Source organism: Symsagittifera roscoffensis, chromosome 10 (assembly GCF_963678635.1).
Source record: "Symsagittifera roscoffensis chromosome 10, txSymRosc1.1, whole genome shotgun sequence".
Lineage (NCBI taxonomy): Eukaryota > Metazoa > Xenacoelomorpha > Acoela > Convolutidae > Symsagittifera > Symsagittifera roscoffensis.
In genome coordinates, this window is record NC_087071.1 from 17,156,004 (window position 1) to 17,228,092 (window position 72,089).

The 72,089-nt window shown below is 35.5% G+C and overlaps 1 protein-coding gene across 1 annotated transcript; it reads left to right on the forward strand.

The window, feature by feature from the left end:
* Nucleotides 1-4,861: 4,861 nt before the first annotated feature.
* Nucleotides 4,862-56,591, forward strand: LOC134855260 (GTP-binding protein 1-like). The gene is made up of 17 exons (XM_063871727.1): nt 4,862-5,096; nt 6,719-6,796; nt 7,392-7,498; nt 9,556-9,661; nt 15,478-15,627; nt 16,387-16,538; nt 39,600-39,736; nt 42,941-43,041; nt 46,280-46,416; nt 48,220-48,343; nt 48,944-49,077; nt 49,757-49,882; nt 50,111-50,293; nt 52,583-52,718; nt 54,523-54,687; nt 55,253-55,388; nt 56,057-56,591. Exons 1-17 carry the CDS (start codon nt 4,868-4,870, stop codon nt 56,277-56,279), a joined length of 2,424 nt encoding a protein of 807 aa, XP_063727797.1. The 5' UTR covers nt 4,862-4,867; the 3' UTR covers nt 56,280-56,591.
* Nucleotides 56,592-72,089: the final 15,498 nt, after the last annotated feature.

Sequence of the window (72,089 nt, forward strand, 5' to 3'; positions counted from 1 at the left end):
CCTAAAAATGACGTTTTTACTCTTTTTTTAAGGGTCGATGAACGTAGTTGAGACTTATGTAGGTGCTGATGATTTTTTTCAGAAAAGTCTTAACATTTGTTCAGGCTGATTTTTTTTTCGCGGTTTGACTTGTGATTTTTTTTAAGTTCGTTTCATTTCCTTTGTTAAAGTAAAGCAAACTACACTATCGAACAGAAAAACGTGATCAACTTCTAGTTTCGAACTTAGAATTTAATTTTCAGATTTTCCAGCGGAATAAAAAGTTTACCTATTGATCCAATTTTCTCAAATTGTGTTAATTTAATCAAAAAAGAATAAATTGTTCTAGAAATTCAAAGAGCTATTAAGGCATCTATTTTTTTCTTTAAATTCGAAAGTTTAGATTTTTTCAAAACAAGACATCATTTTTTTTCTGTTTCGACTCTTTTGCTGTTGTCTGTTGGCTATGTTTTAGAGTTACTGTCAGGTCAAATTCCGGGGAAGATACGTCATTGGGTGGAAGAGTTAAAGTTAAATATAAAATATAGGGCAGCAAAAACATAAGAAAAAAGGGGAAAATAATGAAGAGAAAAATAGAAAATCAATATCAATAAGTATTAAAGCAACTGTCAATTTTTAAATTAACTGAAGCCTATTTGCTGATGTTTGTTTATTTTTCGGAAAACAAAACGATTATTATCTATTAACAATGGATCGCTTTCAAAAGCAGTTGCATTATATTCTTTTGAAATTGATTATTATCGATTATTTTTGAAGGTTATATAGAGACTGTCTATGAACTGATTATATAATCGATTACTATCCATCGAACTCCGGCGCGGACAATACTTTTCCATGGAACTCCGGTGCTGACAGTACCATTTTATTGTTCAATATTTTTCAATGAGTTTTTTTTTTCAGTTTTTCAGGAAAAACCCTTGAAATTTGGTTAAGCGCAAATTTGAATTGACACAGTTTTCTCTAAGTGGGTTAGGTTCATGATAAAGATTCAATCGGAAGAGATTAAAGAGTTGGAAGAGCTTTACTTAAGGAGATGTAATGTTCAAACAAAGTTGTAAAAACAAAGTGTATTTTTTGTTAGTATTTTTGTGTATTTTCAAACAAAAAAGTTCAAACAAAGTGTGTTTTTTTTTGCAGTTTTCTTGGGTTCATCGACCCCTTTTTAACCTTGAATGGCCATATTTTAAATTTTAACCGGTTCTAATATACTTTTTGATGTGTTATTAGCAGAACTTTTTTTTTCAGAGTAAAAACAATGGCCCACCTAGTGGACATGGGCTGTCCTCTGCCACCAAGCAATGACTCGCCTACCGCACCTATACCCACACCAATACATAGAACAACAGCCACTTCGGGTGGGAAAACAAAGAATATGGCTCATAATCAGCATGGACAGAATAGTACACAGAGCACAGCCGCTGGATCTTTGTTGAATCTATCCTGTGAACAGTTCCAGAAAGTGATGACTGCTCCAGATCACAATGGTAAGATGAAATGGGTGTGAAAAACGAGCAATAAAAGGCAGCTTTCTTTGTAGTATTACAAATATACTTTTGTTCACCCTTGCGACTAGTAGTATTATATTTTTAGCCCGCATTTGGTTCGAGTTAGAACGTTTATTATTCATATTATTATTCGATTTTTGTTTGTATTTTTCAAACAAATCTTTGCGTATTTTTCATTGTTATTTCGTTCTTTGTGTTTTGCGGGTACTCATCGGACACCGATGGGGTTTTTATCAGATTACAAATTTTTGAAAAGAAAGCCGATTACAAAAAGAAAAAGTTTTCCTGCGATTTTGATAGACAAGCTTCAATCGTGAATTATGTTTGAAAAATGGATTTATCACATCCAAAGTTTTTCGATAGGCGAAATGATCTTTTAAAATATATTGTCAACTGCAACTTCTTTTTCAATTTAAAAAAAATGGTGTGGGAAGATCATTTGCTTATGCGAATACGCCCGAATTTTTCTGACACCAAAGGTTATGACCCTCGGACAAGTCAAAGTTTTGATTTTTTGACCGTTTTTTTTTGTTACAGTTTTTGACTTTTCTCGAGAACTACGCTCCCAAGCACAGAATGCTTTCATTTTTGACAACCAGGCACTATGAATAGTTTTGGTAACCTGGCTTCTCAACACATTGACACGACACCCTCGAAATAAGATGGAGTTGCTCTGAAGGCAAGTTGTAGTCAAACTAGAAAGTCGTCATACATTCTACGAAATACTTGGATTTTAGTTTCCCTGATACAAATGAGATGCAACTGAAATTTTTTTTCTTACTACTTTTTCTAATTTTTTAAAATGTATGTATTCGAGAGTTGAGATTCATTGCAACCATATCGATATGAAATAATTTTTGAATATAGCGAGATTCGGACAGGATAAACAACACTAAACTCGGTTTTGACAAAATAAAAAAGATGAAATATGAACTCGGTTCTTGTTCATAAGAAACCGAGGCACAAAACGATAGAAAATACTTAAAAAAGAAACTTTAAGAAATTAATGAGCTTCAATGTACTGGATAAAACAAGGCAGAGTTTCTCAAAGCACAGAAAAAGAAAATCCGTTCATATGATGAAACCAAAAAAAAAACAGTTCGACGTTGGATCTGAAAACGTTTTGCTTATTTCTAACGTAAATTTTTCTGCATTATTGCCAATTGCATTTATCATCTTTTGTAACACCGTTGCTCCCAAATTAGGAAAATGGTAAGAACCTCAGAATTTGATTTTCTGTTTGAGTTAAGAAATCTGACTGTCTTCCGTTTTTTGTAGTTTCTCATTAAAAATTTACGTGCATCATAATCCACAATCCCTTACTGTGCTTTATTTTCAAACAGCCACACTGAAGTTCCATGGATAGTAATTCTGACATTATAATCAATGACCATTTTTTAGGTCGACTGAATTGATTTCCTGAGCTCTCCCCAAGCACTAAAAAGACCCTGTTTTGGTGAAATTTTCTTGCGCCGCAGGCAAAATTTTGAAAAACAGGCCAAAAAAAAGGCGTTTTTAGCAACTTTTTAAGAAAATTTTGACCAAATAAATTGGGTTTTTGGCGCGCGATCCCCCTTAAAGTAAGTATATTGGCGCCAAAGGCGCCTTTAGAAAGTTGTAAGGGTCCGTCACCAAATATGAATAACTCAAATAGTACAAAGGGGGACCCTTTGGGTCGGCAGGGGGTCGAATCCCTGAGGGGGGGGGGCTCCGCACCCCTCTCCCCCACCCCTAAATCCGCCCCTTAAACTATACAAGTTTGAAAGTTTTTATTCGCCTTACTCACGACCCATTCGATTTTTAAACCTACTCACATTTATGTATTTGTGGCAAAACGATATCCATTAAAAATTGAAAAGCTGCTCCCGCTTTATTAATCCCGTTGTCAAAAATTTTCTTGACGTTGATAAAAAACAGGCCAAAATTGAGTTTTAGCGCTTTTTTCTAACTTAATGCCCTTCCCCGAAAATAGCCTCCACCCCCAACACATTAATCTCTACCACATCGCACCCACTTATCCAACTGAAACAGATTGCTTATGGGGTGGAGATGAGAGTGGCACCGGAGTTCAAAACCAACCAAGAATTTTTTCAGCGTTAAAAAAACTGCCTAAAAATGACGTTTTTACTCTTTTTTTAAGGGTCGATGAACGTAGTTGAGACTTATGTAGGTGCTGATGATTTTTTTCAGAAAAGTCTTAACATTTGTTCAGGCTGATTTTTTTTTCGCGGTTTGACTTGTGATTTTTTTTAAGTTCGTTTCATTTCCTTTGTTAAAGTAAAGCAAACTACACTATCGAACAGAAAAACGTGATCAACTTCTAGTTTCGAACTTAGAATTTAATTTTCAGATTTTCCAGCGGAATAAAAAGTTTACCTATTGATCCAATTTTCTCAAATTGTGTTAATTTAATCAAAAAAGAATAAATTGTTCTAGAAATTCAAAGAGCTATTAAGGCATCTATTTTTTTCTTTAAATTCGAAAGTTTAGATTTTTTCAAAACAAGACATCATTTTTTTTCTGTTTCGACTCTTTTGCTGTTGTCTGTTGGCTATGTTTTAGAGTTACTGTCAGGTCAAATTCCGGGGAAGATACGTCATTGGGTGGAAGAGTTAAAGTTAAATATAAAATATAGGGCAGCAAAAACATAAGAAAAAAGGGGAAAATAATGAAGAGAAAAATAGAAAATCAATATCAATAAGTATTAAAGCAACTGTCAATTTTTAAATTAACTGAAGCCTATTTGCTGATGTTTGTTTATTTTTCGGAAAACAAAACGATTATTATCTATTTACAATGGATCGCTTTCAAAAGCAGTTGCATTATATTCTTTTGAAATTGATTATTATCGATTATTTTTGAAGGTTATATAGAGACTGTCTATGAACTGATTATATAATCGATTACTATCCATCGAACTCCGGCGCGGACAATACTTTTCCATGGAACTCCGGTGCTGACAGTACCATTTTATTGTTCAATATTTTTCAATGAGTTTTTTTTTCAGTTTTTCAGGAAAAACCCTTGAAATTTGGTTAAGCGCAAATTTGAATTGACACAGTTTTCTCTAAGTGGGTTAGGTTCATGATAAAGATTCAATCGGAAGAGATTAAAGAGTTGGAAGAGCTTTACTTAAGGAGATGTAATGTTCAAACAAAGTTGTAAAAACAAAGTGTATTTTTTGTTAGTATTTTTGTGTATTTTCAAACAAAAAAGTTCAAACAAAGTGTGTTTTTTTTTGCAGTTTTCTTGGGTTCATCGACCCCTTTTTAACCTTGAATGGCCATATTTTAAATTTTAACCGGTTCTAATATACTTTTTGATGTGTTATTAGCAGAACTTTTTTTTTCAGAGTAAAAACAATGGCCCACCTAGTGGACATGGGCTGTCCTCTGCCACCAAGCAATGACTCGCCTACCGCACCTATACCCACACCAATACATAGAACAACAGCCACTTCGGGTGGGAAAACAAAGAATATGGCTCATAATCAGCATGGACAGAATAGTACACAGAGCACAGCCGCTGGATCTTTGTTGAATCTATCCTGTGAACAGTTCCAGAAAGTGATGACTGCTCCAGATCACAATGGTAAGATGAAATGGGTGTGAAAAACGAGCAATAAAAGGCAGCTTTCTTTGTAGTATTACAAATATACTTTTGTTCACCCTTGCGACTAGTAGTATTATATTTTTAGCCCGCATTTGGTTCGAGTTAGAACGTTTATTATTCATATTATTATTCGATTTTTGTTTGTATTTTTCAAACAAATCTTTGCGTATTTTTCATTGTTATTTCGTTCTTTGTGTTTTGCGGGTACTCATCGGACACCGATGGGGTTTTTATCAGATTACAAATTTTTGAAAAGAAAGCCGATTACAAAAAGAAAAAGTTTTCCTGCGATTTTGATAGACAAGCTTCAATCGTGAATTATGTTTGAAAAATGGATTTATCACATCCAAAGTTTTTCGATAGGCGAAATGATCTTTTAAAATATATTGTCAACTGCAACTTCTTTTTCAATTTAAAAAAAATGGTGTGGGAAGATCATTTGCTTATGCGAATACGCCCGAATTTTTCTGACACCAAAGGTTATGACCCTCGGACAAGTCAAAGTTTTGATTTTTTGACCGTTTTTTTTTGTTACAGTTTTTGACTTTTCTCGAGAACTACGCTCCCAAGTCTGAGATTTTGGGTTCTATCAAAATTCCAGCTTGTGTGGATCCCCTCTGCATAAGCGGCTCTGTCCTATTGTTTCACAAAAAAAGCTATGATTCTCGGAAATGTCAATTTTTTGATTTGTTGACCTTTTTGGACTTTTTCTCGCTAACTATCCTACCAAAAACCAATATCATAGATTTAATCGAAACAACAGGTTGTTGAAAGCCTATTTTTGTCATTGGCTATGCCTTTTTTGTTTGAAAAAAAGTTATGGCCTTCAAAGAAGTCTATAATTTAAAACTTTTGAGTTTTTTGGAAACTTGACAACTACCGTGCCAATTCTCCGGTTATGTTTAATCGAGAAACTGTTCTCTGCTTAAGCGGCTAAAACCTGCTTTTTAAATATACACAATCAAATCTGAGATGAAAATTTCAATTGAAAGAACCGGTTGCGATAATTATTTGTTTCTGCAGTAGCGGGGACTCCTCAATTTATTGTAAGAGAATTGTTATCTCCTTGGGAAATTTGACTATTTCAAAGTTTTTTTTTTGCTATTCTCACTTATTTTAGTAGAGAAACAACTAAGGTTTTGGGCAAAGTCCGTTTTTTGAAATCACATTTTTGGTGATGAATCAGTACAGCAAATTCATTTAATATCAAATACGTATCTCCAGCTTTAGCTGGGGCCCCTAGTTGTTTTTTATCGAGACATACAAAAATTTTGGTTCACCTAGTTTTTTCATTATTTAATTTTGTTTCGACTTATGTTTTTCATGTTTGTGTTGTATCGCAAGTGGTGCGAAGCTCGGCTTCGCCTCTGTGTGGTAACATACGCCGCGCGCAATAAATTGTCTTGATCGCATAATCCATTTTGCTTAAAATTTTTTAAACTCGCCGGAAAAAATTTTGTTTTTGTCAACTAAAACTCCGAGATAGCTGGCATGTTATTTTAGGAAATTGATTCTTCTCTATAAACAATAATTTCTAAACAATTCTCTTCCTCGTAGACAATAAGCTCTGTTTTATCAACATGAAAGTTTCTTTGTTTAAGGTTCAGCTTCAGTCAATTCCTCTCTACCAGTCAGTTCTGCTTCTAAAAATGGTACCAGACATCAAGGCGTACATGGAGGTAAGACTGCACCAGCGAAATGTGCAGGCGCGCATTTTTCTTAGATGGAACGGTTTCAAAGAGTTTATCTTTTAAACTAAATATATTACTATATAAAATGTGGTTAAGATATATCAAATTAGTTATGGAAGAAAATGGTGTCCCCTATTGCAGTTTCCGAATTGGTCGTTACCGTGCTAAAATGGGATTGTTAATGAGATCCTTAAATTAAATTGTGTCAACGAAAGGTGTGGATCTCGGTCTCTAATTTAAAACAGATTATAAAATGACTCCCGCAAATGCTAATGGTCTATTCTGTTAAAGTGTTACCTTTACATTTAATAATGGGTAACTGAGTTTTGGTTATTAAGTATGAATATAAAATCTGTTCAGGCCACTTAGTTTGTTCATCGTGGAAATTTTCATTACATTTTCATTTCATTAAATTTTCAGAATACTTAATGTTTTTTTTTTCAAATAAGTCATATTGCGGGAAAATGGAAAACTGTGTGTCTTGGTTTACGTGGCCTCACGTCAGTTCGGGGGGGGGGGGGGTGAGGGAGGGTGTGGTGCGTGAGTGAGTAATGGAAAAAATGAATGTTTTTTGCCTGTACAGGTGGAAAACAGTCTGGTGATGCATCGGTTGTAAACAGTGAAGGAGTCGAGGACATGGATGTTGCAGAGGCGGAGGATGAGACTCCCATATGCTATTTGGACCCCAAGGTCGGTTCAATTTAAGGATTTGCGATATTTTAAATTGAATCATGTATTGAATTGTTTTGACAGAACTTCTTGATATTATCTACAGTTTTTTTCCGTGAATAACTTTGTTCATAGGATGACTTTGGTGGCATGGTGGCATCTCCAAATCTGTACTTTCGTCAACCGTCATACATATTTTAAGCAAGTCTATATTTAAAGCACTCGTTCTATTCGAAGGTTGCTTTTTATGTTACTCCGATTTATTAAATTTTCAGTTTTTGTTTTTTTTTTAAGTGTAAAAGAACGAAATTATTGTCATTTTTATAGGTCGATATGATGTTTTTTTAAGAAAAAGTCTTTAAGCTTGTTCACACCAAAATTGATTTTTTGCGCTTTGACTTTTTTTGTTAAATTCAAGTTAACATTATTGGCTAAAAGGATGGAAAATTGCACTCTTCAATTACGAATGTGGAAGTTGCGCGAAAGAATTTGAACGAATTCTAGTTTCGAAGTGGATTTCAACTTTTAGGTTTCTCAACGGAATATAAAAATACCATTGATCCAGTTTATTTACATAACTTCAATAAAAGTACAAATCATGAACAATTTTTGAAATTCGAAGAGATTTAATGTGATATTTTTTCAAGTGTAGAAGAAAGAAGTCGCTTATATAGATTGTGATGGTTTTTTTTCAAGATACATTCTTGAAATTTGCCCTCTCTGTGTTCATTTTGATTTTTATAATTATTCATTTTATTACCTTGCTGTTATGAGATTTTTGTTTGCATCCACAATGCTATTATTAAACTGAGTGATCAAGAAATAATTGGTAAAAAACAAAATTTTAGATAGCAAAAAATTAAGAGTTAATTACAGCTTCAGCGGTGATTCAAATTATCCGGACAAAACGAATAAAACTTGAAAACTAAAACGCGTTTGTCTAAAATCGGATTGATTTTAGACAAAAAATGACGAATACAAATCTTGCTTTGAATTTCAGAAAAGTAATATGGTGCAAGTTATTTTGCAAAATTCGAGCCCAAAATTGTACCTCAAAAAATATCAATTTTAGCTCTTTCAGTCAATCAAAAATTACGCCAAAAGTAATGGTTCAATTGCTGACAAAATTACATCAGGGTGAATTTTTATGAATCTCAGCGAAACTTAAGAAGGGTTTAATCTCTAAAAATTGACGCAAATATTTAAAAATTGTATTCGAATCTAAAGTAGTCTTTTATGTAATAATTTGTCATTTTTTGGCTTCAATCGGAAAAAGATTTTTTGTACACAAACTGAAGAAGAAGAAAACCATATTAGTTTTATATGGCTAAATAAGAGGCTCACCATGGTATAATTTTTTCATCAAATTAATTTTGGTATAATTTTTGATTGACTAAAAAGCCAAAAATGATCGTTTATGAGATAAAATTTTGGGCCTGAATTTTTCGAAATGAATTGCACAGTATCAGTTCTGTTGAATTTCTAAGCAAGATGTGTAATTGTCATTTTTTGTCTAAAATCAACCCAATTTGAGATGAAAGCGTTTTAATTTTCAAGTTTCATTCGTTTAGTCCGGATAATTTGATTCCGTCTCAAATGGCATAATTCCCAAATGGCACAAAAATCAAAAAATTCCCAAATGGCATAAATTTCATGCATCAGTTGCATTAAAAAATTGAGAAAAACTTTTCTGTGAACAATGTGAGAAAATTAGTCAAGTGGTCAAATGAAATGTTGATTGACATTTCATCTTGAAAAAATTGAATTTTTTTTTCAAAAGCGAAAAGCGTAAGCTTGCGGATATTTTTAAGCTTCTTGTCTCGCTTTCGATTTTTTTGCAAGCAATTAGTTCCAAATTTTGTTCACGTTTCCGTTCCTTACAAAAAAATTAGAATTTGAAATTGATAGAAAACGTTTGAATTACAATGAAAACTTGAAACTTATGCCATTTGGGAAAAGTTTCTTTTTTATGCCATTTGGGAATTATGCCATTTGGGAAGCTACCGAAAATTCAAATCAGCACTGTAAAATGATATGGCTGGTAGACATTAAGCACACGATTTATTGATTTTTTTCAGACATTGGTGCGTCCAAGTGACAGAGAGTGGACTCTGATTGAGAGGTATTTGAGTCAGAGAATTACTGAGGGACACGGCGAGTTCGTCCTGGAGCTGGGCAGTGGAGGCAAGTTGCTCAAGTTGCTCTTTTTTGATAGTTAACATTTAATCTGAAATAGAAAGACCGGAAAATATTTTTGGGCCTAATCTTTTTAGTAGAGTGCCATTTGTGTAATAATTGTTTTTTTGATTGAAAAATTATTTGTTTTTTATTTTACAGTCAATTAATTAGGAAGTAACACTTCTGTTTAAAATCGCAGTTAATTTATTTTAACATTTTACTGCAAACGTTTGTTTACACTAGCCAGTTTGCAAACGTATTGTTATTTTACGAATTCATTGTTTTCTAACTCAACTGCATAAAATAGTGCGCATTTTGATGACAATTTTTTTACATAGAATTTTGCATTGCCATTTAAGTAGCCTATGTTGTATCCGCTTTATTGCTAGTCAGCGTTGAATTATCTGGAGTGCATTGGTGAGAATTTTAGACTCAAAAAATTTCTATCTCTGAATATCGGAGGTTGTAAGCTCGCCGAGGTCAGGTTTTTCCAGGTTTAATGGTTTGTCTTTTCTTTCTATCTGCTCTTTTTCTTGTGCTTGCGAAGTGTAGCTTCGCCTCTGTGTCAATTCTAGCATACAGTTTTTTAGGCAGTTTATTTTCTGTTGGGGAGTTGTCAGTAGCATTGGCTATTACGCTTTGTTACGGCGAATAAACCTGATTTCTATAAACCCGTGCTTAGTTAGCGATGCATTGCCCGGCTCAGGTTAACTCAGGCAGCAATGAACTAGTGGTTATCGCAGCTAGCTCTTGATCAATTTTTGCCCGTGTTTGCGAACAGCAGCTTTCTTAACCTGTTTGTAAACAGAAAAAGATTCCTAATGCAAAACAAATGATGGTATAAAAGCCTATGAAAATCTGATGCCCGAAAGCAGTAGTTAACGTGAAACGAAAAATCTTTTCAGCTGAAAATAACATACAGGCACATAAATGCTGGCAAACAATTTTTTTAATCCATTTTTAACGTTTTCGATAGCTCCCAGTTATTTGAATCGGCCAACAATTTATCAGTTGAACAGAATAAAAAAAAATGCACTATAAACAACTCAGTGTCAAAGCCTATAGTTTAAATCTTGCGTTTAATGATTTGTGTTGTTGTTTTGTTTTTTATTTTGGACCATATCCGTTAAAAAACACCCGAAAAAATTTAAGCAAAGGCATAAGAGATTGAGCCTCAGATTAATCGTTTTCTATAACAAAAGAGGCTAGGCTGGTCAAAACCCTGTGTTACTTTTGAAACAAACGAGGAGTATATTGATTGATATAAATGAGAAAAAGCAGTTTATCATTGCCGCAATTCCTTAGAAGGTAGAGGATTTAAGTTCGAAAATATAAAATAATAGCCTATTACAATTAGACTTAATTGAAATTATCTTAGTTTTTTGCTTGTTTGGTTTTTACAAATCGGATCTACGCATTTAAACGAGGTTTTTCGCTAATCTCTCAATAACACAAGAAACCCCTAGGGTTGTTACTCGAATTTGCTGTTTTTAATCGAAGTGGGCCTGTCCAATCTATTGCTAGGTTGTTTCTGCGTTTATTCGCTTTTTGGCAAAGGCAAGATTTTGTAAAAGTATGGTATCGATAAGATGTTGGCGGATTACTGGCAAAGTTTTTGCTGACTGAGCAGTATGTTTAGTTGATTGGATCCTCGCAGTTGTTGATGCTTTCGATATATATTTTTTCTGGGATAGTTCTGTTGAAGAACTGCGTTGTACCGAAGTGCGGCTTCTTCTATGCTTAAACATAGTTTCGTCCGTAACAAAAAAAACGTTTGATTATTGATTCACTTCATCAAGTTTTGTTAACTTCATCACAAAATAACGAAATTTCGTGTTTTCTTGAACAAAGTTAGCCTTTGTTGATTTTAATCTGACGAATGCAAGACAAAGTGTTTTAGCCCAGTTTGCTAACACTTGACCACTTTTGTTGACAGAGTTATATTGATAGTGGTTTCTTTCACATTCAAGAACTTCTTATTTATTTCATGCAATAGTTGTAATATTTTGCTCTACTGGATGGTTGAATTTGTTTGAAAACAAAAAATTTTAGGGTGCTCTTGAAAAACAATTGTGTTTGAAATTTTGGAATGGTCAGTGTTTTTGTTCGTATACACGCCTCGAACGCTTCGTTTTGTTGTTTGTTATAGATTTTGATGTTTTAGGGCAATTTTTAGTCCATCCAAATATGCACAAAATGTTCAAACTCTCGAAAAATAGGATATATTTTGAACGCAAGCTAATTTGTTTTATTAATTCCATGCACAACTCAAACTGTAACACTTAAATTTTGTCAAGACTTAAGGGCAGCCGAAATATTCAGGGTGTCGTCGCCCTGAAACGGCCAGTCTTGTTGGCTAATGTTTAGACTTGGCAATCGTCTTTGGCGCGGATGATAGGGCAGTTCACTTGCAAGCTGGATGACTGCGGTTTGGATCCCGCTGTACAGAATCTTTTTTGTTAGTTTTTTCTAAGGAAAAGTCTCACAATTTGTTCAGGCTCAAATTACTTTTTCGTCGTTTGAAGTTTGATTTTTTTTAGTTCAGTTCATTTCCTTTGTTAAGAAAAGGGGGGTCAATTAAAATGGGCCCTTCCATCATGCGACGGTACGTGCACAGGTTGGATAGGGCCATACCAACGCTATATAAATACATCGACAAGTTTTAATGAATAAATCAAGTCTATTTTAATGCATCAAGAGAATTGTCAATTAAAATCTACCCTCCTCGATTACAGCACAGATAGAATTGTCTATGTTGGATGTATTTTTAAGTTTTTTGCACCCCCTAAAGCAGAGGATTGCACTCCTCAGAAGTGCAAAACGTATTTTTGTTCTTATATAAGTAATTGTGTCCGAGTATGATTCGTTCCGTTTTTCGCTTAGTTTCTCTGCTAGTTTCTGGACGGTTTTTGTAGAGCCCGGTGCTGCTCCTCCGGTACACGCAAAAATTAGTGGAACAAAGCTGCTGTGTTCCACATCTAGAATTCTTTGTTGGTATTTTAATGTTTTGACACTCTCATGATATTTGTAGGCGTCAGATATAGTTTTAGGGTAGGATTTAGCATGGGGGTTGAAATTTTTACATCGAAAAAGGTTCGGCTGAATCGGCCTCCCCAGAGTCCATTTGCCTTGATGTCAAGTCGAGCGTCATCTTCAGTAGTGGTTGTTTTGTTGTGAAAGCTTTCGCCTTCCAACGATTGAAGTTTCGGCTCTATTTCAACATCATGGCATACTTCGTCCAGGAGTGTCGCAAGGGTATCGCGAGTTTCATTATGTCTTAGGTGAGTGTATCCACCTTTGGGACAGTGTAGGGAGTGGGTCAGTGTGAACGGTTGTCCACACGGGCATGTATGTGGGGTGTTTGGTGGTTCCCATCCATATCTCAGATGTAATCCATCTTTAAACTCTGATTTGTTGAGAGAGAAATTGTACTTTTTAGGGGGAGCACGCTTAGCCAATTCGATGCTCCTTTCTGTGACGCTAGATTTATTGTCAGTTTCTTCTCTGATGAGCAATTTTCCATAATTTTAGCTTTTTTGAGAGTATGATGTTCTGTTTCTCAATTTTGATGTTTCTATTTACCAGAGTTTGTTCCGTTTCAGCTATTTCTGTATCACTGTTTTCTAACGAATCACAAATGGCTCGTGCCCACTCATAGTTATTGGAAAAGTCCGTGTTACTGAGGAGGTCTAATCCGCCCATTCTTAGTGGTAGTGCAAAAAGGTTGCGATCTCCATCGGTTATATGGTTTTTACCAGTAATACTAGGAAGTAGCTGCTGTCTTACGTTTTTCTCAATTTCATCCATTTTCTTAAATGCTTCCGGAGTTGTTCTGGTTAGAAAGCTTAATTTATTTTGAACTCCCTTTGTGTAGCAGGAGTACGAATTTTGTGGTGATGTTTTAGCTATTTTAGAAAACGTTTCAGTTAGGATAGCTGTCTTTTCAATTTCGCTTTCGATGTACTTATCGCATGCTGATGGTGTTTCTATGACCGATCCAAGGACTCTAAAACCGTGTACCATTGTAATATTTGTGCCTTCGAATATTTTTATGGCGCTTTCACGACAGTTTTCCTTTACTATGAGTTGACACTTGGAAAGCTTCACATTGTACCTGAAAGCCTTTCCGTGCACATCTAGGTTGTCCAGTATTGCGCGGAGACTCTCAAGATCACCTGCAGCGCTTCCATCATCTGCGTACCATTTTTGGGTGACATTTGGCTTTTGCAGGAGCTGAATCAGTGGGATTATTCCAATTCCGTACATAGCCATTGCGAGGGGATCACCTTGCGTTGTGCCTTCGGTATATGTCAAAACCGTGTTATTGACATATATATTTGAGGGATGTTTATATGAGTTGGCCAGCGAATGATTTAGTGCCGGACAAAGGATTTCTACATTTTTTAGAGCAAGTTCTCTATTGAGCGAGTTGAAGGCGTTTTCTGCATCAATAAGTAGTCTGGCTTCCGTTTCCGGTTTCTCAAACTCCTTCCTCAAGCTGTGGATAGCATATTCGATTCCACACTTCTGGCCTAAGCAGAGTTGGAATATTTTTTCCGAGATTTTTAAGGTCTGATTTTATACATTGGGTGATTGTTTTGCCCATTTTTCTTCTCAGAACCTCGCCTATACCAATGGGCCGTACCCCTGGAGTACTCCTTTTGTTTTCTTGTCTGAAAGGCAGCCAATGGCGGCAGATATTTTGCCTGTACTCATTAGTTTATCAAATTGCTTAGCTTCCTCGTTTACTTCGGACTTCTTCTGTTTTGGATGTCTAGCTTTCGCTTCAGTGAAAAGAGCGTCTAATAGGCCTTGCTTCCATAAAATAATGCGGCGGCTCAGTGTTTTGGCTATAGTAATTTCCTTTGTTAAAAGGAAGGCAAACTCCACTATCGAACAGCGAAAGTGTAAAGGTCACAAAAAAAGTGATCCACTTCTAACTTCGAAAATGGAATTCAATTATCAGATTTTCTAGTGAAATCAAAATTTTACCTATTGATTCAGTTTTATCAAAAAAGTGTCAATCATAAATTTTTCTAGAAAACCAAAGAGCCTAAAGGCCATTTTTTTTTTCGCGGATGTTCGAAAATTGAGACTTTTTAAAAAGTTAAGTATTTTTTGTTTACTTGCGTTTATTGACTCTTTTCCAACTGCCTGTTGGCTTTATTTTAGTTGTTCAAGTGTAAAAGGTCAAAAGGAATTTTCAATTATATTGGTCTCGACGATTTTTTTGTTTGTATTTTTCTCACGAAAAAGTCAAAATTTCTTCTCGCTCAAATTTGATTTTTCCCTGTTTGAGTTTTGATTTCTTTTTAAATTCAATTCATCTCATTTCTTAAAAGAAAGGCACATTCTACTATCGAGCAGTAAAAAGGGAAAGGTTCCGAAAAACGTTATCAATTTCTACTTTCAAAACTCGACATTAATTTTCTGAATTCCTAGCCGAGTAAAAAATTAAATATTGATCCATTTTTCTCTAAATGGGATTACTTTAAGTAGAAAGTGCCGGTCATAATAATGTCTTGAACTTCAAAGAGCTTCATTGTCATCGATTTGTTGAAAAAGTTGAAAAGTTCTCAATCGACTTTTTTCGGTTTCCTTGTTCCTTTACATTTTTCCAACTGTTTGTTGACTATGTTTTTGGTTTTTGCTCCGTTTTGCTTGATCCGTTTTCAAATAATCAATTGAACCCTTAACTAATTGTCTAGTTTTCCTCTCGTTGCTCTACGCACAAACTTAACGACCCAAATTGAAAAAAAATGGTTCATTTTTTTAAAAATAATTGTTTAAATAACTTGCTGTGCTAATTTTGCTTTATTTAGAAGTTGACGAATTGGGTTTGTTGAAAAGTGATTTGGACGAAAGTGTTTCCACTCTGAAGAAAGTTTGTGAGAAGATTAACTGCACGTGTATGCAACTCAGACTCAAACAAACAACAACAGCTACACAAACAGCAGTTCCCAGTTCTAATGGTATAGTGTAATTGATTTAACTGTTACTCCTGTTTCTGCTATGAAAAGGCAGCGAAGAACTATCCTTAATTGGGAGCTATCAGGCAATAAATTTTGAGGGACTTTGAACAATTTTTTGGGGAGATTTCTAACCGAATAAAAAAAATGATTGTTGGTGAGACCCTTTGTAAAAAAAAACTGCCCTAAAACTTTTCGGTGGCTTATATTCTTAAAGTATTTACCATCAGCATAAAAAGTTTCCACAGCTTTTTGGTAAGTTTTTGGAAAATTGGTCAGGTTAATTTCATTTGGACAAAATATTGGAAATTCATTTGGAAATTGAATCGCCGCTCATCCCCAAGATACTCCTATATAAGACATAAGTCTGACTTAAGAAGTTTGTTTTTAACCTCGGGTTGTAGCTGTTCTGAACTATGTCCTTTTTTCGCCTTGTGCTTCCAAGAGTAACGATCCTCAACTATCAACTGTAATAAATAGAGATAAAACAAGAGTAGAGCTTATTGAAACTGATGAGATGATACGGGGTATAGTAATTTGAATCTGTGACGCAAATTTAATGAATTTTTTTGTAAAATCTACTTTATCTTGTAGGTTCTACGACTATCGGATTTTCGGGCTGTTTCAGGTTTAATCACAAAATTATTATATTCACTCAATGGGTTGGTCCATCAGCTGATCAGTCCATTGTTTGAGTTTGTTTTTACTAATATAAATTGGTTTATGCAGTACGCTATGATGAGAATCAACTTCTGCTTTTAGGTACATTGAATGGTTGTGCCGATGTTGAATATGACTCTGCTACTGGTCCAAATGCTTCTAAGAATGGCAGCAATGATGGTATCGGGGAAACAGAAGAAAACGTGGATGACCCAAATGTGAAATGGGTGTCTGATTTCCTTATAAGGAAACAGGTTGGATTCTTATGTTAAAATAAGTAACAAAAAGATGGAACATACATAATTAACAAAAAGAGCAAGTTACCAATTTCAGAAATAATTTTAAGGCATAAACTACCTCAAGAATTTACAGAATTTATGTCTCATTTTCGCGTAAAAAATCATGTTTTCGTGTGCTTGAAAACTTACTGTATCAGTTTGTTCAAAATCGGTTGATATTTTTTTGCTCAGGTAAATGGGATCAATTGAGTAATTTTTAACTTGCGAAGCAAAGTTGCAAAGTGTTGTATTACGACCTTTCTCTTTTTTCCAACCCAAGTCGCAAATATTGGTGCCACGTTTTGGGGCACCTTTAAAGCTTTTTGATCACATGTGCTTTGAAATTCGATTAGTAATAAGTTAACACAGTTGATGAATTTCTCATTGTTCAAAAGAACCGAAAAAAATTATTTGCTTTTAAATATCAGTACAATAATAAAAACTCATTTTCAGAATTTTTTTGGGGGCACCTTTAAAGCTTTTTGATCACATGTGCTTTGAAATTCGATTAGTAATAAGTTAACACAGTTGATGAATTTCTCATTGTTCAAAAGAACCGAAAAAAATTATTTGCTTTTAAATATCAGTACAATAATAAAAACTCATTTTCAGAATTTTTTTTGGGGCACCTTCAAAGCTTTTTGATCACATGTGCTTTGAAATTCGATTAGTAATAAGTTAACACAGTTGATGAATTTCTCATTGTTCAAAAGAACCGAAAAAAGTTTTTTGCTTCTAAATATCAGTACAATAATAAAAACTCATTTTCAGAATTTTTTAAACTCGACATATCTCGCAATATTTGTGAAAAACATAATTTATACATAATTTGGCTTTATGCTCTCCAATTTATTACATGCTAATGTGTCTGCTTGTATTTAGTGCCTATTTTCCGGCTTCGAATTGGCAATTTGTTAGCATATGTAGCTGCGTTATTGGTGGCTAGTTTTTGGGGCTTTTAAGCATCCGTCGGTGAGTGGTTAGGGCGTGAGAATCAAATTTGAGGCCTATTTCTACTTCTTGTTTCGACTTTCGAAGAAAAAGGATTATTTATGGTTGGTGTTGTTTTTTTATTCAGTCAATTTTTGTTGATCGAAATAATAGTTTTTCACAAAATTTTTTTTTGCCCCATTGAAGATATCGACTCCCAGACATCAAAGATGTTTTACCTCTGACCGTTAACGTTCTGTTGACTCAGTTATCTCTAAATGGATTTTTTAATGCTCTAATAACAAAAGAAGTGCATTCATATTCAGAAATGCACATATGAATGCCCTTAGGTATATATGCACTTTTTGATTTCAATTTATGTTCATTTGCAAGAAGGTCGGCAAAGTGCACTCTCCAATTATGAAAGCTGAAATAGCGCGAAAAAACGTGATCGATTTCTAATTTCGAAAATGGAAATTAATTATCACATCTCCCAGCAAAATAAAGCTTAAATCTTTTGATCCAGTTTTCTCAATTTGGGTTAATTTTATTAAAAAGTGTCAACCATAAATTGTTCTACCAAGTTCAAAGAGCATTAAAGCCATCTATTTCTTCGAAATTCAAACGTTGTTTTCAAAAGACAAGTCAGAATTTTTGCTTCCTTGCGTTCATTACTCTTTTCCAGCTGTCAGCTGGCTATGTTTTTTGTTGAAAATTGAAGGTTCAAAAATGTTGAATCTTGTTGAAGTCTCAGTAAACGTAATGAGGTCGCTGAATTAGGTCGTAAGAGTTTTCCGTTTTTTTATGTTGATATTTTTTGTTTCTACTTCTGTTTTCTTTTTAAGTCCAGTTCTTGCCCTTTATTAAAGTAACGCAAGCTCTATTATGGAACAGCAAATGTGTACGGTCACGAAAAACGTGAACAACTTCTTGATTCGGAAGTGGGTTTTAATCATAAAATTTTCCAGCAGTATTAAAAGTTTACCATTGATCCAGTTTTCTCGAATTTGGTTAAGTGGTCAAAAAGTGTCAATCATAATTTTTTCGAGAAATTCAAAGAGCCTTGCGGCCATCTCTTTTTTTTAATTTTGAGAGAAGAAAGTTAAGTATTTTTCAAAAATATGCTCTCATTGACTCTATTCCAACTGTATGCTGGCTATGCTCGATTTCTTTTCATTTTCAATCCTAATAATCCTGATTAGCCAAAAATATAATTCCTGTTTCACGCGCTTAAAACCGAGATAACCTACATGGTGCTAATTGAAGGCAACAAAAGATGTTTGCCAGTTTTTCAAAAACTTATACTGCCTAATTTTTAACCATTGTTATACCATTCTATGAGCTAAATTGTTTGAAGCGTTTTCCATTTGACTTTATCTTCGAAAGACAAACAAATACTAGTGATATTACGCCACTAGTATTGCCTTAAAGGCAAAAATAAAAACAACTACAAAGTGGAAATGCGCAAAAAAACCCAACTCTTAAATACCGCGCAACAGCAGTTACGGATAAGAAAATTTTATTGAAACGAGAGGTGCACTTAATCACGTTATTTTCGCGGGCAAACCTGATGCTGGACTAGTTTTGAAAAACATCAAGGATCTGAGCGATATAATACCCCAGCCGTCGCAACTGCAATTCAGCCCATAACAGACGAAATTGCCACTCAGCTACCCCTACCAAGAAAAGAAAATTTAGTTCGAACTGCGCAGCGAGTGCGCAAGCAACGAGAACAAGTCTTGCCAGTCTCCTCAGCAAGCAGAAATTTCGAAATACCCGAACTTTTCAAAAATTTTATTAGATTTGACAGCGGACAAAGTGATCATGAGAGGATAATTTTATTCGCCGACACTGAAACGCTACGTGTGCTGGAAAATTCCAACTTTTGGTTGGCTGACGGAAAGTTCAAAGTCACCACAAAGTTGTTTTATCAACTTTACTCTATAAAAATTAGTCTCTCAGGAATAGCCTTCGCTTGTATATGTGCGTTTCTACCAAATAAAACGAAAACCTACCACCGGTTTTTAGAATCCCTAAAAAATTTAGCCCTTGATAGTTTGCCTGAAAAAGATTTGCTTGATTTTCAGCAAGCCGCTATTCAAGCGTTTCAGTAAAGTTTTCCAGAGTCCAAGCTCTGGGGATGTTTTTTCACCTTTCACAAAGTTATATAAGAAAAATCGCGGAACTCGGATTAAAACAAGATAACAAAACAAACCACGAGTTAACTTAAGCTTCTAAAATTTTTCCCTCACTGACTTTCGAAAAAGAAGAAGAAATAGGAAATTTATACGATTAAGTAGTCGAAGAAATTCAAATAGTATGCGATCGTGTACCATACAAGAGTCGGAAAAATCGCAAAAGTTGACGATCTATGCCTTTATTTTGGATCCAAGTAGATAAAAAGTCCAGTCCCCGAATCGAGAAGTCATATTCCCTACTTCACTATGGAATCAAAGAGATGCGGCATCATCCAGTTTGGCCAGAACAACAAATTCTGTAGAGGACTGGCATTATGTCTTACAGTCAGTTTTCAGTGAAACGCATCCCAGTATATGGACAGTGATTGCAAATTTGCAAATAGACGCTTCCGTCCAAAAATTTAAATTCTGTAACGGCTCGAGTGGGCACCAATTTACAAAAAAGAAAAAGTACCGGGTGCTAAATGAAAAAGAAGAGTTTTATGCATGTTTACGAAGAACAAACTGATTTGCAGTTCTTTGGCGCTATGGCGAACTTGAGTTAAATGATTGTTCTCTTCTTCTTTGCATATGTTTTTAAATTAAAACTTTTTATGTTACTTTTTACTGAAAAGACGTCTCCTTGCAGCCTCCCGGAGACATGAAAAACGCCTTGACTTGACTAGCATTTGGAAAATGCTGTCTTTAGCAATTTAATCCCGGAACAATAGCTCCTTTGGATGGGACGCTAGGTTGGGACTAGGGGCTGGCAAACCCTTCAGACATTGCGTTGTATACCGTTATTTAAAAAAAAAATTGACAAACAGTAGATGGTTAGAAAAATTAGTTAAGTTTTACTTTAAAATGATCGGTATTTGAACTCAAAAAGATCGGCTTAGATCAACTTTTTGGTCATAACCAGTTTTCATTCCATAATTCAATTAAATTCAGTCAATTAATCTGCAAGACCATTTATTATTGGCTGGAGTTTATGCAAGATCATGTTCATTTTTTGAAAAATCTAATCGATATCGGTTACTAATTTGTAGATTTTAAGTTCGTTTTCAAGTTGAGATCAAAGTCTATACTATCGGAAGGTCATTTCTGTTCAAATCTAAACCGCATTTAGCAGCTTGCATGTTATTTCGTTGTTTCGCAAAGTTTTTCGCAATTAAAGCTTTGATGTTTACGGAGGCTATGGTTCCAAATCCTTTTCAAATACGTTTTACTTTGATTCTAGCAAGTGTTTTTAAAACGGGGTTAAATTGTTGTGGGGTTATTTAATTCCGGGGTTATATGAGAGAGGGAGATGGGGTTACGAAAAAGGGGGTTAAAAAGCGCGGGGGTGATAAGCTTGGGAACCGAAAAACTTACCTATCGATCTAGTTATTTCAAATTCAGTTAATTTTAGCAAAAAAATCAATCATAAAGTGTTCTTGAAATTCAAAAAGCTTAAGGCCAATAAGTTTTTTTTTGGCTTGGAAGCTCGAATTTAATTTTTTTTTATTTTCTTGCCTTCATTGACTCTATTCTAATTGTATGTTGCCTGTGTTTTGTCTTTGAAATGTTTAAAAAATGCTTGTCTCTGGAATGTTTTTCTTGTTTTTTTTTCATTTGGCTGTCTTCTTCCCAGTGTTTTGTAGATTCAGCTATCTTCAATCATCAGTTTCATGCTTCGAAAATAACGATGTAACCATAAGTTTTTTTGCTTGGCAAATTTCAGTACGATTAAAAGCCATTTTCATCATAGTTTCATCCAGAAATGAATTAGGCAATTAGTTTTTGTGAAGCTCCGTATATCTACTTATTTGGATTGTTTTTGATATTCATCATAAATTTTTTTACTCGGCTTCAATAAATGGGATGCAATTGCGTGCTACAAAAGAAATAAAACGGAATTGACTTGAAACTAAAATCGAAATTGACCTTAACAATTTTAGACCAGTTGTTTTTTCTTTTGAAATACTTTTTAAGTAACTATTTGATTTTTCGGCTTTTTTGCGTACATTGTCACCTTTCCAAATGTCTGTTCCCTATATTATTTTTGTTATAGTCTTGAACATAAGCGTGGTTAAAAACGATACAAAGTGTGCATTGGTTCAGGTTAATCACTTCTTATGAAAGTCTGAAGGTTACATAAAATATGCGTAGTCTTGTCAGTTGCCTTCAGAGCATTTTTTGATTCAATGTCATTGAACGAAGGGAAGACTTTCATTTGGGAAGACTGTAAAATTTGCATCATGAGATGTAAGAACGCTATTAAAACCCGAATCAACGTCACTACTAGTGGAGGATCTTCAGGCTTATCGAAACACGAATTCAAGGAGAGCTAATGAAAACCCTCCTCAATTCGAGAGACGAGGCGAGCTACAAACTCTACTGCTCCTGGTACCAAGAAAATAGAGGGTTATATGGTGTAGCTATTGACATCAAAAGCTGTCTGGCGAACCATTACATGGAATGGAAAGATTTTGGCGCAAGAATCTGTTTCTTGAGAGTTGTGCTAAGTCAGTGGCGTTCTCCGTTGTTTGTGTCTATGCCCCGAATGAAGAAGCATAAATTGCAGATAAAGAGGACTCCTCGAAAAGATATACTTCCTAGAGGCAGAGATCTAAATGCCAAGGTAGCCGAACCGCTTGACGGCGAAAAGAAGCATATCGGGCGTTTTGGACTTGGAGTCTTGCAAATTTTGTAGTCCTTAACGGTATTGTAATCTGTAATGCAGCATTCCGAAAAATAAACATTCCTCAAATGACCGCCGTGCTAGAAATCAAACAGAATATATTATGGTATCCCGAAAGTGGCGATCCAGTTTTACAGATGCGTTTACTGCGAGCGCGTGTTCGCCTCAGGCTGAAAGCGTATACTAAGCATGTGAAAAAGGTGAAATACAATACATCTGCCATAAAAAAGTTAGAAACTGCCAAACAAGTGCAAATCAGCATTAGGAAAGCCATCGCTCAATGATGAAATCGACATCGAAAAACCGTGAGTCGAATTAAAATCCACAATACACAAGGAAGCTGAAAACACCCTTGGCTTAACTAAACGAAAACCAAGTCCCTGGCTTAGCAATGAAACAATGAACGTAGTTGAAAAACGTGCCAGAGCCAGAAACAAATTGACAAAGGCGAAACTACGCAAAGAAGTTAAACGAAAAGTCCGCAATGTCTAAAAATACATATTACAGTAAATTGACCGAAGAACTTGTCCTGGCTGACGAATCAAGAAACCTTCGGAAATTATATTCCATTGTAAAAAAAAGCAGCTAGCAGGCAAAGGAAAAACCCAGATCACCGATACCCTGAAATATTTAAACGACGAGTTGATAACTGACGCGAAAGTGCGCGTAGAAGAATGGGCCCGGCATTTCGGAATGCTTCTTGATATACCAGCTCCAGACCCATTGGAAATGCATTCAATCGGTGCGCAGCGCCTCGAAATTGTCCACTCTGAACCACAACACTTTGAAGGTATCCAATGCCATTCAAAAACTTAAACAAAATAAGGCTGGAGGGGTCGACGCCAGATCCCCAGAACTGCTGGAAAATGGTGGCGAAGAAATTTCCTACAAGCTTACCGATCTCCTTAGTAAATTCTGGTACAGAATAAAATTCCCCAACACTGGAAAACAGCTGAAATAGTACTGGTACACAAAAAAGGCATTAAATTGGATTGTGGCAACTACAGAGGAGTATCCCTGCTTGTAAGTCGCCTTTAAAGTTCTCGAAGCGTTACTGAAAAATCGATTTGAGCCAGCATACGAGAGTTATGCAAGGAAAAACCAGGCAGGTTTTAAACCCACAAGAGGCTGCCGAGACCAGGTGTTCTCAATTTGCCAGATCTTCGAACAATGATAACTTTATAAAAGATACACAAATCTTATACTTGTTGCCTTCGAAGCAGCATTCGATAGTGTAGATAGAGAGTGCATCGGAAAAACTTGTTGTAACCTTGAACTGATAGTTAGTCTAATAAATCTTTTGAAATCTATGTACACTGAAGCTTACAGTCAATTGGGAGTCTATAATAGCATTCAAAGAAGTTTTAGTATTCTCTGTGGTGTCAGACAAGGTTCAATCTTGTCGCCCTTTCTTTTTAATCTGATCATCGACTGGGCAATATCTAGAGCCCTCTAAGAAAAAAAATGTTGGGGTCGCACTAGACGATATGGTTGTTGCGGATCTGGATTTTGCAAATGACATCTGTCTGCTCGCCGATAACCCGGAAGACGCATGGAAGCTCCTTGATCGAATGGCCGAAAACGCAGCGTGCGTTGGACTCGAAATAAATATTGACAAGACCAAGTTGTGCTCTCACACCATTGTCCAGAATTTTATTGTCAAGTCAACAACCAAGAAATAGAAAGAGTAGAAGACTTTACTTATTTGAGAAGAAGGATCCAACTGAATGAGATATATCAAAAGAGGTCAAAAGCCGGATAGGAAAGGCAGTCGAAATCTACAAAGCCTGCTTCAGAAGTGTTCGTCTTCATGGAGCCGAAACTTGGCCCATCAAAGAATCTGATAACAAAAGAATGAATGTCTTGAAAGTAGGTGCTTGCGAAAGATTCCCACAATTGATACAACCTACAACATCAGACTTAAGGCCGAACTGGATAAACGTTAGCATTGACCATACAACTCGGAAGGCTGAAGTGGCTCGGTCGTTTTCTTCGTTTGGACCACTCAGAGATCCCGAATGCTGCCATAGAGTTTGAAAAAGGAGACGCCTGGCGACGATCCCCAGGTGGTAGCAGAAAATCGTGGCGCAAAATAGTCCGAGATGAAATTAAAACTCATGTAAAGCCGCCGAAAATTACGATCAAGGCATGGGAGAGTGAGTGGTTGGAACGATGCAAAGACCTGGCTCAAAAAGCAAGTAATGTAGAGCTTTGTGTCGGGAAATCACATTGGGGACCTGGAAGACTTTCGTTTAGGTCGTGGTTTTTTCAGAAAACAAAACACGCTCAAGTGTAGTTTTTTTCGGTTTTCTCAGCTCGCTGGACTTTTAATATAAAATTGTCCTTTATAAATGCGACTTGAAATTGAAAGAACGTTAATGCCATCTATTTTTTTCGCTGAAGCTCAATATCTGAAAACCTTTTTTTTCGGTTCTCTTCGAGTTCACTGGCGCTTTAGAGTCTAGTTATTTAAATAACTAAATACATGAAATAATGTAATGTATTGGGTGTCTGTAATTGTTGGTTCGTGGATGAATTGAAGATGAGTTAATACAGTGCTGATTTAAATTATCCCGACAAAACGAATAAAACGCGTTTTTCTCAAATTGGGTTGACTTTAGACAAAAATTTATGAAGATAAAACTTGCCCAGAATTTTAGCAAAATTAACTTGGTGTTATTTATTTTTCGGAATACGGGTCCAAAATTTTACCCCAAAAACGACCATTTTGGGAATATTTTTAGTCAATCAACAGTTACGACAAAAATTTCAGCAAAGTTTGAAAAGAGTATAATCGTCTCAGTTTTGTTTAAATAAACTCATTTTAGTTTGATAGTCAAAAAATGACATTTTTTTAATATAAAATACCAATTTTTTATACAAAAGCTTTTTTAAATGTTTTGCGCCAATTTTTGGAGATTATACCCTTCTCAATTTTTTGAGCTAAATAATAGGCTTATTTTTATACTATTTTGTCAGCAGTTGAACCGATAGTTTTGGCGTAATTGTTGATTGACTAAAAATGCCAGAAATGGTCGTTTTTGGGGTAAAATTTTGGACCGGAATTTCGAAAAAAAAACACCATATTAATTCTACTATAATTCTAAGCAACTTTTGTATTCATAAGTTTTTGTCTAAATTCAACCCAATTCGAGAAGAACGCGTTTTAGTTTTCAACTTTCATTAGATTTTTCCGGATAATTTAAATTAGCGCTGTATAAATGAAAATTTTAAATCGATTCTGGTCGTACTAGCTTTTCTTTGGTTTTGATGAAGGCATATCAAAGCTTCAGTCTAAGTCTATAATCCATCGAGATGATGGCGGTAACGTGTACATTAAATTCATTAGTTCGGCCACATATTGAGCTTCATCCTTAATTTTTGCATCTGGAAATAATTTCAATAATTCCTCCAATTTTTTTTCGGATTCACTGAATGCTTCGTCTTTAGTGACTATCAGGTGAACTTGACACAGTACACGGGCTCTCGATATCGCATTGTAAAGATATGGTTGAAAACTTTTCTTCAAGTTGTGTTTGTTCATCTCCAAGATAATGTGACAAACGGTGAACTCAGTAGAAGCGATAACAGGGGGGCCATTACCCTCGAAGCAGTGCGAAATCAAGAGTTTTGGGTATGTTTTTTGTAACCAGACTAAAGGGTGCGTTCTGTAAACCAACGTATCAGTAAATCACCAGAACATCAAAACCAAATTACGTAATAATTACATCAATTTTGGAATTGGTACTACTATGATAGAATGGTTCCTTTAAAATAACCAGCTCCCTAGAGAATAAGACATCTGGAGCTCTAAAATTGTTTAATATATATGAGTTAGCCATTCAGAAAGATGTCGCAGCATATTTTCAAACAAATTTTTTGATTCGTTTTTCCTAAAACCTCCCCTCTCACCGTTTAAAGATGGAAAATTTAAAAAAAACGCCAAAATTGAGTTTTGATGACAAATAATTTAACCCAATTGTGGTTGATAAATCCTAAAATAAGTTGGAGCGAGCATTTTTCTTGGCCCGTGTGAACAATCTCCCCCCTTAAATTAAATGGCAAATTCAAGCTGTAAGGCCTGCATATATTATGCTCAAATCTGATTGGCTGAAAAGTATTAATTTTAACCAAGTGAACAATCTCCCTCCTTAATTGATTTAGGGGGGAGATTGATCACTTGGGCCAATTTTTCGTAAAAATAATTTTTACACAAATTAGTTTTTAAATTATTACATGCTAAATGCATGCGGGACCTGTCTATCATAGTTTCTTTTTCGAGGACCACTCTATCATAGTACCGCAGAATTCAAGTTTTATAGAAAAAATTTTTTCCTGTGCTAGAACGCTAATTTTGAAACTGTGAGGCTCATTGCAAGCGTTTATTCAGTTCATTTTAAAATAAATTTTCGTTGCGAGGAAAAAATAGTCTTTTTGAAGAAATCTCAGCATTTTCGACTAACTGATCTGATCCACCAGTTACTGGTTTACTGAGGTATTGATTTACTGACCTATCAACCCATTTGCTTCGGGAAAGATCTCCAGTCCGACGATCCCTGATTTTCATTAGAGGTCCCTAAGTTTCATTTAAGCAATCACTGTATTACAAAACAAGTGATAACGTTAAGAGACAATTTTTTCGGTACAGAATAAAGACTGTTTGTTTTCATTCTGATGTTATTTACCCACCCAAAGAACCATATGGGTGACAGGAGCTCAGACGGAAATTTAGACGGAAATATATTTTAGCTTCTTTTCAGCCAATCAGAATTGAGTATTCAAAAATCTCAGGGAACTCGCGAAAATCTCAATGTAAGCAAATAAATGCAGGCCATTAGTGTTAATATTGACCGATTAGATAATAAACAGATGATATTTCAAATGCCGGATCGAAGGTGGATTGGGACATATTTAATATTCAAAGAATACCGATTTACGAAAAATTGAAAAACGAAAAAAAATTGTTATATCACTTATTATATCTGAATGTATTATATTTACATTTTCTGTTATTCTTGACTTCGATTTTGTGAGAAAAATGCTTTCAGCCAATAGGAACTTTTAGCGATTTTGATTGGTTGAAATTTTTCAATTATTCGGTCCCTCTAGCATGAGAACCCTCACCGTAGTCAGCGAAAGGTCGCGTCTAATTTGCTTATCGTCGAATTTTCTAGCCACCGAGTCTTTTCGAATTTCAATTTAATTCGAGTGGTTGGACGACTTTTCAGCAGACCAAATTTTTACCAGAAACTTAAATTAAGTGCCTTTTACCAGACTTGATAAACAAATGTGATTGGCTGATGTAGTGACACCGTTTAGTCTGGTTTTTTCGGTGGCCAGTCAATGAGCAGAATGGTCTAAGATCAGAAAGGGTCTAAGAGCACTTTTCTTGCATCTTGTTAAATGTTTTTTTATTTATTATTTTTGAATATTTTTTGTCAATCGATTATTTGGTTTCAATCGATATAATAATTTGAATGCCCTAGGTAAATATGCTTTTTTGAGTTCAATTCAAGTTCATTACACCGAAGACTTTAGTCAAGGTGTTATGGTATCGTGTAACGGGTTTTTTTTAATGTTGTCTGTTGTCAAGTGTCGACAAATAACGTCCACAGTTATCAATTATCATGTGGGCTGGACTATATCGCGCTATGTCACGTGATTGCGTATGTTTGTTTCTTTATTTGTTCATCTTTATTTATTTAATTATCTGTTCTTCCTTACGATTTTTAGTTCTCGAACTGTTATTTCATGATCTTTGTCAATATATCAAAATTTTATTGTATACATGTGTTAGTACCATTTTTAGTTCTCGAACTGTTATTCCATGATCTTTGTCAATATAGCAAAATTTTGGTGTATACATGTGTTAATACGATTTTTAGCTCTAGAACTGTTATTCCATGATCTTTGTCAATATAGCAAAAATTTGACGTATACATGTGTTAGTACGATTTTTAGCTCTCGAACTGTTATTTCATGATCTTTGCCAATATAGCAAAATTTTGGTGTATACATGTGTTCGTACGATTTTTAGCTCACGAACTGTTATTTCAGGCCCTTTGTCAATATAGTAAAATTTTGGTGTATACATGTGTTAGTACGATTTTTAGTTCTAGAAGTGTTATTTTATGATCTTCGTTGATATATCAAAAATTTAACCTATACATGTGTTAGTACGATTTTTAGTTCTAGAACTGTTATTTCAGGCTCTTTCTCGATATAGCAAAATTTTGGTGTATACATGTATTAGTACGATTTTTTGTTCTAGAACTGTTATTCTTCAATTATTAGTTGTTCAAGTTGTTTGGTTTTTGCTTCAGTTTCTATGCCTTCGGTGTATTGCGCGTAGCGCCTATGTTTTACTAGATGGTAGGCAAATTAAGAAAGTGAAAATAATGCGAAAAAGCTGAAAGCATTTTTTTACCAAGTGGATTTTAATTATTACATGTCCCAGTGAATAAAAGCACTTTTTGAATCAGTTTTCTCTAATGGGTTAGTTTTTTAAAAAATTGAGTCAATCATAAAAAAATGTTGAATTTTAAGAACTTTGGTTTTTTATGTATATATTTTTTCGAAAGTTGAAAAGTCCTCAAAAATAGTCAATCGTTTTAATTCATTTTAATTAATTGACACTTTTCTTGCCGTTTGTTTGCTATGTTTACCAAATACTGCAACAAAAGTATTTGGTGTTTTTGGTGTTCTTTAACGGACGGAATGAGAGTTCACTGTTTTCCTTTGTTTCTTTTATTTCTTTATTTATTTTATTTAATTTGGCCAAATTGTCTTTTTGAAGAAATCTCAGTATTCTGTCAATTTGATTACTTAATTGAATAATGCATTTTCGACTAACTGATCTGATCCACCCATTAATGGTTTACTGAGGTTTTGATTTACTGACCTATCACACCATTTGCTGCTGGAAAGATCTCCACTCCGATTATCCCTGTATTTTATCTGAGGGCCCTAAGTTTCATTTAAGCAATCACTGTATTACAAAACGAGTTATAACTTTAAGAGACAATTTTTTCGGCACAGAATAAAGACTGCTTGTTTTCCTTCTGATGTGTTATTTACCCTCTCAATGAACCATATGGGTGACAGAAACTTAGACGCAAAGCTCTTAGACGGAAATTTATTTTAGCTTCTTTTCAGCCATTCAGAATTGAGTATTCAAAAAATCTGAGGGAAATCGCGAAAAAGCAAATAAATGCAGGCCATTAGTGTTAATATTGACCGATTAGATAATACACCGATGAATTTTCAAATGCCTGATGGAAAGTGGATTGGGACAATTTTAGTATTTCAAGAGTACCGATTTACGAAAAATTGAAAAACGATTTTTTTTTATATCTGCACTTATTAGATCTGAATCTATTATATTTACATTTTCTGTCAATCTTGACATCGATTTTGTGAGAAAGGCATTTAGCCAATAGGAAAACTTAGCGATTCTGGTTGGTTGAAGTTTTTCAAGCATTCGGTCCCTCCAGCATGAGAACCCTCCCCGTAGTCAGCGAAAGGTCGCGTCTAATTTGCTTATCGTCAAATTTTCTAGCCACCGAGCCTTATCGAATTTCAATTGAATTCAAGTGGTTGGACGACTTTTCAGCAGACCAACTTTTTACCAGAAACTTAAATTTAGTGCCATTTACCAGACACGATGAACAAATGTGATTGGTTGATGTAGTGACACCGTTTACCCGGGTGATTGCTCGTTGAGTTGAAATACTCTTCAATGACCCCTCCAGGCAGTTTCTAGTTTATTAAAATTAGATAACTTTTGACTGCAGCTGGTAAATGAATTCAAGTTCAAGTTTAGTCTGGTTTTTTTGGTGGCCAGTCAATGAGCAGAATGGTCTAAGATCAGAAAGGGTCTAAGAGCAGAAAAACAGTTGAATTTTGATTTATAAGGGCTTACCGATCAAAACAATTATTGGAAACTTCAATACTACCAAGGAAATTATTGCTCAAGTTACTCAATTTATGCATAATTTTTCGCTTCTTGGGTAATATTGACAATTGTAACACTTGTTTTTGCCGATTAGCTTAAAAAAGTTTTAAAAAATTTGCTTTTTGCTCTTGGACCCATTCTGCTTATTGATCTGCCTCCGATTTTTACTTATTCTGCCCAAAACAAAGTTGGGGGAATGTTTACATGGACATGGGGCCATTTATGATTCGAATATTACAAATCGCAAAATTAGGAAGTTTGCGCAGAATGAAATAGTAAAAAGACCCTAAAAATGTAAACTCTGGTCTTAAAATTTAGTGATTGCTCAAAACGAAGTACATGTGGAGTGTAGTCCAATAAAAATGCACAATTCATATCGCAATCTTGGTACATCTTGGATTCTCTGTTAATCAGCTTGTCCAGAAACAAGTGATCGGATCTGTCTGTAAGTTCATTCAGTACCCGGTATATTTTGACAATGATTTGAGGTCCATGAATGAAGTGTCCATGTTGTGGGACATGCGTCAGTTGAAGTTGCTGTTCTCCTCCATCTTCTATATTTTGCTGATTTTGCTCCATATATTTCCCACGAATTTGTTTGAGTTGAGAAACAATATTGTGTGTGTTTCTATAGCTTCTTCCTAGCCTATGAATTGTAAAATTGATTGTATTTGTGTCATCTGTCAACCATTTCTGTAACTGTGAACGATCATTTTCATCACTTGGTTGAGTGTAATCCACTGCCAAGCAACTCCACTCTTTATAGAACACTTTTTCATCAAAATATAGTTTTTCTGTTACTAGTTTTTGGTAATCGTCTACGAACACATACAGCTTAAAGTCAGCGGAATTTCTACATTGTTCAAAAAACTTCGCCCATTTTTTTTGAACGTCTGGCATAGGAGCATATTTTGCAGACGGAAAGTGGTAGATGATGATGTCATGCTCTACGAACATGCTTCTTTTTACGGTGATATATTATATTACAATAGGAGGCAGATTCAAGTTAGATAGCTGTATAACTCTTTGTTATATTTCAAACAGTATTTATAAAGTTTCATTGAACGTAGTGAAGACTCTTGTATACGTCTTGGTGATTTTTTGTTCGTTTTTTTCAAGAAAAAGTCTTAAAATGCTCTTGTAACTACAAATGTGCATTCATACATATAAATGCTTTTATGAATGCACTTAGGAATATATTCAGTGGATCCGATCGTTTAGCCGACCAATCTTGTAGCATAAAAAGTGAAAATTGAGTCTTTTAGCAGACCAGTGTAAAAAAAAATAATAAATGATCATTGATTGACAGACTCAAAAAAGAAGCTCAGACTTCCCCAATTAAGACAAATATCTCACGATTTGTCAAGAAAACTATCAACTTCAAAAACAGAAAGGTCTAAATTAGCGGCAAAACAAAGATTTACGCGCACAATAACACCCGTGTTGAATTGAAGCGCAGCCATGGAATATTCTTGAAATTCAAAGAGGATTGAGGCCATATTTTTTGTTCCGACTTTCGATACGAAAGTAACGGAATATTTGTGCTCGGGGTGGTTTTTTTCTTCAGACAAATTTCGACTTTTTAACTAGCTATTTTTGACGGATTGTTTTTTTATCAAGCGAAAGGTATTGTTGTCTTGAGCTCAAATTTGAATAAATGTTTCACCTGTGATCATTTTTCATAAAGTTATGGGGGTTTAAAGATTGCCATTTTGGCCAATTTGGGACAATTAACGCGCGATATATTTCGCGCTACTAACGCGTGAGCAGAGAGTTAATCCGTCTTAAAATTGTTCCAAATTGGTTGAAAGAAGCTTATTTGCCATAATTGATTTGTTACAAGGAGCGAACTTTATATGGCGTGTGGGGGGATGATTTTCACAAAAAAAAAATTCAAATTTTAGAAAAATTTTTTTTGCATTTTATTTTTTCTTACATTTAATTTTTTAATGTTATTACTGCTCCATAAAACCCTTAAAGGCAGTCGGAACATTCAGGGCTTTGCCCTGATACGAGTAGTCTTGTTTACTTTGGAATTCGAATATTTTGTTTCCTTAGATTCATTGACTCTTTTCCAACTGTCTGTTGGTTATGTTAATGATTTTCAAAGCCAAATCATCTGGCAAAAGGAGCGTAAACTTTAGTTTTTGAACCAATTTCGTCTGGCAGAATAATGTATATACAAAAATATCTTAGAAGTATGAACACTTGGCTGAACATGAAATGAATATATTATGCCTTATAGTTCTCAAGTTTAATACATGCTCTATTTTAATAGTTCTCAAAGTTGCCACCTATTGCGATATTGCGCCCTTTTTATTTCGTCCCCGGAGTCTCGTTCATAGACTGCAATCCCAGCTGTTTTGAATATCTCAGGATAGCTAACTAGCTCATTGTTATTGTGAGTCATAATAAAAATTTTCGTGCCGGGTTGCGTCAAAATTAGGTGAATAGCTTTAGCCAGTAGAACCAGCGTTTTGCCTGACCCAACTGCGCCAGTTATTACAATAGGGTAGCTGTTATCTTCAAATGCTTTTTGTTGATCAGTTGTGATATAGTTCAACTGTAGACAGGTTTTGAATATGTTGATTCCTTTCACCACAAATGGTAGATCGTTTAATTCACTTGTTTCGATCACAGATGGATTTGGAGGAGTGTTTTTACCTCTGAATGTGATTTCTGAATTTCTTAGTTTCCGATCAATCTCCTTGACACATTCTGTCAAGCTAAGGTTTTTTTCGCAGACTTTACCTTTATCCGACGCAAACAAACGCATTATGACGTTCCGTATTGTTTTTATGTTACCCGAAAAATTATTTGCTTTTCCCTGGAGATTAGTTTGTTTAGTTTTTGATTGCACCCAAAATGATTTGAAGTCTTTGAAATCGTCTCTGTAAATGACATCAATATTAGCCGGGCTGTTTAGTTCCATGTTATTAGCTTGGTTTTTGCTAATATTCGGTAAAGCAACTAAACGGAAAACGTGGATGGCGGAAAAAGCTCCACCTTCCGTTTGAGTTGAATGAGAAATTCCTTCTAGAATTTTCATTCCTCTGTCGAATTGTGTGGAAGCTTTTTTAAGCGCACCCATAATGGGATTTTTTGACGTCGAATTACTCGTTGATGATTGAGATAGTGATTGATTCTTCACTTCGTTTCTTGCTTCACCAGGAACATTGTCAGGGCTTTCCTCAATACTGTCATTCGTTTTGATTGTTCTAACCGGTGGGACTGATGGGTTCTTGACTTCTATCAATCCTATGTAATCAGGCCCAAATACAACAAAATCATGTTCACCTTCGTCTGCGTCCAGGTTTTTCTTCGTGGGTGTTTTCCCAGAAAGGTTGCAAAGTTGCCTGTGGCTGTATTTAAGACCATGAAACACAAAAATGTGCTCGCTCAAATTTTCAAGTGCTCGATATACAACTACTTCGGCTTCATAATCTTCTTGTTTTTGTTTTTCGGTGGCATTCGCATCCTTGGAATCAATGTCTGTTTCTGCATCGTAAAGGATCTGTTTAACAACCTATCTGTCTCGTGCCATCAAGTTTTTACCGTAAGGACATGTCTAATTTGCCGCAATAGCGCATTTAGTTGTTTGATAAACTGGTAGTTTGACTTAAAAGTTGATTGCTAATTCTCTAATGTTTCAATATTTTGATAAAGTAAAAATGAGATGAAAGTTAGTTAAACCGCTTGTTAAATGTCAATGATCACAGTGAAAACTCTCCTTGAGGGCGTGTGGTGTTGTTTTTTTTGGTCTAGAAAAAAGTCCTTAAGTTTGTCTTGAACATTTCGCTGTTGATGCTACGTTTGTTAAGAGTCGATGAACGTAGTTCAGACTCTTATATAGGTCGCGATGATTACCGGGAAAAGTCTTGAAATGCTCTAATAACAAAAGAAGTGCATTCATATCATTGCAAACTTATCATTGACAGACCACCAACTTGAGCATGCGCGGAAGGTAATTCTACCTGTTGAAGCGCCCCTGAGAAATTTCTATAATGTAGTATCTTATCTAGACCTGATTGATTAACCTATGAACTTTTTATCCAGAAAAAATTATTGATTACAGAAAAAACTAGAAATTATGAAATCTTATAGTTCACTTTTCTTGCATCTTGTTAATTTTTTTTTCAATTGTTTTTGGATATTTTTTATTTTAATCGTTTTGGTTTCAATCGATATGATAATTTGACTGCCCTTAGGTAAATATGCTTTTTTGAGTTCAATTCAAGATCATTTACTAGATGATAGGCAAATTAAGAAAGTGTAAATGATGCGAAAAAGCTGAAAGCATTTTTTTACCAAGTGTATTTTAATTATTACATGTCCCAGCGAATAAAAGCATTTTTTGACTCAGTTTTCTCTAATGGGTTAGTTTTTTGAAAATTGGGTCAATCATAAAAAAATGTTGAAATTTAAGAACTTCGGTTTTTATGTATATATTTTTTTCGAAAGTTGAAAAATCCTCGAAAATAGTCAATCGTTTTAATTCATTTTAATTAATTGACACTTTTCCTGCCGTTTGTTTGCTATGTTTACCAAATACTGCAACAAAGGTGGTTTTTGCTGTGGTATGCTTTTGGTGTTCTTTAACGGACGGAATGAGAGTTCACTGTTTTCCTTTGTATCTTTTATTTCTTTATTTATTGTTCCGACTTTCGATACGAAAGCAACGGAATATTTGTGCTCGGGGTGGTTTTTTTTTCTTCAGACAAATTTCGACTTTTTAACTAGCCATTTTTGATGGAATTTTTTTATATCATTCAAAAGGTATTGTTGTCCTGAGCTTAAATTTGAAAAGATATTTCACCTGTGATCATTTTTCGTAGAGTTATGAGGGTTTAAAGATTGCCATTTTGACCAATTGGGGACAATTAACGCGCGATATATTTCGCGCTATTAACGCGTAAGCGGAGATTTAATCCGTCTTATAAATCGTTCCAAATTGGTTGAACGAAGCTTATTTGCCTTAATTGATTCGTTACAAGGAACGAAATCTCTCTTTTTGTACTTTATATGGCGTGTGGGGGGATGATTTTCACAAAAAAGTTTCAAATTTTAGAAAAAAATTTCATTTTATTTTATTTCATTTAACTTTTGTATGCTATTACTGCTGCTCCATAAACCTTAAAAGGCAGTCGGAACATTCAGGCCTTCGCCCTGATACGAGCAGTCTTGTTTTATTTAATGTGGCCTCACTCTTCTGTATTATTTTTAAGCTCGACTTTTGATTTGCATTTATTATCTTTTGCCAATTAATTTGCAATATGAAATTGAAATTATGCTCCCCACAAACGAAACTTAACTGGCTCGAGAGTTGATAAAAATAGTTTTCTTTTTTACACAAGCAACGCACCGTTTCTTTGTTTTTTTAGTAACTAAAATATGTTTCTGCGTTTTTACGCTTTGGATTAGCAGGCGTTTACAAACCAGGCTCTTTTCCACTTTCTCCCCACATTTCGAAATTTCCATTTTTTTTATTGTCTAACGTGTAATTATTCATGAATGCGTGATGTTACGAAGTAAGGTATGAAGAACAAGTGTGTTTTCAATAGTAAGTTTGTTCATCATTTAAATTTTCCTGTAAAATTAGTTTTTTAAATTTGAAATTCGAATGATGGGGGGGGGGGGGGGGAAGAGCTTCAAACCGTAATATAGACTTTCTTCGTGTCAACTACTTGTGTAACAGAATCACTTGAATCATGGTTCATAATGAATTCAAACTTCTGTGAAAGTCTGGCACTTAGCCTGGTGGCGAAGAATACGCCTGGGACTGCAAAGGTCATAGGTTCCAAATGTATCCAGGTTTAGGTGACCAGGAACCGTTTTTTTTTTTCAAACAAGAAGTATTCTTATCAAAAATATGTCGGCTTATAGTTTGTCTGCTTATGTTTTGTCGGCTTTGTTGCCAATCGTATAATTGATTTTTTGTACGCAATTTTTGGACTGCAAAGGTGACCAGGACCTGTTTTTTTCAAGCTGGAAATATTCCTATCCACAATATGTCGGCTTATAGTTTGTCTGCTTATGTTTCGTCGGATTTGCTGCCAATCGTATAATTGATTTTTTGTAAGCAATTTGCAATGTAGTTCAGTATTTTACTATTTTACTAGCCTTGATTTTTATATTTTGCTGTTTTTGTTTTTTATTTCGATTAAAAATTATCTTTGGCTTAAATGAATTCGGCTTATATTTTATCGGCTTTGTGTCCTAATTTGGAGTCCTTTTAAACGAAGCATAAATTTTACGCTTCATTCTGGATCGCACAAAATGCCAAGTTTTTCAGAATAATTTTTTTTACCTTCAAAGTTTTTTATGACAGCTATTATATTTTCAGTTCTACTTGAAATTATTCAATTTTCGTCGGCTAAGTGGTCGATTGTTATATATTTTTGAATTTTCATCAGTGTTTTTTTTTGAAATTTGTTTAATGGCCAGAGCAGTTTAAAAAAGTTATTGCAGAAACTTTCAAATTCCGTCTTATATACGCATAAACCAACTTTTATGCACGTTTTCCATCTGTATTTTCTGACAATCACGCAGTTTTGGTTCCAAAATACTGAAAAAGCTTTCAGCCTAACAGGATTTTATCCGCGCATGGTCAAGTTTGGCAGGTTTTTAATCACAAACTCCAGTTCACTTGTTTTTTTAAAAAACTATTTTGCTGTTTTTAGTGCAAACCAACGCATAAAAATATTTTTTGTGTAACTTTTTTAAAATTAAATTAGTGCAAAAAAAGTTTAAAAAAGTATTTAATTGGTTTCCGATCCCTGATAATGGCATGTTGAGTTCCAAAAGAGTAAAAGTAAAAAGCCAAGATTAATTCAAACATGAGATATATATATGGTATGTACTTGACTATACGCTAAGTAAGGGGAGGATAATTTTTGATTAGATACTTCAATAAAATAGTTTTTTCAACCAATCAGAATGCAGGAAATCTATAAATTTCAAAAACAAAAAATGCTCTAAATTGCAGCTCTTATTAAACTAGAACTTAATGAAACGTAATCTGCCTTGTTCGAAAGACAAAAAAGTCTATTTCGTTAGAGGGATGGACATGCTTGTAGATACCGTAGGTGGGGATTGTTAAGTAGATAGATCTCAAACCTGTAGCATGACCCCGGTTGTTCGTGTATCATAGCATAACCCCGGTTGTTCGTATGGTTTTTTAAACTTCAGGTACATTTTTTTTACCTAAGGTTCATGCTGACCTGTGCACAATTAAGATCTTTCAGGAGTGTTTGAAATAGATCCTTCGAAAACGTCGATTCTTTGCTGACTGGGTGCCGGTGGGAACATCAATGGAAGATCTCTGTCTCGACAGAATTTTTCGTAAAGTTCTCCTCCTTCGCGGATGTAACGCGACGAGAGCAGCTCTTTTGCTGCCATAACTAATATTAGAAACCAATTTAGTTATGTACAGTTATAATCAAAATGGTAATTCAAGGTTCAGTTTGGTCGAATTTAGATAACGAGTTTAGCTATGTTTGATTGAAACTATACGGATTATATTTGTGTTTACACACAAATCACAGCGACGGATGCCGGACATCAAGCCTAATGGATTTCAAGCCGAACATTTTCTCGAAAAATCACAAAATATGATTATTTTCAAGATTTTCTCAATTTCACCATCTTCATTTTTTTTATAAGCGCCCGGTCCTGCTTAATGCAGGATCAACCGTTGGGAGTGTAATTTCGTCCATTTCTCCGCAGCCGGGTCCACCTTGAGGAGGCGGATGACACTGGGACCCCTCCAACCGCGATCGAAGTGGGACTTGAGCGCACGAATCTCGTGTTGGATACGCATGCCTTACCCCAGTCGGCCACGGCTGCCGCCATCTTTATTTACTTTACAGTTATTGGCTTTTTCATAAATTTTTGGCCTCAAATTGATGTTAAGAAATGTTAAAAATTAACACATTGTGGAAGGGGTTTTTGATTGGACGAAAGGACTTTTCATAATTTCAGCCTGAAGTCACTTCGACTTGAAGTCCCGTCGGCCTCCCATGCAGACCCAATAGCGACAGGCCTGTCCAAGACACGATAAATAGCATACGGTTAAAAGTGTGCGTGGGAGGCAGTACAACAGCGCCGAAAATTTTTTTAAATCCTGTTTTTACTCATCCAAAATTACATCGAAAATCTGAACAAATATCAACTTACTTTAATTGGCGAAGAAAATGAGGAATATATATGCTCGAGGTGTTGTTTTTTTTTCAGACCAATTTTAGAGAGAATATTTGCTCCCTCGGGGAATCGGTCTCCTCTGGATCTGCAAGCGATTCGGTGGGTGTGCTCACCACTATAGTAACCTGAAACCAGTCTGTCGATACTGCTCGTTTATATTTCAAAATCGTTCGAAATTGAATTGAGACAAACTGATTGGTCTTAATAATTCCATCTATGACTCATAAATTAACAATTAAATTTTGATATTAAAGCTCTTAGCTTGTCAATGTTTAATTTGCCAAAAACTATTCGAAACCAGTTAAAGGGCAGTCGGTACTCTCAAGGGTTTGCCTTGATACGATTAGTCTGATTTTAATCAATGTCTCTTTCGTTTTTGTTTTCAAGTTAAAATTGCTTATCATAAGTTTGGATGAAAAACATTTGACGGCCCATCCGTGCAATATTTTCCCTGAATAGACCAAATGAACAATCTCGCTCTAAAATTAAATGGCAAATTTAAAAAGTAAGGCTTTCATGTTTTATGCTAAAATCTGATTCGGTGAAAATATTACTTTTAACCAAGTGAACGATCTCCCTAATTGATTCAGGGGGAAGATTGCTCACTTGGTCCCAAATCACTCCCTAGTTCCCGTTCACATTCAAACGTTCACATTCAAACTTCCCCAAATCACATTCTTCCCGTTCACATTCAAACTTCCCCAAATCACATTCAAACTAAAATAAATGCAATTCTACCATTAACAACGAGAAATAAATAACAAAGAGAACTGGAAACGTTTTGCCTATTGATCCAGATTGGGTTAATTTGAACAGAGAAGTGTCCAGCATAAACTGTTCCACAAATTCAAAGAGCTTTAAGGCCATCTAATTTTTTCATCGAAGTTGAAAAGTTGAAGGTTTTTGAAGAAACAAGTCAGTTTTTTTCTCAGTTTCCTTGCGTTCATTTCTCTTTTCCAAATATCAGTTGGCTTGGGCTAAAAATTATATATATTTATGTTCATATGTTTTGTTCTTCATAACTATATTTTCTTCTATAGGCTGGAGCTGTTAGCCGTTGTTGCTAATTGTAGTGACATTTGTGTTCTGTTCAGGTGGATGAGTGTGACTTCATAGAAGTGCGTGTGGCTGTGGTGGGCAATGTGGATGCGGGCAAGAGTACTCTACTGGGAGTACTCACTAATGGCATCTTGGACGATGGAAGAGGCAATGCTAGACAGAGTCTCTTCAGGTATTATACACGATTCGGTGCTAGCTCAACGGTGGAGGCGTGCTGAAAAAAGATTTTTTTTTGGTATGCGGAACGAGAATTCTTTGCGACACTATTCAGTGTAAAATGACTTAAATGCAGTGAGGCTTAGTTGTTTTGCATGCTTACCAGAATCGAGACGCGAACTGTTTGTAAAAGGCTGGCGGTTATCGGCGAAGCACATGGGCCTTTGAAAAAATTTGCAATGCGGTGGGTTCCAGAACAAGTGCTAACTAATCTTCATGTCGGTTATCGAATCCCTTTAAGAGCTACCTCAACGTTTTCTCGCTTGTCATTTTCTCCTCTGTGTTATAACTTTTGAATGGTTCATTTGAAAATATTTTTTTTTGAAATCGTCTAGCACGATAATAGTAATTGTGGTTGGAACATTATATGCTGTTTGTTGGGCAACAGTTTCTGTTTGCTGTTATTTCACAAGCAAAGCTTGTATGATAGTTTGAACTCCCTTTTTTCCAACCTAAGTCGCAAATATTTTTGTTCGTTTTGAAAATGTTCATTTTGATCAATAACCAGCTATAAAGTACAGCCAATGCTAATGTTATTAACCAGTCTATTATATTACAAGTTTCACTTTAGCTTCAAGGTATCATGGATCTGTAGCGTAGAGGTAGAGAAAGATACCCGCAACAAAAAAGAAGATTCGAACCTGGGCAGGTTCGGAGGGTTTTAATGAACTTTTTCGTATACTAATTAAAATGCGTCCGCTCTATAAATTGAGGCATGTTAGTTGGTAATTTTTTTTTCAAATTGACTGCTAATGCGTCATAATTGGCTTGCGTCACTTAGCAATTATGTAGACTCAAAGTTTCACTCGTCCAGTTTTTCTAAGCAGAGTTATCGGTCATATTTTTGCTTGCGAAGTGCAATTTCGTCTCTGTGTAATAAATGTTAATTATCGATCCAAAAAATGTCTCCTGTTATTATAAGACCACAACTGTTAAACCCCAGTTTTACCTTCATCTGAAAACTTAGTCGGTTCTTCTGTAACATGCTCATTACACATGCTCTTTTCTCTCCCCCCCCCACCTCACATGAGCATCGATTTCATGGTATAACGAGTAGTTTTACAAGGTTGAATATGAATACCAAGTATGTTTGTTATGGCCTTATTAGTCCGCGTGCCAAATGTTACAACAATTCGACAATGTGAACAGAAAAATTACTCTATAAATTTTGCAGGTGGGAGAAAAGGAAAGAGCCGCGGGGGGTCGTGTCATTTTACGTTATCCACTTTTTTCGAACCTAAGTCGCAAATAAATGTGTCAAATTTTTGGTGGTACAATTGCATTTTATAGCTGGTTAGCGCATTGCATTATCTTTTCCTATCTGGTTTATTGGTGGCTAGTTCCTGTTTGATGAAAAACAGGTATTATGAAACTGTATGTGATTTATTATTATTTTTTAATTATTCTTTGAGACGCTTATGAAAATTTTTGCACTTATCGCAAGAAATTCTTATTTTTCTTGAGAACTAGTTGATCGATTTTCCAATAGAGATACTGGTTTTTACCTATGTGCGTCTATTACGCTAGTCTCTTTTTTATTTCTCTGACCCTTCTATGATCTTGGAAAATATCAGTGGGGGATTTTTTAACCTATAGAGATACTGGAAGAGATACTGGTTTTTGCCTATGTGCCTCTATATTCCGCTAGTCTCTTTTTTTCACTGACCCTTCTATGATCTTGGAAAATATCAGTGGGGGTTTTTTTCCCATTTTTTTGAATTATTTTTTCTTTTTTTTCGAAGCTAGCATGACAAGATTAAGGTTTCAATCAAAGAAGAGTATTCTGGGAATCTCCCCTGTATTGGTTTTTATACCTTAATTTTTTGTAGAAAAGACTTGTTTTGGCCTTAGAAAATGTCCAAATTTTGGCCTAGGAAAATGTCTTAGAAAATTGTCTTGCCAAATCTGAGGTTAAAGGTTTAATCGAAACAACAGATTTTGCGAATCTTCGTTGCACAACTGGTGTCGCCCCATTTTTAATGAAAAAAGTTATCGCTTTAGTTATTGTCCTTTTTGACTGCTCTCAAAAACGCCCTGCCAAATCTGAGATAGCATTTTAATCCGAAAAGCAGGGTGAAGAAACTTTTCCAGTGCATAAGCAGCTACGCCCTAAATTCTGTAGAAAATTACATAGGATTTTACACGTGTTTTAGTTTTATATTTCGAGACCATTTTTCGGAGACTTTTGTCAAAAATTACTCTGCCAACTCTGAGTTAAATGTTTCAATCGGGAAAAATGCTAAAAACATTTTGCTTCAAAGCGGCAACGTCGTGGTTTTTGTAGATTTGGTTCTTTTGGAAAGTGTTTGATTTACCAGAAAACTACGGTGCCAAATCTGAGATTAAGAGTTCAATGGAAAGAACAAGGGATCCGCTATTAAATTTCTGTAAGGAATTCGCTATGGACTCTGTAAGGAAATAATTGAGCTTTTCACATATTTTTGGACTTAATTCAATTTCCCCAAAATGATCGTGTCAATTCTGAAAAAGCGAAATTAATCAAACGGAGATGTAATCTTCGTGCAAAAGCTTGTTGTCCGTACTTTTGTTGATATTAGTCAGCTATGGACTTGGTAAATGTCCAATTTTTGACATTTTGAAAATTGCCATATAACTTTACCATCAGTACATTTATCAACCAGTTACCTCCAGCTAAAGTTGAGCTGGGCTCCTAGTGTTTAACTATTGCGTTTAACTAGCGTTTAACTTGTTCAGGGGCGAGTAGGTTTTACTATGTGGCTTATGGGGTATTTAATGTTAATTAACGAAAAGGCTTCCTGTGAAATTTTTCCAGAAAAATCCCGCAATCTGATTGATGCTCTGATGTATAGATTCATTTTTCAAGTTCAATTCAAATTCCTTTTTGCAATTAACGAAGCGCAAATTGCTGGAAAAAACATGATCGACTTCTTGTTTCGAAATTTCCAGTGGTGTTAAAAAGCTTACATGTGATCCAGTTTCTAAAATTTGGTTCATGTTATCAAATAAGTATTAATTATACAGTGTTCTTGAAGTTCGAATAGCTTTCAAGTCAGGCATTTTGTCGTCGAAAATTATAAATTGTTTAGAAAGTTGCGAATCATTTTTTTAACCAGTTTTCCTTGAGTTTTTCAACCTTTTTCCAACGCTCTGTCGACTAATGTTTTGTTGCTGTGTTTAGGCACAAGCACGAGATGGAGACTGGGAGAACTAGTTCAGTGGGCAATGACATTCTCGGATTTGATCAGATGGGACAAGTCGTGAACAAGTCAGATGGACACGGTCAGTCATTATTGGAGCATTATATAGTGGTTTCCATACAAGAGATTTGGAAACCTCTCAATTGCTTCAAAGTTACATTTAAGTAGAACGTTCAAATTTTAATTTGAGATAATTTTACCATATACTTGCGTATAGATAAGTATTTGTTCACTTGTTGAAAAGCCAAGCATCCGTGAATCTTGAACATGTTCACGTCAAATGGTTTTTATTAAAGCGCTCTTTTGCAGAGTGCCTACAGCTAAGAAGAGCTCTATTGATTTTTATTCGGAATGTCACAAACCGCCAGCCCTATTCTGCTCGATCTTCTGTGATAATTTGCATAATTGGCTTCGGGCAGATCTCTCATGAAAAAGAAATTATTGTCTTCTAAAAAGTTCCGATATATGAGAACAAATAAGAACAGCAGTGAGTGATATGCTTCTAAGAGGCAGTTGATTTCATTTATTTCTCTTAAGCGTCTTTTTGACCAGCATTACGGAACAACCGTTTCGGAAATCACCGTTTGCAGAGCCATAAACTGTCGGAGTGACGTTGATTAAGAGTAATCAACGTAGTGAAGACTCTTATATAGGTCTTGGTGATTTTTTCATTGTTTTTTTTTTCGGCAAAAAAATCTTAAAATGCTTTAATAACTACAGATGTGCATTCATACATATTAATGCATTTATGAATGCATCTAGGTGTATATGCACTTTTTGAGTTCAATTGAAATTCATCTGCTGAAAGTGACGTAAATAGCACTCTCCAAATACGAACGTGGGAATGGCGCGAAAAAAGGTGAAACTTTTCTATTTGTTGAAAGTGGAATTTAATTTTTAGTTTTCTAGCGGAATAAAAACTTTATCTATTGATCCAGTTTTCTCAAGTTGGGTTAATGTTATCAGAAAAGAGTCAATCATAAATTGTTCTAAAATTTCAAAGAGCTTAAAGGGCATCTATTTTTTTCTTTGAAATTCGAAAGTTCAAAGAGCTTAAAGGGTATCCATTTCTTTTTTTTGAAAATCGAAAAAAAATTTCAACAAAGTCCGTGTTTTTTTTGTTTATTTGCGTTCATTAATCTTTTCCAACTGCCATTTGTTTTTATTCTTTAGTTTGAGTGTTTTTATCTTAATGAAATTCAGGTTTTGCAATGTCCTATATTTATTATGACCTGGCAGGATTAATAACTAGACGAGCTGTGTCAGTTAATGTGGAAGTCACGAACAAATTTGTTTCGCCTATTTTGCGTCAGTTTAACTTTGCCAAATAATTTATGGTCATTTGAGGCGCTAAGGTGGATTTAAAAGAAAACAACAACGTGCAGTCTGATGCTAGATTTAATAAGAGTCGGTTAACGTAGTTAAGACTCTTATACAGATCGTGATGACTTTTCGTTTGTTTTTTTTTTCAGTAAAAGTCCTCGTTTGTTCAGGCTCAAATTTGATTTTTCGTGATTTGAATTTTAATTCTTTGTATGTTCTGTTCATTTCTTTTGTTAAAATGAGGGCAAACTTCGAAACTTGATTTTAATTTTGAGTTTCCAGCGGAACAAATTTTTCAGTGAAATTCCAAAAACAAGTAGCAGTCTCCAAATACGAACGTCAAAAATGAGCGAAAAAACATAAACGAACTCCAAAGTTTCGAAAGTGAAATTCAATTTAAGATTTCCTAGCGGAATAAAAAATTATCATATTTATCCAGTTTTTTGAAATCAAAAAAGCCCCCATTATAAATTTTTCTTGAATTTCAAAGAGCTTTAAAGTCATATATTTTTTCTTTGTAATTCGAAAGTTGAAGTTTGTCAAAAAACAAGTCAGGATTTTTTCTGTTGATTAGTTTTCCAACTGTCAGTTGGCTATGTTTTTTCAGAAAAAAATTTTAAATAGTCAGATGTGCATTCATACATATTAATGCATTTATGAATAGCGGGATATGCATCAAGTTCCATTAAGTGGAGTTTTCAGTTGACACGCAATGTATTTTGTCGCTTCCATTTTCTTTAATTAAATGTGAACAAATCAGACCATTTCCAGTTATTTCAGAATTGGATGCATAATTTTGTTTTGAAATTACTCATCACTAAGAAATTACAAAATGTTTTTTTTTTAATCTTTTTCAAAATTGTTTTTCGTTTCTTTTTTTTTCTGGAATGAACTTAGTTGATTCTAATTGACTAGCAGGCAGAACTTTAGTTGGCGCGCGCATTGTTCCTTAAGTCTATCTTGCAATTTCATACATTTAGCTGCAAAGAAATCAGACACAGGCTCTGTCATTTTTTACATTGGAGGTATAATACAATTTAGTAGAAACACGTAGAAAATGATGAGCACCTCAATGTTGATTTTTTTCTCATTTGTTTTTCTTCAAATCTTTCTTATATGAACTTCGTTGAATTCTAAATAACTAGTGAGCAGATTTTCATTTGGTAAGCATCGTGTCTTTAGGCTATCACTTTCAATATCAGACAGTTTTTTAGTGTTGTCAACGTAGTTCAGACATGTATCGATGTCTTGTGATTTTTTCGTTTGTTTTTGCAGGAAAAAACTTTAAAAGATTTAATAATTGAAGAAGTGGAAAATAAAAAGTGTTTAAGTTTGCTTTACTGATTTTCGTTTTGAGTGTCCCAAGCGATATGTTTTCGATTTAAAAAAAATGGAGCATAATAATGTATTTTTCAATGCATTTTCAGTTTTACGTGGCACTGAAAGTGACTTCTAAAAAACAGGAAACGATGGTGCCGAGTGTAAATTTAATGAAGAGTGTTACACAAAATGAATTTTTATCAAATTCCGAGTTTCAAAAGTGAAAACTTTTTCGAATTCCGCTAATTTTCCATAATTTTGCTGTTATGAAATATATTCAATATTATCGAAACCAATTCAATACTTTCTGATTGAAAAGTCAATGGACACAGCGAAGACACTTATTGGTGTCGTTTGATTTTTCATCTTTTTTTTAAACATAAACATCTAAAATCTCATCTTGCTCAAATTTAGATCTGGTTTTCAATAATTTTTAGTGTCAATGATAAAATTTTCTTGAAATTGAAGAGCTTTAACGTGATGTACTGGCTTCTTCGAGTTTTCGAATTTTTTCATGGACGTTAGAAAACGGGCCATTTGATCGCCTGACGTTCCTCGGACTTAATACTGGATTATAATTTGTACCTAAACCTTGTAATTGTCTGGTTTCGAGCCTGAAACAGTTTATTATTATTTATTATAATTTCAAAATTGAAGAATATGTTTGTGTTTTTTAGGCAGCGTGGATTGGCAAGTGGTATGTAGACGTGCCTCCAAAGTGGTCACCTTCATAGACTTGGCCGGACACGAGAAGTACCTGAAGACTACCATATTTGGAATGACAGGACACCTCCCAGACTTCTCCATGCTTATGGTATGTATATTCCAAGAAGACTCACAAGGGCAACTGGCGAATTGGTCTCGTACATTTCATTAAAAACATATATGGCAGTCATAATATATGTTTTGTATTATCATTATCATCTTACATCTTTGCTATATTCGAGTGTTTTTTTTTATTAAGCGACCACTTAGAAGTAATTCAAGCTCAATAAGCTCAAAACTTTGCAATTTTGTATAATCAAATGTGAGGCTCAAGAAAAAGATATAAAGATTTTTTAAACGCGTTAATATTATTATTAGAATAAGACAATAGTTAAATGTTAGTGAAATGATTTTAAAATTAGTCTTAATTACACTACATACCAAAAGAGAAGGAAGCAACTATCATGTGAAACTTATCTTCATTTTCAAATAGCGAGCGTAGTGTGTTAGTTTGACTCTAATTTTTTTTCCAATTTAACTCGCAAATAAAAATACTCATTTGGTGGTTCTTTTGCTATAATCACGGTCTGCAGCATTGGAAATTTCATAGCATCTAATCTCTGCTTTATTTGTGGCTTAAGTTTGACGATTGATAAGCGACCGTGAAGGACGCGAGACTCCCAAACTCGAAGTCGGATGTTCGAATCCGACTCGCTGCAAAAGTCTTCCTAATTCGAGTCTTATTTCTGTTTTTTTTTCGTTTCTTATTTGTATAGCTGCTTTTTTGTCGGTTTATCGCTAGTGTTTGTGAAGTGCAGCTTCGCCTCTGTGTTTATTTTGTACTTGACTATTGATTTTTCGGGGTTTAACATTTGAAGTTCAATTCAATTGCGTTTGCCGAATGGTAGGCAAACTACGCTCTCTACAACAATATAGAAAATGTCGCAAAAAGTGAATGAATTCTGGTTTCGAATGTGGATTTTAAATTCTAGATTTCCCTGATGAATGAAAAATTTCCTTTTCACATGGTTTCTCAAATTTGGCTAATTTTCCATATTTTACGTGTAGTTTTTGAGATTAATGAACGTAGTGAGTACTCTTTTATAGGTCTTAGTGATTTTTTTTTAAAATTTGTTCTTAAAATTTGTTCACGCTTAAAATGAGTCTTAAAATTTGTTCACGCTCAATTTTTTTTTGCAGCTCGACTTATGGTTTCTTTTTCAATTCAAGTCATTTCTTTTGTTAAAAGGCAAAGTCCACTATCGAACAGCAAAAATTTTAAGGTCTCGAAAAACGTGATCCACTTCTAGTTTCGAAAAGGAAAAGATAATATGTTATCATAGGTGGTAATTTTGAGTTTCGTGCGTGTATTGAATTTGAGAGCTATAATGCATAATATAATCAATTGTACATACTATAAAATAGTTTTTGTAATTACATTACTCTGCCAAATGAAATGCTATTCAAAAATTCAAATTGTACGCTTGTTTTGCCAAAAAATTCGGCTTTTGAAATAAATTATAAATAATGTGCGAAGTATAACAAAAAGTGATCCAGCCACTGAAATTGAACCTAACACCTTTTGTAATATATCACCAACGAAAATTATTTATCAGATTTCCCAGCGAATTAAAAATTTTACCTATTAATTCAGGTTTCTCAAATTGGGTTAATTGTGTCAAAAGAGCACCAATCATAAATTGTTCGTGGAATTCAAAGACCTTAAGGCTTAAATTTTTTTCTCTTGCAAGTTAGTTTTGTTTCCTTGCGTTCATTACTCGTTTCCAACTGTCTCTTGGCTATGTTTCCTAGAGCTAGTTATCAATATTTTCTCGCTTATGTTCGAGAAGTGCAGCTTCGCCTCTGTATTACACTTCCAATAAGACAATTCCCGATAGACTATAAAATTCAGGTTGGCTCCAATGCGGGTGTGGTGGGCATGACTAAGGAGCACTTGGGACTGGCTCTGGCTCTCAATGTGCCAGTGTTCGTGGTGGTAACCAAAATAGACATGTGTCCAGAAAACGTCCTCAAAGGTAAGAAAAGTTGTTGGATCTCATTGTTATAGTACGATTTCATTTTTAAGACCAATTCGCTTAAAATAGTGCGCACTGTAATTGGCGAGCGTTTTAGTACCATGTGTTTTATCTTCATATTAAAGTTATGTGTGAACTATAAGAGGCAGTTATGGCAGTTGGCTCCGCGACGAAAATGCCTGCTTCATAAGCTTGAGGTTTTTGGATCGAATCGCAGGGGCGGAAAATTTTGATTTATATTCGAAAGCTTATTTTTTTTATCTGGTTTAAAGTTATTTTTCTACCATTTTTGCCGGTGTTAGCATATTGCAGATTCGCCTGGATTTAAAAGTTAAAAAATTTTTAACTTGGATTTTTAAAAAGTTTTTTTTTGTTATGTATGCAAATCTCTGCTTGGGATTGCTTGCCTTGGGTTTTTGCGAAAATCCTTCTTCAGAATATCTTAATCTTCTGACAACGAGGTAGATGCATAATGAGTATATTCTGTTCCCGAAAAGTTGTCCAAGGTGTGCCCATTGTCTAAAAATGTACAGTTGGTGCAAAGAGAGAAAGCGCCGCGATTCCTTGCAAATAACAATTTAAGTATATGTTTTGTTTCAGACACTCTCAAGTTGTTGCAACGTATCCTGAAATCGCAGGGCTGTAGAAAAATCCCCATCTTCATCCAAAACACTAACGATGTAGTGGTAACAGCTACCAACTTCACCTCAGAAAGAGTCTGTCCAATTTTCCAGGTATAGTATAAGAATATTGTTTAGTCTCACAAAAGAGATTAAGAGTTAGAATCCCGGGACATATTCGACAAGACCTCATTTTTGTTCCTACTATACACTCTCCACCCCTTCATATAAAAAGTTTTGTCAAATAAATCTGTTTCCTCCCACTTAATACAAATATGTGGGGGTGATCGCTTTTTCCTGGGACAAAAGTGTTCTGCTTTCTGATTGGTAGGGTATCATACTGGATATATCCCCCTCCCTCTTCAATCTTACCCTTTCACCACCCAAAGGATCCTCTTTGATATTAATTTGCGAAATCCATTTTGGGTTGACCGACCCTAAAAATTTTCTAGAGGCGCTTTTAGCGCGCGCCAATTTATACTAATTTTGTGAGGGAAGCGCTCTCAAAAGTACTTGGCCTGATTTTTGAAAAGAGCTTGTGGCGCAAAAAATTTTTCGGAAAATGATCTGAAGTTCTATAAATTAGTTTGTGGACCCAAAAAGCGCAAGAACATCCTTGATCCGCGCCTGATTATATAGGGTATTTTAACGAGGTGAATATTTTCCGAAAAAGGAGGTGTTTTAATACGATTTTTTGAAATGTTTTCATACGCTTTTTCATACGCTTTTTGAAAATATTTTAAAAACATGTAGTTTTGTGTAAAATGTACTTCCTGCATTTGTTATTTGTTAGATCTCCAATGTGACAGGTCAAAATCTGGACTTGTTGAAGATGTTCCTCAACCTCCTCTCGGCCAGATCTCTGCCGAGAGCCAACGAGCCAGCCGAGTTCCAGATAGACGACATATACTCTGTGCCGGTCAGTCTGTTACAGTATCTGTTGCTAGGTAAATCAGACTTGGAAAGTCGAAAGCTAAGACTTATTCTAAAAAGAAATCAGTACTTTTTCCCTTGCTTTTAATGACTCTTTCCTATTTTTTGTCTGTTGGATATTTTTTATAACATAAAATGCGTTTTGAAACAAAAGGGAAATGAGTTGAATTTGCACGCTCGAAAATGTGTATAGAATTGATTTGATTTCTTTTAGGGTGTCGGCACAGTAGTCGCGGGGACCATGCTTAGAGGCACAATATCTCTCAATGATACTCTCCTCCTCGGGCCAGACGCATTTGGCGAATTCAGTCCTGTTCCTATAAAGAGCATCCACAGAAAGAGACTTCCTGTCAAGTTTGTAACTGGCGGTCAAACTGCTTCATTCGCGCTGAAAAAGGTAGGTAAACTGTTTCTAAAATCAATTTAAAATACAAAATTTAGTCTTTAATGAATTATTTCTTAAAAAGGGTGAAAACTTTTAATTTAATTACCATTGTGAGGGAGAAATATGACAAGATCCAACAATCTATTTTCTATTATATATTTAAATGCGGGCTTCACTATCTCGTCTATTATATATTTAAATGCGGGCTTCACTATCTCGTCTATTATATATTTAAATGCGGGCTTCACTATCTCGTCTATTATATATTTAAATGCGTGCTTCACTATCTCGTCTATTATATATTTAAATGCGGGCTTCACTTTCTCGTCTATTATATATTTAAATGCGGGCTTCACTATCTCGTCTATTATATATTCAAATGCGGGCTTCACTTTCTCGTCTATAATATATTTAAATGTGGGATTCACTATCTCGTCTATTATATATTTAAATGCGGGCTTCACTATCTAGTCTATTATATATTTAAATGCGGGCTTCACTATCTCGTCTATTATATATTTAAATGCGGGCTTCACTATCTCGTCTATTATATATTTAAATGCGGGCTTCACTATCTCGTCTATTATATATTTAAATGCGGGCTTCTTTATCTCGCCATGTTTAAGCTTTTTCAACGTATTATTTTTTACATGTTTAAGCTATATCGTATATTGCAATGGTTAAGAATTTTTTTTTCGATTTTCCAATTTGATTTTAGTGGTTATTTTACCGAGTTTAAATTAAGCAGCCCAATATTGAATTAGGGGTTGCGAATTTGGCCTCCAGTTTTGAATGCCCGAATCATTTTACTTAACGAGATAAGACGATTTTTGAGATTTTTCAAAAATTTTCAGAAATTTCAAATAAGAAATGAATTTACAAAACTTGAAATTCCCAACCCTGTAGTTGGGTACTGTCAGAGCACTATCAAGAATTGCGAATCTTGCCTCCAAATATGACTGCTCAAATCCTTGTAGTTTTGAGTTATGAGGTTTTTTGTGATTTTTTTCAAAAATTTTCAGAAAATTTTATTTAAATATTTCTCAAAATTTGAAATTCCCAACCTTGTAGTTGGGTGCTGTCAGAGTACTCTAAGGAGTTTAAAATGTTGCCTCGAAATATGATTGTTCAAATTCTTGTAATTTTCGAGATATGACGTTTTTTGTGATTTTTTCAAAAAATTATCGGAAAACTTGTATTAATTTTTTTTTCGTAAATTCTGATATTCCCAACCCTGTAGTTGGGTCCCTTCAGAGTAATTTCAAAGATTGCGAATCTTGCCTCCAAATATGACGGCTCAGTTCTTTGTAGTTTTCGAGATTCGAAGTTAATTATTTTTCAAAATTTGAAATTTGCAGCCCTATAATTCGCTGTTGTCAGGGTACTCTAAAAAATTGCAAATCTTGCAACATGCGACTGCTAAACGCGAGTGCTCAAATGCTTTTAGTTTCCGAGATGTGACGTTTTTTGATTTTTTCAAAATTTCTCAAAGAACTTATCTACAAAGAAATTCAAAAAGTTTGAAACTACTAAATTGATGAAGATACAACCTCATTGTCAGCGTACACCCAGGCGTCTCAAATCGTGCCTCTTAATTTGAATGCTCAAATCCTATTAGTTTCCGAGACAAGACGTTTTTTTTTCAATTTTTTTTTCGGGAAACAGGTTTAAAAAAATTCCTAACCCTATAGTAGGGTGCTCTCAGTGATTGCAAATCTGGCCTCCAAATTTCTCCAGAGGCCCATTAAATTTTCAAGATGACGCTTTTAAAATGGGAATTTAAAAAAATTAAAAGGTTCGAAATTACCAACCCTGAGTACACTAAAAATTTGCAGATGTTGTTTCCAATATATGCGGTTTTTCGAAGCACCGGAGGTGCGTTAAACGCTAGTTAAAATTTATTTTTTCTAAATTATGAAGCTACTTAGATAATCTACCTGTACGTCCTTCAATGCGCCAGCAGAATTGATATACAATTAATTTATTAGTGTTTGTGTTGTTGTTTTTGTCTTCATTTTAGTAGATATGGCTTTTACTATGCTCAGGAGTGAGCAGTAAATGAGAGTTCTTATGTTTGGGACCAATTTTGATACTGAAATGATCCTAGGTCCTAGGATGGTATATAAACAAGCGGAAGTATGACGATAACATAACTGTTATAAAATAGTTTCGAAGATATTTTCTAAGATTCACGAAATTGAAGCTTCCTTCAAATGGCGTATTTTTAGGCGGTTTTTTTCACATTTGATCCTAGTATTCTTAAAAATAGTTTTTTTTCAACAATTATGTCGTATGTCGTAGATTAAGCGCAACCAGATCAGAAAAGGCATGGTACTGGTGTCGAATCTGCTGAAGCCCTTCGCCTGCTGGGAGTTCGAGGGGGAGATTCTAGTACTGCACCACCCCACCACCATATCTGTCAAGTACCAGGCTATGGGTTAGTAATACTTGTTTTTAACTTCATATCATAAAACTTAGAAGATCTGAACCTTTTTTTGATTAGTTAGCAGTTGAGAATATAAATAAATAAAAAAGAATTTGATATCTTTTGGTTAATTAACAGTTTAAGAATCCGTTATAATTATTTATTTCATTTCAATAAATGTTCTGTAGGTTTAGTTAGCCTATCCCATTTAAGTAAAATAACGGCGGTCATGGATTAGTAATATCGAATCACTTCATGTCAAAAAAAGTATATTTGAACCTATATGGTTTTTAAAAAAAGTAGTCGGTTGCTGTGAAAGTATCATATACTATGACGATAACGGTACTGAAAACTTTATGATAAAAAAATGAAACTGGAAACCACAGACCCTCCCCAGACAAGTTAAACCCTAGTTCAAAAGTCTTATGGCAGCCTACTTGACTAAATGATCGACCACCATGATAACATTGATAAGGCACAAAGGCTCCAATGACAAAATACTTCACATAAGCGGCTTCCAATTACATTGAAGCTGTACTCATAAAGCAAATAATTTAGAGAAAAACAAAAATCTGAATTGAATTCTCACTCACAATAAAGGTATCTTCCAGCCACGCCCAATTAGTGTTCGGCTACTTTCCTTTACTGTGGACTTCCAAGTGTTACCAAGGGTTGTTCCGAGTGCTTCAAATCCTGACATGATAGCAATCGTGCTGCTGAAATCCTTAAAACTCTTTAACTTTTACACCCCTTACTCTGGTCCAATCCAGTCAAGGACTCTGCCCTCCTCAGGTTGAATCAAATACCTTCAAAAGCATTGATTAAGCTCGTTTCTGATGACCTCTATTGGTCCAACACTTGCCCCTAGCTTCTGTTATGGAACCAAATTTAGTCCCTGCGTGACGTTTTCAGCGGTTACTTAATGGATGTTTGTGGTCCCACCGTCATAGCTCTGTTATACCTTCTCCCCGTCAGACATCTTGATGAATCACCGAAAGAGGAGCAGCAATAAAAGTAGGTGGACCTCTCAGTAACTGGAATTGAAGTCTCGCATCTACCGAATCAGGGGCCACAGTCGCAGTGTGAGTTATGGACGAGACGCTGCAACCAGCAAATTTTCCCTGGAACAAACGAACAACCCTCTGGGCACATAGACACTGCACTAAGGCGTCCATTTTTTGAACCATTCAAATTCGTGGCCATTCTGAAACTATGTTTTGCTGATAAGAAGCAAATCAAGCGCTGCACCTTGACGAGGCAACTGCAATGACTTAAGTGTTCTTTCTGCGCATTTTTTTTATTCGCGCTTCATTTTTGAGATTTAGCTGTTTTCATTTCAAAGCTTCCCAACGATTTTTGTAGTCTGAACATTTTGTGCCACTTGCACAGAACCCAATCCGGTAACCTTGAAGTGGAAATCAAACTTTTGTTTTGGGTGTGTTTTAGTACTTTATTTTTTTTTCGCGTACAATCAGGTACCACATTGGATATCTGATGGGATTGAGTGATGTAATATTTTACAGCCCTTTTATTCCTGATTCAGTCGTTATAAAAGGAAGTTTCAATTTTTTTTATTGTGTCGAGAAAAACCTGAGTGAAGTTTTTGCTCCAATGTTCACTTTGGCCCATTTTATGCTCAAGTTGCTTTTTAATCATTTGGCAATAAAGCTTTTGATAGTATACTAGTAAGATAAAGTTAGAAGAGAAAATCTGAACTGTGTTCGGTACAGCAACCGGCTATCCTTGTTTTTTATCCGTCTGTCTTTGATTTCTCTGTTCGTATTTTTTTGTTGTCATAGTTCTTGTTGTTGTTCAGTGCACTGCTGCAGTGTGAGACAGACAGCAGCCATAGTGTGGATGGACAGGGAGGCTCTGAGGACAGGAGACAAGGCCAAGATCCGGTTCAGATTCATAAAACACCCAGAGTATCTCAGAGTGGGCACCCGTCTAGTGTTCCGAGAGGGAAGGACAAAGGCTGTCGGTGAGTTCAAAAGCGTCAGTGGGTCTCTTTACTAAGACGACCCAAAATAATGGCAAAAAGCTGTTTTTTTTTTCAAAAAAAAGCTTCAAAAACGTTTGAAACGTCTTTTTCTTTGTATTACATATATTTCAAAATATTTACTCTAAACTAGTTAAGTTAGAAGAAATTTTCTTTTATTATCATGTGATCTCCAGCAAAAACTTAAAATGTTCGAACCATAAAATATTAATTTTAGTTGTTTTGATTAAACGGAAGCTAAATATGTTTTGATTTTGTGCTACAGTTTGGTTTTGCATTTAATTTTTAGAAATTATTCAACGCGTAAAAATCATTCAACTCTTAGTTTTTTCAAAATAAATCTGTGAGACATTAATTGGGATAAATGAGCAACAATCCTTATCCGAAGTAAAATATACGGTTTTGGTTTTCAGTTTAGTTTTGGTTTTCACTTTAATTCTGATTTTCATTTAAATTTGATTTTCAATTTAGTTTTGACCTTCAACATAATTTTGATTTTAAAAATATTTTTGATTTCCAACTTAATTTTAATGTTGTGTGTTTGTAGGTTCTATAACTAAAGTGTACCACCCCTCTGAGACGCCACAGAAGCCCAACTACAGGAACAGATATGCTCCCAAATGCAACACCAACAACAGCTCAGCCAGCAATGAGGGGACATCCAGTCAGGGTCAGGGAAACAGGTAAATGTAATTTATTTTACTAGTTTGTAAAATGCTTTTTTTCAGCGACGCCTCACCTATCAGGCTTTATTTGTTAAGAGTAATGAACGCAGTGAAGACTCTTATATAGGTCTTGGTGATTTTTTTTTCAGGAGAAGTCTTAAAAGTATCTGATAACTACAGATGTGCGTTCATACATATTAATGCTTTTATATGTGCACTTTTAAAGTTCACTTCAAATTCATCTGTTAAATGATAGTTAAATTGCTCTCCAAATACGAATGTGGTAATCAAAAACTTCAGCGACTTCTAGTTTCGAAAGTGGATTTAAATTTTTAGATTTCCCACCGAAATGAAAATTTTACCTAGTAATGCAGTTTTTTCAAATTGAGTTAATTTTATCAAAAAGTGTCAAAATCATCTTGAAATTCAGAGATGGTTGAGGCCATATATTTTTTACTTTGAAATTCGAAAGTTGAAGTTTTTCCAAAAATAAGTTAAATTTTTTGTTTCCTTGCGTTCATTGCTCTTTTCCAACTGCCAGTTGGCTATTTATTTTTTTTTGCGCTTAAGGCTCCTCTTTAGTGATTCAGCCAGATTTGATATGTAAAAATAGTATGAAGGGAAAAATGACTAAGTATAAGCGTTATAAGAGATTGTAATAGAGTTATTGAATAATCATTTACCAGGTACGGGCGACGAAGGGGTGGAGCAAGACAGAGGCGGCCACCGACTATGGGGGCCAACTTTCAAAACACCCAACAAACATCCAGTCAAAACCAGGAACATAACAACTACGGAAACAACAACACTAACAGTAGACAACAAGCGCCATCCACGACAACAAATGTAAACAATGCATCCCAACCGACAGCAACGACAATATCTACAACAACAACAGGGAAAACATGAAAAAAACATGCTGAACGGAAAAACTGAAGTTGTTTCCAAAACAAACGCACCAAACTCTTTTATTGTAGCTGGTATAGAATTATGAAACTTCGTGGTAGTTTTTCTTGAGCAAACTTAATATATATATATTTTTTGCAAAATGGTTGAGGTTTTGAAAGAGGATTCTGTTGGAAAGTTGCAAGTTTTTTAAATACTATCATGAATTGAAATAGCAGATAATTTCTCTGAACCTTTTCTGTTGTTGTTTTTAGCTGCGATGTGTTTTGGTCTTAGTGCTTGTCAAAACTACAATTCAGTTCTATAATTGTTTAATCTCACTTATCTAAATACAATTTAATTGTCTTTTTGATTTCTGCCATTTTCAATCTTAGCTGTTTTCTTGAAACAAGTTTCTGAGAAGTTAAGATAAAAAATAGTAAGTCCGTAGAAAGCAAATCTTGGAATTTTATTCTATCTTTTCTGCTCTTCGCGGAGAACCGCTGCTGTCGCTCACTTCGAGGGTGTCTTACAATTTAATGACATACAATTTAACACCGTACATTTTAACACTTAGTCATTTCACTACTAAACAATTTAAATCGACAACAATATAAATCCTATTTTCCAGTTTAACACAGTACACAGTACATTTTAACACCTAGTCATTTCACTATTAAAATTAATGCTGTATGAATTCCTTATCTTAACTCTTATCACACCAAAGTTAATCCTGCAATTAACAAACGCACCATAATGAAAAGACGTTTCCTTGCAGACTCCCGGAAACGTAACAAAACGCAAGAACATGACTCGTGCCTTAGCAATTTAACCCCAGGACAATCGCCCTTATTTTCGGGATGCTAGGTTGGGACTACGGGCTGGCAAACCCTTTAGCTTTGCGTTTTATGTGCCTACAATTCAAAAATTGCTGACAAAGCGATCATGTCATAAGTTTAAGTTCGAGAATGATTCTAAAAAATAATGATTTGAAGGCTTTTGGCATTGGTTAATTCTTTTTTAAATTTCTATACTGGCTCAAAATGTCTAGAAAATTAGGCCATATTAGTCAAAGGACTTCTAATTATTTGCGGGCTTTTGAAGTTCATTGATTTATTGCTTGTTTTTGGTTCATTTTGGTATGATTCATTGAAAATATTGGCAAAGCCATTTCATTTTGGATTGAAATGTTTCATTGAAATCGTTTGTAAGGTCATTCTGCTCAAAACTTACGCGAATTAAGTAGCGCGAATTTGTCTAGCTTTAAATGGCAAAAATTTCTCTCGTTTAATTCTTTGATGGCTACCGAAATCCCCTTTGAAGTAAATTTTCTTTTCATTGTGGATTAAAACGGTGTTAAGTCATAGAAATTGTTTTAAAATGTAGCCATGTTAAATTGCTAAGGCAACAAAAAAATAGGGAGTGAAATTGTAGGGTGTTAAGTTGTTCAGAGTTAAAAAGGGGGGAACCCAGTTCGAGAACCCAAAGCAATTTAAATTCATTTCTTTTTCGGAGTGGAGGATGTTGCTTCGCCCTCAGGCATCGAGCGTGAGTCATGGTATGTATCGAAACACCAACAATTTGACTGGGAGTTGAAGACTTGATTATTTTGCCAGCACTGACCATTATTAAGACCATTTATTATGAAAGAAAAGAATCGTTATACCAATTTGTCTAATGATTTCAGTATACCAGATGATTTGGACACTCAAAAGTGATAGTGAAATCAGCAGTTCCAATAGGCCGTTTAGGTAGTGATTTTCAGTTTAATTCAAACAAACTATCTGCTTCACATTTTGATTCTCTCATGGAAATAAAATATCTGCTTCGATTCAGTTTTTTTTTTCAATTTGGGTTTGGTTTATCATCAAAAACGTTTAAATCTGATCAAAAAATTGAGATTTGTGCAGTAAAGCATGGAAAACTAGCACTTTCAAAATTTCTCTAAATCTCAATTCAATTTTCTCTCTAAATTTCTCTAAATCCCAATTCAATTTTTAAAGAGGACAAACAAATACAATTTTCGAAGAAAACGATTTGCAGCGAAAATTATTTCACAAGTTTACAAAAATTTACAGAAATTTAAACTTGCGGATGATCGCTAACTATTGTATGTTTTTTATTATTTCTTTCCTCAGCTCAAAACCAAATTTTTTTTTTCAAATTAGTGAAGCTTTATCTGCGTTGTGTGATAAAAGGATCTGTCATAAAACTAGAATTCAGGCATATTCGACAGTCATAGTAATATAGGCAAACCGGACAACAGTTTTTGGAGAAAAATGCATCGTTAAACAAACAAAAAAAATTTTAAAAAAATTTCAATTTAGCAGAAATTTTTTGAATTGTTGAAGTTTTTAATTACCAAAATGGTAGTAAACATCTCCAAAAACTAATTTTCCTCCAGTAAAATTAAATTTAAGCTCAATTGAGCGTATATTGTAAGCGGCCTAAATTTGTCATACTAAGCCTACTCTCTGGCTTTGTCGTTTGAAATTAACAAATAATCAAAAGTTTCAAACTGTTTTTTTCTCGACACTAGAAAAATTTTTGGGAATTTTCAAATGTTGTTCGAATCCCGACTGAGAGGGCTTTAATATGGTACATCACTCAACCCAGTCCGATGATTATTTGTGGCACCTGATTTTGCGTGGAAGACGAAAAAAAATAAACAAACACACCCAAATACTAAGTTCCTCCCCATTTTCATTGGTCGGAACAAAAATGTGTATCGATACAGAGTATTCAATAAATATGGGAAAAAATATTTTCAAAGTAGATAGTAAAGTTTGCAACAAAGTGCTTTAATGATCGAAACTAAACGCAGAAATAGACTTTCTTTTGCCTTAGATGCTTGATTTGGAGAGGACCACTTTTGACAAATTTTTCGTTGATTTTGACTAATTTTTTTTTCATTGTGAGCAAAAGATCTCAATTTCCTTTAATGAAGGTATCAATACATGGTTTAACTACTTACCAACTTTATAGAGTCTGAAAATGTGAGTTTTTTTTACTATCTCTGGTAAATTTAATAGGAATAAAGACTGTCTCGATCAAGCGGAATAAATAAATCTTCAACAAAGCTATGAAATTGTTCATTGGGAGGATTTTTCTGACCTCAAATGTGTCCAAATATTTCCGCCGTTGCGGTCGATCTACCAATTTATACGGTCGATTTATCAGTTTGAGTGAAACTCGAAGTGAAATTTCATCCGAAACTGTCCTTGAAAGCATAACGAGAACAAAATTTAATTTGGAATATTGTCCACTGGTGTAATCTAATCACAAAAAAAATGGTACAATCTCACCATTGCCAAACTATAGATCTCAGCAATATACAGAAGGGAACTTAAAGATTTTTTTAAAAGTTTTTTCAATCAAATTTAAACGACTCGAAAAGTTAACAATAAATATTTTTCGTTTGTTTTTTAAGTTATAATGCAAATTATCAGTTGAAAACTGATTTTTGTAAGGCGCGCATTTCCATCAAAAGAGCTTACGACTAATCAAGTTATTTTTTATCAGACTGCAACTATGTAGAAGCTGTTGTAAAGTTTTCGGTAAGCTGTTAATGGTTTATATAATAAAAAAAATTTGGCGCAATGAAATTTTAACAATAAACGTTTGTTTTTTCAATTTCATCATACCATAATGTTTTTTTAAAAAAATTGATAAGTAACAAGAATTTTAACCGCATCATCTTTAACATACTCGTAGTCTGAGGGAAAAAATAGACTAATCGTGAATATCTCTGCCTAAAAATGCGCGCATTGTCAAATCAAGATTGCAACTAATATGATCCGCTTTATTATAATTTGAAAAAAAAAAAACAACAAACGGGTTGTATTAAAATACTGAAGTGCTTGAACATAGTAACCTACATATCGCTAGCTTAGCATATCCATTATTTGGATTTAATTTATTTGGTAACTCATCCTATACCAAGATTCCAATATTCAAAATTCATTTAGTGGCCCATTTTAGTATTCATTAACTCATCTAAGTCTTGAACTGATTGGGACAAGTTCACAGATACTTCAAGAATTAATTTTAACTTTGGCCATTTCGAAGTGTTTAACTAAAGCTATTATCAAAAAAATATTCTTCAAGAAAATCTGGCAAACAAGTAGTAGCTCAATCAGTAGCGCAAGCATTGAAAGTTGTTCTTTTCAAGATACTATTCTCGTCAGAGCAGTGAAAGAACAGGATTTTTGAAACTACTTCCTCGCTATCGCAAGAGACGACTTTTCATTACGTACAAAATTAACATATGCTTAACATATCAATAGGTACCATTAGGGGGTGAAGGTAACGTTTTGCCACCCAATTATCACCCAATGAACAAATTACCTCGTTATTCGTTAAAAACTAAAGTTTTTTTTAATTGGTAGCGTATAAGTGCGGTTATAAAGGAAGAAGTAACAAAAATTATTATGATTTTTTAATTAATCGACGAAGTTTTGTCTACTCGTCTAATAGTCTAATAGTTATGGCCAATAATTAATTCATTGGTCGGCAAATCAACCCAGCTTGAGAATAACGCGTTTAAAATTTCAAGTTTTTGTGCGTTTTGCCCGGACAATTTAAATAATCACTGTAGAGCTGATTTATGTTTTATTCCGTTACAATTGAAAAGATGCTATCAAGAGCCTTCTTTATTAGTTTGAAGTCTTTTTGAACCACGGGATTAAACGTGTTTCTAGCGAGTATAAAACATGATAAAGTATGGGCCGAATTCTCAATTAAAATGAATTTAGCGTTCGCAGCATATCTACGTGATAAAGAATGTTTGAATTTGTAATCGACCATTGAAAAAGAGAAAATGTTTTTTTTTTTCATTTCGCTGGTCAATTAAAAAAGCAAGTATTCGCTTAGCATGTAGATTTGACGTGAGCACAAAAGTTGATGAATTGTTTGGTCTTGATTTATTGGAAAGATGCCTTTGAGAGCCTACTATTGCTGTCTGATGTCTTTTTGAAGCCACACGGGGCTCAAGATTTTCCAGCTGGTATACAACCAACAACTATTCTCACCAAAATTACGTTTGAGCTCAGTCAGTTAATTCTAAAACGTTTTTTTTTCAATACATTTAAAATTTTTATAATTTTAAACAAAACAGAATCGTTCACATCAATTTTATATAGATGAATATCAATTAGCAAAATTTTGGTCCTGGGTCCCAACACTTTTTAAAACTAGGAGAAAAAGTTTTAACTTGAGCCAATTACGCTAGAAGTCGGAAAAGATGTTTCATCCTAGGTCATATCCTCAGTGTGCAGATTAATGAGAATTTTGGGAGGTTGTAGCGATGTAGTATGATGCCAATTATGGCACGTGGTGAGTTGATATGATGTGGATAAAATTCTTGTGGTGCATTTTCGAAATTTTGTTCGATGGCACTACCATTTTGATGAGTTACTCGAAGTTCCATGGGGACATTTGCCGGGCTGTATGAGTAGTAAGGGCCATTCGACCAGAAGCCAATCGAACTTAGTGCAGTGAAACGAGTTTTATCTTATTGGAAGCTGACCGTACGATTCTGATGATTAACGATGCTAAATGTGAAATTGAACGAAAAAGAAAAGGTCTTTTTGGATCGGAGTTCTTATTTTTCAAACTTCAATTTGAGCGTGCATCACACATAACACTTTATTTTTTCGCGAAAATGAAAAGCAAGAAAATTGGAACAACAATTTTTGCGACTAGAGAACACCGATAGAGATAGAAAACGGCCGGAACGGAGATGGTTGAGTTTCAAGGATGAATCACGCTCTTAACTTTGACGATTGTTTCAGTCACAATCATTACTGGACAAATCTCTTCGATCAGTAAGGCTAATGGGAGAATATGTCATCATTTCCAATCGTGAAGAAGGCGCTTCTTCACGCGGATTCAAAAAGTCGGAGTTTCGGGGAGAAATTGTAAACTGCATATTAAACAATTTGTAGCTTCCTGGGGTGTCATAAATTGATTTTAATTAATATCTTATTCGATTTCAGATTTTGAGAAGCTAGGAGTTAAGGTAAAGGGATGATCGATCTCCGATGGATATGATGGTTTTATCTACTGAACAAAAACAACAGTAAAAAAATAATAGCGTATTATCCCTGTTTTTAGGAGTAACCTCGTGGTCTGGGCATACATAAATTGAGCGGTTTGGCCGATAGCTTTTCAGTTGTAATAATATCGTCGACCCGATGTTACGAGAACCACATTGAACTAGGTGTTTTTGAACAACATGCCTTCATCAAGAGTTTTTTCAAATCAATTACTTACACTAATGGCTTTTAGAAAACGCAAAGTTTGCAGAAAAATCAGATCCCGGCTGGATTCGAACACCAAATCTTTGACGTCTCAAGCATGTGTGTTACCTCTACGCCAGATGCTTGACTGTATTTAAGCTTAAGGAACTGGTTGAAACACGAAAAAATTATAAGACTCGGATGCAACAACCTTGCTTATAGCAAGGATAAACATAGCCAACAGACAGTTGGAAAGGTATCAATAAACTCAGAAAAAGAACTCTTTTAGGTTTTTTCAAGGAGTTTGTTCTGATTTTATTGATAGCGCTCCAACTATCTGTTGGCCAAATTATCCTTGCGATAAGCAAGGTTGTTGTATCCGAGTTTTTCTGAGTTTTTTGATACATTTCCAACTGTTTTTTGTGTATGTTTATCCTTGCGATAAGCAAGGTTGCTGCATCCGAGTTTTTTCTGAGTTTTTTGATACCTTTCCAACTGTCTCTTGGGTATGTTTATCCTTGCGACGAGCACGGTTGTTGTATCCGAGTCCTATTCTTTTTCTAGTGTTTCAGCCAGCTCCATAAATTTTTTTCAATCAAGCATCTGGCGTTGAGGTAACACACATGCTTAAGACGACAAAGATTGGGGTTTCAACTCAGGCGGGATCTGATTTTTTTTGCAAGTTTTGCAATTTCCAAACCCATTAATGAAAGTAATTAAGTTCAAAACAAAATCTTGAAGAAAGCATCTTGAAGAAAGCGGTTAAAACATCTGAAGCTCTGTTTAGGCGCTAGCTAGTCGTTTTAGAACGTAGCTTTGTTTACAGTCGGTATGTACTTCCGCGCGAAGGTTACAAGTAGCACTCGCGATTCAACTCTCGATCCTCTGTCGCGAACATGATAGCTCTACTCAAGTTGATTGTTATTGTGCAAAAAACGAATAACAATTTGACTCTTAGTTAATTATTTTTCTCTCTCCCGTCTTTTCTCTTTGCGAAAACCGGTGTTCTGACTTTCGCGGTTTTTTCAGTTGTCGCGAAAAACAAGATTGTTATGTTTCATGCACGCTCCAATCGAAGTTTTAAAAATATTAACTTCATGTGCCATTCGACCAGAATGCCGTAAGAGAATGATTCGAAAAAACGAATTTTATTTAGAGTAGTCCGACTGTATGAAAGAGCAGTTTCGTTGATAAACGGTCTTATTCGACAAAAAGAACGAATTGGGTAGAGTCACGTTTAGTTGACATGCTTGTTTTTAAAACTTTGTTCAAAAAAAGACACGTGACTTTTTTAAATTTCACGAGAACTGAAGAAGAGCGAAAATCAGAACCGTGGAAAGAACCGTAATTTTCGCTTGCAGAGAAACATTGCGCGGACATCAAGGGAAACCACTATCGAGAAAACAAGAAGCCTTCTATTTTGTAACGATTTTGCTGATACAATCCTTACCGGAAAGGTTGAACCGATCGGGAAGGCCAAGCGTGAAGACAACAACCCTACCTGGTCGTGAAGAAGACGTCTCTTCAAGAATATTTAAAAAAATGGAAGGGTCTTGGGACACGCTCTTGAACTTTGGTTTTAATAGTTTTCAGCTTCCGTAGATGTCCTGAATTTAAATTATAACATCTATTTTCAGTTTCAGGCAATGAGAAGCCAACGGTTAAGGAAAGGGTCGATCAATATCCGATGGATAAGTTGGTTTTCTCTACTGTACAAAAATATTAACGGTCTTAACAGTAAAATTACAGTCTATGTGTAATATGGCTAAAAGTTGAAAAACTGGCATGTCAGAATCAAAAATATACCCAAATCAAATTTTTTTAACCATGAAACAACAAAAAACTTAAAAATCTCAGAAATTTACAGGGAAATGTTATTAATGATTACGTAATTTATTATGTAATTAGAATTGCTTAAACTAGATTGGTCAAAAAGTTTTAGGTTGTTTTTAGACATAATTTTCATTTTTCAGATCTCTGATTGTTTTGTAAAAATTGTAAAAATTTTTAATTCTGATGATGCACAAAATGTACGAAAACGTTTGAATTAACATTTTAAATTTCTTTTAATATTAATATGGTAACTCAATAATGATAATGTTTCTACCCCGCTTTTAGGAGTGACCTCGTGGCCTGGGGATACTGAGACCCAGCCATGAGTTCACTATCTTGCAAGCAACTGAGTTAATTTGCGCGACTCGGCTGATAGCCTGTAAGCAGTAACAACTCGTTGACCCGATGTTATGAGGACCATTTTGAACTGGCTTTGGTAGAGACGGTGAAAAGCACATGAAGCTCTATCTTGACGCTGGCCAGTCGTTATAAGATATAGTTTTGCTTTCCGTCTTCATGTACTTCCGGGCGAATGTTACATCAGTGCAAACTGACAGTTCCCACTTCGTTCTTTTTATTTTTTGCCAATAATACCGTTAATCATCAAAATCGGCAAATCTTACAGTTAATTTTTGGGTAAGATAAAGTTCGTTTCGCTGCACCAACTTCAATTGCATTCTCGTCGAATGGCACAAGCCAATGAAAAAATTGAGGAGAAAAATTTAAAAATTATCTGACAATTAGCAAGTAGTTCATTTTGAAATTTAAAGTGTTAATTCAAACAACGTTTTCGCACATTTTGTGCATCATCAGGATTAAAATTTTCTACTATATTTACAAAACGGTCAAAGATCTGAAAAATGAGAAACATGTATAAAACTGCGTTAAACTTTTTGACCAATAAAATTTGAGCAACTGTAATTACTTAATAAATTACGTAATCAATTATAACAATTTTCTGTAATTTTCTGATATTTTTTAGGTTTTTGTTCTTTCATGGTTATTAAATTTCGATTTGGGAATATTTTTGATTCTGACATGTCAGTTTGTTAGTTTTTAGGCATGTTATACATGGAAAAAATTTTTCTTGTTATTGTATTGCATTGCTTGCAAAAAACAACAGGAAGCAGATCGGGCTGAGAATGATGTTAAAGTTTTTCTAAGATATGTGCACGACACAGTTAGAACTGTCAAGGGCGATCTTGGGTTAGTTCGCGAGGCTGCCAATAAGTTGTATCCGAACATGCAGTTCACCATAGAAGAACTTGATAGCAACGGTAATTTGGCCTTTTTGGATTGAAATGTCAACGTGGACTCAGGAAAAAAGGTCACATGTGGGTGTTACCAAAAACCCACTGATACCGGCACCATTCTAAAATTCAGAGGTTGCGCATCTTTGCAGTACAAAAAAAACGTTATTGAAGGGACGGTTCATAGGTTTTTTAGATGTACCTCAACATGGGAAAATTTTGACCACGCATTGGAAAAAAGTAGGAAACAATGAATTGAATATCGAAAATCAATATCCGAAAAATTGGTCGGACAGGGTAGTGTTTGAAACGCTTAACAAGATTATTGAGGGAAAGAAACATTTAGAGGTGAAGGCATCAGAACCGAGAAATGATAAATGGTTAAAAAACTCACCCCCCTTTTTACAATGCAATATCGAGGCAATCCATCTCAACTGTTAGCTGCAAAGGTTCGGCAAATAACCGGGGCACAAATAATGTTTACAACAAGAAAATTGAAAACATGCTTGCCATCTCTCAAAACTTCCCGTTAGAGCAACACTTGTTAGTTTGTAATAAGAACGTAGGCGGTACTGCTGAGCTGAAGTCAGAGATTATAGACCAAACAGCCAACACTCACTAGCTACTCACGCTAGAGGCTTTGCATATTTGAAGGGAGAGGCTGAGGATCAACACACGCGATGAATTCAGGAGCCGGGAATTAACACTAAAATTATAGTCCATGTATAACATGGCTTAAAATTAAAAAACTGACATGTCAGAATCAAAAAAAGTATTCGCAAATCGAAATTTTATAACCATGAAAGAACAATAAGCTAAAAAATATCGGAAATTTACAGGAAAATGTTATAATTGATTACGTAATATATTATGTAATTACAGTTGTTTAAACTTGATTGGTCAAAACGTTAGCATTTTTAGCCATGTTTCTCATTTTTCAGATCTTTGATCGTTTTGTAAATATTGTAAAAACTTTTAATCCTAATGATGCACAAAATGTGCGAAAACGTTTGAAAAACATTTTAAATTTCTTAGTCTTTTTTGTTTTTTTTTTTTCAGGAAAAATTCTTGAAATATTGGTGCAATGCACTTTTTGAGCTCAATTGAAATTCATCTGCTCAAAGTGACGGAAATAACACTCTCCTAATACGAACGTGGAAATGGCGCGAAAAGACGTGAAGTATTTCTAGTTTCGAAAGGAAATTTTTTTTAAAGATTTCCCAGTGGAATAAAAACTTTACCTATTGATCCAGTTTTCTCAAGTTGGGTTCATGTTATCAAAAAAGCGCCAATCATAAATTGTTCTAGAAAATCAAAGAGCTAAAGGGCATAAGTTTTTTCTTTGAAATTCGGAAGTTCTGATTTTTTCAAGAAAGTCAAAAAGTATGTGCCATTCTGCCAGATGGCACAGCGCAACCTTCCGACGAAGCACGAATCAGAGAGAAAAGGCCTTAACAGCAAAAAAGTGCTTGAAAGGAGGGTCAGAATATTCTGGAATATTTATTTTTTAAAATTTCGATTTTCAAGTTGACATTTCTCAGAAATACGAAAAACGGCCATTTTGAGCCAAAAAGTGACGAAAAAAAGAACAACGACAGATATGGTGAAAAACAGTCGTACAAGAGACGGAAAATATGAAGCCTCTTATCGTGGCAACAACACACGATAAGGACCTTAGCAGTGAATATTGGCGGAGAAGGAGGCTTCAGTGGGGGGAAGAAATATATCACGGAACCCTCCCGGGACGCAAATCAGAAGAGACAAGAGCGTTATCGCCGGAATATCACGGGAGCGGAGGCTTGGTCCCCCAGAGACTGTTCTATGTGAAGGGACTGTATAGACTAACTTTATAGCTACTGGAATGTCATAGATCTCTTAATTAACACCGTTATTGTTTGATATTTCAGAATATGAGTAGCTAGAAAGAGGAAAGGGTCAATCCATCTCCAATGCATTTAATATAGAACTGTCACACAAAAACATGTTAAAATAGGTTGTTCGAGCCGTGTTTTTAATGACAATCACGTAGTCTGAGGATCCGAGACTCAGCTATGTGGTTGTGTTCGCATGTAAACGAAAGCTGATCAAAAGTCGTTTGACTGATGGCCTAAAAATGGTAACTTTTTACTTTGCCCTAGACAGACCAGAAAATCAACTGGCAAGGTCGAGACGGTGAAAAGCGAGTAGGATTAAGGTAACTGACGCCTGCCAGTCGTTAATAGGTACTTTTTCTACGCTCCGTCGCTGTGTAGTATTTGGGCGAATGTTACAGTAAGTGTTTTTTTTACGTCTACTTGCATTCATAGCTCTTTTCCAATCTTCGATTGGCTTTGTTTTTTTTTAGCAATCTCCGTAAATTTCTTTTTTAGTCTATGATTTTTAATGATTAAATTTTGTTTGTAATTTTTTGGACGGCATGATGGCGGACATTTGATCTAATTTTTTTCAAATTCAGACATGGTAAAATTACAAAATCAAATTTTCATCAATTGAACCAACAAAAAGCCAGAACAGAAAATATATATAAATCAATTGCAAAATTGTTAATGAAAGAAATAAGCAATAATAAAGATAAAACCTATGGCAGACATATACAAAACAAACAACAAATGTGGGATGAATCATTGAGGATTGAAAAGAGAGGGGGAATGCGCTAACAGCAAAGGAACAAAGGAGCACCAGAATTGGGAATGCAAAAAACGTAATAAACTGCACAAGACTAGATGGCCCGGCTGACAATCATAGTGGCGTTTCCTCTCATGAGGCACACTGAGAGGCACTGGAGAAGGCGAACTGGGGCAACACGAGCGTCACGTGAACCAGAACGTCTGGCATCAGCGAGGATAGCAACTGACTTGAGGGTTTTGATAGCTAAAGCGGACCAACCCCCGAGCGTTTCGACTGCTAACGGGAAAAAACTGATTCCTTATTCCTCACAGTTTTTCTCGTGTTTCGAAAATTTGCGGTCCTCAGCAACTTCCAGGGAAAAATATCGCCGGGTTTGGACCGTTCTCCAGGTATTGGGTTCCGTTGCTCCTTGATGGGGGCTAAAGAGGCAGCCGAGGTAGCATTGAAAATAATGTCCCGTAGTCTGTCGTGACGGGAGATCCGGCCACCACTCCCCCCACAAGCGACAGCGTGGTCCACGAGGACGTCCGGAATGCCAGACGGACACGCGGGGCACCTACGAGCAGACGCGAACACAGGAAGACCAAGGCGGTATCTGACAGCAGCTTGGAACTCAGCAGGTAGCAGGTGCAGGCCAAGACCTTTAATGGGGACTGCGGTAAGCCAAGCGCCGGCGTAAGGCAGAGAGAGCGACTGAAGACGAGCTTGCTTGCGGGAATCGGGAAGAGACGAGAAGAACGCGTTGTAGGTGGCCTTATCGAGTTTCTCTTGGAAAGCTTCTTGAGTAAAACCGGGAGTGTTAACGCTTCCAGACTGTTCACGGAAGTCGTTCGAGGCACGCAGGAATGTAACATTCGTCTACTGCAGTCACACATGAGGCTTAAGAAAAATAGGCCCTATAACCACTGGCTCAAGGGTCAGGGACACCATCTCTTGTGTTTTTCTACCTCAAGAACGGTCGGAGCCAGTTCAGTTCGTTTGTGACATGAGACTACGACCCGTTACAGCTTAAAGGCTACTACTAAAATATCCCCCCACTCTAGAATTAGAAACGTCCCCATACTTAGGTCTCTAGATACCCAAAATACATGAACGCCGTTAAAAACCGGGTTGGAACAATCCGTTAAGTTACTTTTTATTAGACAGTGGAACTTTGATCCATTTCAGGTGGATCAACCTAAAACTCGCCTTACCTCAACATAACAATTATAAAACACACTCTAGGAATTTAAATTTGTACTCACATAGTAGCACGCTCAAGAAGTGGGAAATAATCCAGTCGGTAGTTAACTCAAGAATTAAATAACGTAACTAAATGAGTCTAATGTTTTATAGTTTTGACAATAGGAACGAGTTTATACTCTAGACAATAGTTTCCTTGTGAACCATTAGGACACTCAAGCTGTCCACCTTTCCACCGAAGGTTCACTCTAGTCCAGTTCCGAATAATACTCCAGTCGTTATAATCCAATTCGAGGGAATGCTCTCGTCTCTGTCACAGATGGGACAGCTCTACTCTCGATTATGATCGATTATGATAGTGATGGAAATTGCGAATAGCAATTTCCTACTGCTTTTTCTTACAACTTTCCCGCGTGTGTGTCTCAATTGCTCTGAAATTGTTCTGATTTCTTTTTTCTGATTTTCAGTTATCGCGAGAAAATCGTGCATGACAGGTTCCATTCGAAATTTTGAAAAATTAAATTTCACTCCAAAATCAAGTGTTTTTTGCTTCTCTCAAGGTCAAACTTCCAAATATGACCGACTGGCACATACTCCCCGGACTCGAGATCGATGTCCTCATCGCGCGCTGTCTTCTGCCAGTGAGTCCCAGAAAAACCGAGTGTTGCTCAAGATACAGTGCCAGTGGTCATTTACAGAAGTTTGCAGCAGACTTAAGCTTATCTACACCCCAAAATTCACAGCCATTTAAAATTTTCACACTATTGCTAAACAGCAACCAAAATCTGCATACACCTGCACCCTTGAATTTGCGCTTTTCAAGCCAATCATTTTAAAATCTCTTTTGTCCTATTCAATCAGGAAATTGTCATGCAGCATTTCGATTTATATAATAAATATAGTATATTAGTAACAATATTTGCTTTGTTAAAATTTCTTTTTCGTGAATCCAAGTTTCACTCGGATCCACGCTCAAGCCCCCCTTCCCTCTCAAGACTCAAGATCCATCCGATTTGCCCATTCATCTCGTACTCTTCGCCTTAGAGGTACTACATCCTGAAGTGCTAGATGCGGCAAACTGTCTCAACAGTTCCTCTTCATCATCGGAACTAATCACAATCTCCTCCCAAGCCTTCAGCTGTTCATAGGATCGCATCCATTCTCTCTGCTCCTGCAATCTCTTTGCTTGGTTGGGTAGTGCCTTCACCCTAGCTTCTCGGTTCAAGCAAAAGGAGTTGTGCAGGCTCAAGCTCACGTTCTTCGCCAGGTCTTCCTCTAGTATCGACTCCCTCGCTTTGGTATTGTCTCTAGACATCTTACCCACTCTTTTCCATCCTGTCGTGATCGCATTACGATGGGTTAGCAGGGGTCTCTTGAAAGCTTCCGGCCCAATCTCGGCCTGGAACTGTCGATACTCCTTTTGATGTTTTCTCATGTGATCTTTCGTTGTCATGTACAACCAAGACGTCAGTGTCGCCCGAAACCATGGAAAGTACCTCAAGTGACTCCATACGTGCCTGACTTCCGTCGGTATGGCGAATACTTTGCACGCAGTCTCAAACAACTCGAGTCTCCTGCTGTAGTCTATCGCATATATTGACTCAGCCGTTGGCGTCGTCGCCTCCCGATACTTCGTTATATTCTCTTCTATCCATCTCAGAGCTAACATCGTACTCACTACTAAGAGCGTCACCTTCTGCCGGTGATCCGGTAGTCCGATCGACCGAATCTCTTCCACATCCCACACCAGGCAAAGGTTCTTGCGATCTGGATACCACACCGTTTGTGCCAAACAGTGGCATGGGCATTCCCCATGAGAGATCTCAATGCTCCTGAGATTACGCTCCCCTGAGGCTTCCAAGAGAGGCTCAAGCTCCATCATTTTCTCGTGCATTGTGTCGTTGTCTTCCAGGTTTGGAGTACTTCCCACAGGTTTCCCGATCACGTTTTGTCTCTCGTGATCGCTTGTGTTTTCTCTTTCCAACTTCAGAAGATCTTCTCCCCAGATTTCGCTTAAGTCATCTCTCAATTCTTTTGGTACTGTCCCTTTGATTTTTCTCAACAACTTGTGCGAGTGATGCGACATCCGAGCCAACCTCACGCACTTGGGCACTGAGAAGGCCTTGTCCACCAGTATTCTCTGGCTGGACACTTCCACCATCGCCATGTGTAGCGGGTAGTGACTTCCGCACAAGTTGGCCATCATCGACCCTATCAGCGATTTCGCGTTCAATGGCAAGCCATAAGCCTCGCTCATGGGAAATCCCATTTCCGCCTCAAGACCAACCTTCCAGCTCCGGATGTGTTTTTGAGTCACCTGCAACACCCCGGGCCATGATTCTACGCTCAACGCCGTCACTAAATGATGTTCAGATTCCAGTCTCTCCAGTGCCTGCAGACCACACATTCTCGAGAAGAATCCGAGAGCTGTCGCTATATTCACCGTGGTTCTCGCGTAACATTCCGCTATTATTTGCACTTCACTTTTCTCCCTTTCTGTGATGTCTTCGAACCAAGTGACCAGGTCTTCTTTTTGAAACGACAGTATTCTGACGCATGACCGTCCATCGCAGATGTGCTCTCCGTTCCCACACGTCGAATCCAGACAGCTACCCGGCTCCAATTTCTTTGCTGACCCGGGGTCGCTCGTCCTTTCGCTTGGCTCTTGCATCTGGGGCGTGATTAGCTTATGTAGCACACTC

What these genes read in the sequence shown, in the direction of transcription:
- LOC134855260 (XM_063871727.1), top strand. Translation starts at nt 4,868, where the DNA reads ATGGCCCACCTAGTGGACATGGGCTGTCCTCTGCCACCAAGCAATGAC. An exon ending in AGCAGTTCCCAGTTCTAATG is followed by an intron (nt 15,628 to 16,386) that starts GTATAGTGTAAT and finishes TTCTGCTTTTAG; the next exon opens with GTACATTGAATGGTTGTGCC. An exon ending in GAGTCTGTCCAATTTTCCAG is followed by an intron (nt 49,078 to 49,756) that starts GTATAGTATAAG and finishes GTTATTTGTTAG; the next exon opens with ATCTCCAATGTGACAGGTCA.